At 39.6% G+C, this 66,529-nt stretch overlaps 3 protein-coding genes across 16 annotated transcripts; 2 read left to right on the top strand and 1 right to left on the bottom strand.

Moving 5' to 3' along the window:
* Positions 1-14,404: 14,404 nt before the first annotated feature.
* HSPB11 (heat shock protein family B (small) member 11) lies at positions 14,405-45,606 on the bottom strand. 13 transcript variants are annotated; one of them, XM_043461254.1, is made up of 7 exons: positions 45,583-45,606; positions 36,653-36,723; positions 35,833-35,945; positions 22,079-22,185; positions 20,431-20,499; positions 16,676-16,719; positions 14,405-15,263 (listed from the first exon to the last, which is right to left on the bottom strand). In XM_043461254.1, exons 3-7 carry the CDS (start codon positions 35,928-35,930, stop codon positions 15,150-15,152), a joined length of 432 nt encoding a protein of 143 aa, XP_043317189.1. In that variant the 5' UTR covers positions 35,931-35,945; positions 36,653-36,723; positions 45,583-45,606; the 3' UTR covers positions 14,405-15,149. The 13 variants fall into 13 exon arrangements, with proteins under 13 accessions (XP_043317189.1, XP_043317185.1, XP_043317188.1 ...); XM_043461250.1 differs by lacking the exon at positions 45,583-45,606 and adding an exon at positions 45,132-45,247; XM_043461253.1 differs by lacking the exon at positions 45,583-45,606 and adding an exon at positions 45,165-45,233.
* On the top strand, positions 23,126-24,111 carry LOC122436945 (stathmin-like). The gene has a single exon (XM_043461262.1). The coding sequence runs from the start codon at positions 23,213-23,215 to the stop codon at positions 23,660-23,662; it is 450 nt and encodes a 149-aa protein (XP_043317197.1). The 5' UTR covers positions 23,126-23,212; the 3' UTR covers positions 23,663-24,111.
* A 173-nt stretch (positions 45,607-45,779) lies between the features above and the next one.
* On the top strand, positions 45,780-65,937 carry LRRC42 (leucine rich repeat containing 42). 2 transcript variants are annotated; one of them, XM_043461247.1, is made up of 9 exons: positions 45,883-45,989; positions 47,326-47,373; positions 51,681-52,173; positions 58,355-58,486; positions 59,618-59,736; positions 61,293-61,381; positions 61,552-61,665; positions 63,899-63,983; positions 65,447-65,937. In XM_043461247.1, exons 3-9 carry the CDS (start codon positions 51,695-51,697, stop codon positions 65,713-65,715), a joined length of 1,287 nt encoding a protein of 428 aa, XP_043317182.1. In that variant the 5' UTR covers positions 45,883-45,989; positions 47,326-47,373; positions 51,681-51,694; the 3' UTR covers positions 65,716-65,937. The 2 variants fall into 2 exon arrangements, with proteins under 2 accessions (XP_043317181.1, XP_043317182.1); XM_043461246.1 differs by lacking the exon at positions 47,326-47,373 and having other exon boundaries at positions 45,780-45,989.
* Positions 65,938-66,529: the final 592 nt, after the last annotated feature.

Below are 66,529 nucleotides of genomic sequence, written 5' to 3'. Positions count from 1 at the left end.
TATTAATCATTTATCAGGCACAGGCACTTTCAGACATGCAGTCTTATTTAATCTCTATACAGCTCAAAGAGGAGATTATTAGACCCATTTTACAGATGAGGAAACCAAGGCTCAGAATTAAGTAACTTATGGAAGGCCTCAGACCCAGTAAGCAACAAGCTGAGATTCAAACCGCATCTCTAACTTCAAACCAGAATCCCAGTTCTGCTCCCTGCTGGCTGTGTGATTTTGGTTAAAGCTGCTTTGGTATCTTGAACTACGAAACAGGGTATCAGCAGTGACTACCCTACAGAGGACTCATGAGTAAAGCACTCAGAACTGTGCCTGGCTTGGAGAAAATGCCATCAAAATGTTGGCTACTATTGTTACCATCATTACTGCTCTACAGCTGCCTCCTTGGGCTCCCTTTCTAGGTGCTGGGAGATGGAAAAAAATACAGGATCGTAGACACTGAATGAAACTCTTCATCCTGCCAAAGCAACTGACCGATACTGTTGTGAGTTTGTAGGAGGATACCGAGGACAAGTAGCTGTGAGACAGTGGGCATAAAGCACAGCTGAGCACAGTCCTTTGTAAGCAGTCTCTCAGTGGTATTTGATTCTGTATGACCCCAAGGGCTGTAGCCCGCCAGCCTCCTCTGTCCATGGGATTTTTTCCAGGCAAGAATATTGGACTGTGTTGCCTTTCCTCCTCCAGGGGATCTTCCTGACCCAGGGATCAAATCCAAGGCTCCTGCATTGCAGGCAGATTCGTTACCGCTAAACCATCAGGGAAGCCCTTCCTAAGCACTAAATTCCACAAAAAGAGGCAGAGTATAAAGCTGTGCTCCTCTGAATCACTTCTCAGTTGGTCTTTTAACTCACACCTATAAACGCCTAGAAATCTCCCAGTTTTAAACAAATAATAGTAGCTGGAATGGAGGAGTTTTCAGAAAGCTTAAAGAGATCCCAAACAATCCAATTAAATTTTCCTTGATGTAATGCTTCAGACATTAATTGAGCCCTGATTTCTTCTCTGGGTGCTGAGAGATGATGCAAAGATGACAAAGTCCAACTTTGGTCCTCCAGAAGCTTAACCTCCTAGGGCAGGGGGGACAGGGGTGGACATACACTGCAATAACCATAATTCAAGGTCAAATATGAAGGGTTAGAGTTGTAGTGTGTTGTGCTTAGTTGCTTAGTCCTGTCTGACTCTTTCAACCCCATGGACTGTAGCCCATCAGGCTCCTCTGTCCATGGGGATTCTCCAGGCAAGAATACTGGAGTGGGTTGCCATGCTCTCCTCCAGGCGATTCCCCAACCCAGGGATCAAACCCAGGCCTCCCGAATTGCAGGCAGATTCTTTACCATCTGAGCTGCCAGGGAAACCCAAGAATATCCCTTCTCTAGCAGATTTTCCCGATCCAGGAATTGAACCAGGATCTCCTGCATTGCAGGCAGATTCTTTACCAGCTACCAGGAAAGCCCAGGTTAGAGCTGAGGGGGAGGCTAAAGCTCAGAGAGCACAGAGGAGAAAGCAGTCTGTCTGAGCTGGGTGCCTCTAGGAAAGCTTTGTGCAAGTGGTGACCTTTGAGCTTGGTCTTCAAAGATGCCCAGGAAGTCTATAATCTGGGTTGCAAGCCCAAAGAACATGAGAAGGGAGAATAGCATTAAAGTGGACAAAACAATGTGGGCAAAGGCGGGGAAAAAACCTGCCCAGGAGACTGCAAAAGTTTTGAGCTCAATTTTAATTTATGATGAAGAAAGTTCTTTTCTCTTAGAAGGTGACCTCTCTGGGTCTGGATACCAAGAATGAACTGACTCTGCTTGACTAGCATTGGAAAATATGAGTGAAGTAAAAGAAGCTTGTTAATATACCTTGTTTCACTCCAAGTACAGGTTGCATTCAGAATATCAACTGATTTGAAGACTTTTCAAAACCACCTATTTGTCTGCTTTCAAGGGAAAGATTTACCCGTAGTTCACCTGTTCTCTAAGCCCCCTAGCGGTTCCCAGCCTTTTTGGTACTAGAGACCAGTTTCGTGGAAGACAATTTTTCCACAGACTGGGATTTGGGGGGATGGTTTTAGGATGATTCAAGAACATTACATTTATTGTGCACTTTGTTTCTATTATTATTATTACATCAACTTCACCTCAGATCATCAGACATTAGATCCCAGAGGCTGGGGACCCCTGCTCTAAGGGTGATGCCTTCTGTGGTACCTGGCTTTATGTAGGACTCTGAGCCTGCTGCACATTCTAGCTGCTGAGCCTACTTGCATTCTAGCTGCTGCAAGACTGGCCTTATGGGCCTGGCAGGAGGCCCAGGAAATCCAGGCTCCGTCTCAGAAATTGGCAGATGCTGTCAGAGAGGCCCAGTGACTTTAATATTTATTCACCTGCCCAGAGTCAGGCTCTCAATTGCTCCTGGCCACAGACAACTTTATTCCTGGTAAACTCAGCCATTAGTTTCCAAAGGTGTATTGAAATACTTTATCCAGCATGTTCGATTGAGGAAGGAGTCCAGGATACCCAATCGGCCATATAGATTGCATCATTCAAAGTCTCAAGTATGCCGTTTTCTGAAGAAAGGCATGTGAATCCTGTATTCCCTGAAGTCCTACATGCCTCTTATGACCCATGGCTGTCCTTTAAACCTGGAGGATACCTGGCTGGGCTTCAGAATCTTATGTTTTAGTTCTTTTACCTCAGAAATTTGTGGACATTGTTTTACAGTTGTCTAGCAAGCCTCTTGATGAAAGTGAAAGAGGAGAGTGAAAAAGTTGGCTTAAAGCTCTACATTCAGAAAACTAAGATCATGGCATCTGGTCCCATCACTTCATGGCAAATAGATTGGGAAACAGTGGACACAGTGGCTGACTTTATTTTGGGGGGCTCCAAAATCACTGCAGATGGTGATTGTAGCCATGGAATTAAAAGACGCTTACTCCTTGGAAGGAAAGTTATGACCAACCTAGATAGCATATTAAGAAGCAGAGACACTACTTTGCCAACAAAGGTCCGTCTAGTTAAAGCTATGGTTTTTCCAGTGGTCATGTATGGATGTGAGAGTTGGACTGTGAAGAAAGCTGAGGGCCGAAGAAATGATGCTTTTGAACTGTGGTGTTGGAGAAGAGTCTTGAGAGTCCCTTGGAGCGCAAGAAGATCCAACCAGTCCATCCTAAAGGAGATCAGTCCTGGGTGTTCATTGGAAGGACTGATGCTAAAGCTGAAACTCCAGTACTTTGGCTACCTCATGCGAAGAATTGGCTCACTGGAAAAGACCCTGATGCTGGGAGGGACTGGGGGCAGCAGGAGAAGGGGACGACAGAGGATGAGATGGCTGGATGGCATCACCGCCTCAAAGGACATGAGTTTGAGTAAACTCTGGGAGTTGGGGGATGGACAGTGTGGCCTGGCATGCTGCAATTCATGGGGTTGCAAAGAGTCGGACACGACTGAGCGACTGAACTGAACTAAATTGAGCAGTCATGAAAGGAAAAGTCTCAGACCAGCCTAATTTATTTCCCCTGGCACTTAATTAATTGTCTTCATTCTACCTGGAAACTTGTCAAGATTCTTTCTTCCTGTTTGAAGTTCAGTAACTTTACCAAGACCCAGTCCAGTGTTGATTGTTCAAACTTTCCTTGGAGTGCTGCTGTGGTCTAAATGTTTGTGTCCCCTCAGAATCCATATGCTGAACCTTACAGTCCAGTGTGATAGTGTCAGGAGGTGAGGCCTTTGGGAGGTGATTCAATTGTGAGAGTGGAGTCTTCATGAATGGGATTAGTGCCCTTATAAAAGAGGCTCCTATGGGCTGGTTTGCCCTCTTCCACCATCTGAGGATACAAGAAGTCTGAAACGCTGGAAAAGGGCCCTTGTGCATCCTTGCTGATACCCTAATTTCAGACTTTCAGCCTCCAGAGCTGTAGGAAACAAATTTCTGTCAACTATATGTGCTCAGTTGCTCAGTTGTGTTGGACTCTTTGCAACCCCATGAACTGCAGCCCGCCAGGCTGCTCTGTCCATGGAATTCTCCAGGCAAGAGTACTGGAGTGGGTTGCCATTTCCTACTACAGGGGATCTTCCCGACCCAGGGATTGAATCCACATCTCCTGCACTGGCAGGCAGATTCTTCCCTGAGCCAGCAGGCAAGCCTGTCTCTGTTGTCTCTAGGCCACCCCAATCTATGGTATTTTTGTCACAGTAGCTTGAACAGACTAAGGTAAGTACAAAAGCTTCTTTTGATCTTAAGATTTCTTATTTTTTAAATTTCAGGGACATCTTTTATTGCTTTGAACATCTTTTCCTGTTACATTTTGTCCTATTATCTTAGTCAGGGACTACAATGATGGGTATGTTGGGTCCTTTCTTTCTTCCATAACTATTATCTTTTCCATAACTTTTAAAATCTTTGTTCTTTTCAATTCCATACTGTGATTTTTCTCAAGCTCTTTCCTCTGATCCCAATTCTCCTTAAGGTGGGTTTATTATTATTCCAGATATGGCTCCACTGTCCTCTGGATTTCAGGAGTTGGAGGCCTGAACATTGCATTCGCATCAGGTTCTGCAGATGGGAAACCCTGATGGAGACTAACGGTGAACAGAAGGGAGAAGTCATTTTCTCCACTTCTTGCTGTAGGAAGTGCAGGACATCGTGCACAGCAGTTGCTTTGGGATCCCCAGCCGTGGTGGTGGAGTGGCTTCTAATCAGAGGCAGTAATGCTGCTCCCACTGGTCAACAGTGAGTGTGGCCTGCAGGCTCCTACTCTGGGTGACACTATCTTCTGTTTGTTTTCCCAGCCATTTCAATACCTTTGTGACAGATTCCATGCATTATTTTCCTCCCTGCTTTCACTCTGTATCTAGACTGATTTCAGTTTTCCTAATTGAACACTGATGGCTACAATTACCATCATGACCCTTTTGCTTCTTACATGGCTTTCACCTTTGAATCAATTTTCTTTTTCTCTTCCATGTCTTTTCTTAGCTCTGCCAGATCACTTTCCATCTTCTGCGACTTCTTTTTTTCTTGAAATCTTTGTATCTCTTTTTTTCGTTTTTTTTTTTTTTCCTTTTTGAAGGATAATTATGGGTCTCCATTCTTGGTGTATTCTTTGTGCAACAAATTTGTTCTTCCTGCAACAAATGTTCTGTAACTGCCTTATTTTTCTGGCCACCTCCCCTCTTTTTGTTTCACAGTTTCTAGTCATAGGTCCCTGTAGCACAATGGTTCTCAAACTTAGATATGCATCAAAAACACCTAGAGGGCTTGTCAAAATACAGATTCAAGGGTCACACCATCAGAGTTTCTAATTCCATAGATCTGGAGTTGGGCTAGGGAATTTGCATTTCTAACAAGTTTCATAAAAAGAGGAGGTTGCTGTTCCAGGGACCACACTTTGAGGACTACTGCTATAATAAATGTTATTGGTGTTCTGCCGAGATCTCTTTTCCAACTCTGTATGTCCATATGCCAGCTACTGTGATATTGGCAGCTAATGGCTCAGCTGTTGCTTCTCCTGAGAATTGCCCTAAGTGACAGAAGCTGCTTTATTCAGCAATGCCTGAGAGTTGTTCCCACGCAGGTGGCCCATGGCCATTGACTGAAGGATTTGAGAGCACAAAGGCCTGGTCCCTTGCCCCGAGGGTGGGAAGCATACCTCTCTGGTGTCATTCACGCTCTAGAACTCCCTGCGGGCTCAGGCTGAGGCCAGACTTCAACTGAAACCGTCTTTGGTTAACTTTCTCCCATGATCTATCCCACTTCCTGAGAGTACTCTCTCAGGAAATCACTCTTACAGGAATTCCTCTCTAAAGCTCTGTTTCTAGAGACCCAGACCTAAAGCAATACGCTTCTGGGACTTTTCAGATTACTCTTCCTTAATAGGGCTAGTTGTTGGTTGAAACATAAATACAGAAGGAGGAGGAGTAGGCTATGGCAACCTGCAACTTTGATTTACATTAGTTGTCTGGAATGCTCTCATTAAGTTTATTGTTTCCTTTGCAATGGGACTCCTAGAAATCCCCTTCAGTCACACTCCACTTTGGCTGCCTTCTCACCGGCTGAACTTAATTGTGCAACCTCCTTCAGATGTTGAAGCCGTAAGCCCAATGTGACTGTATTTGGAGATAGAACCTATAAGGAACTTATTGTTGAATCACTAAGTCTTGTCAGACTCTTTGTGACCCCATGGACTGCAGTACACCAGGCTTCCTTGTCCTTCACTATCTCCCTGAGTTTGCTCAAACTTATGTCATAGGCAGTCTGTGATCTCATCCTTTATCGCCCCCTTCTCCTCCTGCCCTCAATCTTCCTAGCATCAGGGTCTTCACCTCAGGTGGCCAAAGTTTGGGGCTTCAGCATCAGTCCTTCATGAATGTTCAGGATTGATTTCCTTTAGGATTGACTAGTTTGATCTCCTTGCTATCCATCGGACTTTCAAGTCTTCTACAACACCACGATTCCAAAGCATCAGTTCTTCAGTGCTCAGCCTTCTTTATGGTCCAGCTCTCACATCCATTTTTGACTACTGGAAAAATCATAGCTTTGACTATTTGTATCTTTGTCAGCAAAGTGATATCTCTGCTCTTTAATAGGCAGTCTAGCTTCATCATAGCTTTCCTTCCAAGGAGCAAGAGTCTTTTAATTTCATGGCTGCAGTCACCGTCTGCAGTGATTTTGGAGCCCAAGAAAATAAAATCTGCCACTTTCCTCACTTTTTCACCATCTACTGACGATGAAGTGATGGGACCTGATGCCATGATCTTAGTTTTTTAAAGTTGAGTTTTAAGCCAGCTTTTTCACTCTCCTCTTTCATCTTCATCAAAAGGCTATTTAGTTCCTCTCTGCTTTCTGCCATTACAGTGGTGGTTGTTGCTGTTCAGTTGTTCAGTCGTGTCCAGCTCTTTGCAGCCCCATGGACTACAGCACATCAGGCTTCCGTGTCCTTCACCATCTCCCAGAGATTGCTCAAACTCATGTCCATTGAGTTGGTGATTCCATCCAACCATCTCATCTTCTGTAGTCCTCTTCTCCTCCTGCCTTCTATCTTTCCCAGCCTCAGGGTCTTTTCCAGTGAGTTGGCTGGTATTATCGGCATATCGGAGGTTGTTGGTATTCCTCTCTTACTACCATTAAGACACTTCTTAAACTGCAAACATTCTTTATTCACAGCAGCAAAGCAGACATGCTCTATCCCCTTGTGCTAACACACTACAACACAACTCAACAGCTTTTCAGGTGGTGCTTATATAGGTCATGATGTGCATGCACAGTGTTATAAATGGACTCAGCCATTACATAACTATGTAAAGCCATTATTTACAAAACGTGGGGCGAGAGGACATGGGGTGAGAGCCTGACCAGCACCATCTTGGCCAGTTGCCCCTTCCCTACATTCCACTCCTTCAGGGTCTCTCGCCTCACAATCTACTCGCAGGTTACCTCTGGAGATGTACCCTTGGTGAGTAACACTGACCCGTGGAACTACATCCTGTAACAGCAGTAAAGGCTACAACCGTTACACACCCACATTCTGCAACAGCAGTAGGTGCCACAACAACAGTTACATTCCCCAGTACATAGAAAAACCCAACGCCAGGCACTGGACAGGTGACTTGCACACGAAAGGGCCAGGCATTCATCACCCAGGGTACAACCAGGAACTCATGTTGCAGTCCTTGCCCCCGTGGGGCTAGAAAAGCCATCCACTGCATGTGAAGTGCCTTTATCTTCCATGGACAAGTCAAGTCCACCATCTGTCCTTGTGAAATCCCGATTGGAGCTGGCAGCAGGATATTACCTTTGGTTCTATATCCAGGCTTTAACAAAATGTCTGTTGTTACTTGCAGCTGTTTAGGTGCAGTGGCAAGATGCAGGACAGCCTCCACAGGGGCAACTCCATCTCTGAGGGGTTTCTCATTAAGGACCCGCAAAACCTCCCACAGGTGTCGGGCCTACCCCTTCAAAGAGGTGATTTTTGCAGCGTTCACAGCCCATCCACATGATTCCAAATGCTTTATAAGCTGTGGCGCATACTGTTGTAAATCTGCAAGAGAATCAGAGATTAGTAGCACATCATATGACACAGACTTTACTGTATACCTCCATACAGGGAGCCGTCCAATTTCCAAAAGTAAGGACACTGCCTTTACAGTTCTGAAGGAACATCCTTGGGTGCGATGTAATCTTCTAACTGAACTGCTTATCTCTTGCTGTGGGCGCTTCCCAAACTTGGCAAACTGCTGTTCCGGTCTCAGTTGCCTCCTATAGCTCTAGGAGCAGAGCATTGGGCTGTTTATCAATTTTATTTCTGTCAACTCCTGCTGCCAACAAATCAGCCCACATTTTCAGCCATGTAACCCGGATGGGTTCTTTACTAGCCAGCCCCCCAATCGGGGTCTTCAGACTTCTAATCCCCTTGGCCTGCCACTGTCCCTCTACTTCTCCCAAGCCTGCCACCATTGAGGTAGCAGTTAAGGAACCAAAAGAGGTGGATGAGACAGTGTTCAAAATGGCGTCTCGCACGCCACCTGTAAAACACTTGCCATCTGGAGGCTCCTCCACCTGCCAGGCCAGTGTAGGAGCTGAGAGGGAAGATGTCCAGCAGACTTCAAGCACTGGGATAGTCTCCCCATCATCATCCACCACCTTGAAGTCCAGGTCCTTGTATTGTCTGCACTTCACTTGCTGTCCTGAGTGTCATTTCTGGCTGTCTGCAGACTCAGTGGACTACTCAGGGCTCTGCAGGCGTGAGTTCAGCAGGCCCTGATCCAGCTCTAAACTCTCCACTGTGGTTTCACTTTCTCTCTTTCCTTTCTTCATTTTCTCCATTGGGGTTGGTCCTTGCTCCTAGCTGGTCTTCATGGACTTTGTCCTGGCTGCAGAGTCAGTGCCGCTCCTCTTCTCTTTGGCCTCCTTGATGTCCGAGTCCTCCCGGGGCTTCTGTGCCTTGTTGGCCCCACCCTTCTGCTGCACGACAGGCCTCGCTAAAAAGCGGGGACCCACAGTCTCGTAACATTCCTTAGTCTCATAACTTCATCATTACTGTCCCTTATCACCTCGCTGTCAGAAACACTGGGTTCTTCAAGGCCATGCACTTCTTGCTTTATGTCAATATACCCTGCTCTAGTTCCTCCAAGTGTCTCTACACATTACGGACCTGCATGGCATCATGTAGGGCACTATTCATATTCACCTTCAGGGCAGTCAGGAATACCCACACTACGGTGCCAGCAGCAGTCCATGCTGCACTGTCCAGCAATGGGAATTCACTGCTTGTAATGCCTTTTCAGTGCTATCTAGTGACCTATCCACCACTTCCCAGTCTTCCACTGGGGCCCATGCCGAGAGGACCCCGGCCACTGGGTACCACATGCTATGTGGTGGCCACTGGCTTCCTCCTTCCATTGGAGCCTCAGGCTCCCCTACGTGCTGGGAACCCTGCCAACTCTGCCAATTGTCTCACTGATCACTGAACCCAGGCTAGGCAAGGCACGAGCTAGGAAGCAGAGAAGAACCTGGAAGAAGATGTGAGGAGCTGTAGGAACTGCAGACACGCTTTATTTGCAGCAAGGCAGACGAGCTTTATTCTCTTGTGGCTAACGCACTGCAGTGCAACTCAACAGCTTTTCAGGTGGTGCTTATATGCATATGTGCAGTGCTATAAATGATCTCAGCTGTTACACAACCATGTAAAGTCATTATTTACAAAAGGTGGGGAGAGAGCAAGAGGACATGGGGTGAGAGAGCCTGAACACTGCCATCTTGGCCAATTGCGCCTTTCCTACAATGGGGTTCAACAGTGAAAAACAAAAAAGATAAAGCCACATATTGGTCTATCCACTGCTTGAGACTTAAGAGAGTGGTTTTCTCAAGTGAAAATGAGTTTTTGAAGCCTAGGAAAATAAAGGTTAAAGGATGCGGTTTTCAAATACCATGAAGTGGTATTGCAAGCACTACACTGAGAACTCGTTCTCTGCATTCACAGGAGAGAAACACAGAAAAAAGACTTTAAGATAATTTAGTAGGCCTGTGCCAAAGAGATCATTCAGATAACTTCTAGAAATGCCTTCCAGCGATCTGTAAGCCTTAACGCAGTGTTCCTTAAATGAAGAATTATTGACATTCCAGTTTAGGAAGTTGGAGAAAAAGAAAATCCTCAAGTGTTTCATTTTATTGAACATGGTTCTAGGTCACCTCCCTTTTCCAAAACCTTAAATGGCTCCAGGACTATCGGGAAAATATCTGAAAGCATTAAAGGCTCTCTGTGATCTGGCTGTAATGTACCATTTCAGCCTTCTTTGCCCCACTCATATATATATATTCATCACTCCCTAAATACACCTTCATGTCTCTGATGGCACCAACGTCACTATTGAAGTACCTTTTCTACCTTCTTCCATTTATCTAAAAGTAACCTTTCCAAGAGTAAATTTGTGCAACAAATCTTGGTGAGCAAATTATCAGAAAATATCAAAAGCCTTAAAACTTTTCTTAAAAAAAAAGATTTATTCATTATTTATTTTTTTTCTGTAGTGGATTTTTTTGCTACGTGTGAGCTTTCTCTAGTTGTAACAAGCAGGGGTTACTCTTCATTGTGGTGGGTGGTCTTGTTGCAGTGGTTTCTCTTGTTATAGAGCACAGGCTCTAGGTGAAAGGGGCTTCAGTAGTTGTGGGGAGTGGGCTTAGTTGCTCTGCAGCATGTGGGATCTTCCTGGACCAGGGATTGAACTGGTATCCCTTGCATTGCAAGGCGGATTCTTCACCACTGAACCACCAGTGCATGCATGCATTCTTAGTTGTTCAGTTCATGTCCGACTCTTTGCAACATTAAGGACTGTGGCCCGCAGGCTCTTCTGTCCATGGGATTCTCCAGGCAAGAATATTGGAGTGGGTTACCACTCCCTTCTCCAGGGGATCTTCCTGACCCAGGGATCGAACCCAGGTCTCCTGCATTGCAGGTGGATACTTTACCACTGAGCCACCAGGGAAGCCCCTTTAGAACTATTCTTAACTTTGACTAGTTCCCTTCTGGGAACTTCTTCTAAAAAAAAATCATCTGAGGGGTAGGCAAAGATTTTTGCACAAAGATATCCTCTGTGGCATTATTTATTTTTGTCTATTATGAAGAATTCCAAGCATACATTAGAGAGACTAGTACAACAAAGCCTTGTATATCCATAACCCAGATCCAGCAATTTACTGCTCCATTTGCTTCAACTAAACTTTTCTCCTATAAAAAAATATACTCAATTATTTTATTGTTTAAAATTAATTATTCATTTTACAACATTGTATTGGTTTTGCCATACACTGACTTGAATCCGCCATGGGTGTACATGTATTCCCCATCCTGAACCCCCCTCCCACCTCCCTCCCCATCCCATCCCTCTGGGTTATCCCAGTGCACCAGCCCCGAGCATCCTGTATCATGCATCGAACCTGGACTGGCGATTCGTTTCACATATGATAATTTAAATGTTTCAATGCCATTCTTCCAAACCATCCCACCCTTGCTCTCTCCCACAGAGTCCAAAAGACTGTTCAATACATCTGTGTCTCTCTTGCTGTCTCACATACAGGGTTATCGTTACCATCTTTCTAAATTCCATATATATGCGTTAGTATACTGTATTGGTGTTTTTCTTTTTGGCTTACTTCACTCTGTATAATAGGCTCCAGTTTCATCCACCTCATTAGAACTGATTCAAATGTATTCTTTTTAATGGCTGAGTAATATTCCATTGTGTATATGTACCATAGCTTTCTTATCCATTCATCTGCTGATGGACATCTTGGTTGCTTCCATGTCTTAGCTATTATAAACAGTGCTGTGATGAACATTGAGGAACACATGTCTCTTTCAATTCTGGTTTCCTCAGAGTGTATGCCCAGCAGTGGGACTGCTGGGTCATATGGCAGTTCTATTTCCAGTTTCTTAAGGAATCTCCACACTGTTCTCCATAGTGGCTGTACTAGTTTGCATTTCCACCAACAATGTAAGAGGGTTCCCTTTTCTTCACACCCTCTCCAGCATTTATTGCTTGTAGACTTTTGGATAGCAGCCATTCTGACTGGCGTGTAACGGTATCTCATTGTGGTTTTGATTTGCATTTCTCTCAATTATTTTAAAGCAAAGCCCAGATACCATGTAATAAACCCACATACTTGTATCTCTGAATCTACTAAATGTCTCTCTGAAAAATATGGGCCTTTTCTTACATAATCTTAAAGCCAGGATCATACCTAATCCATGCAAAAGCAAATGAATACTACCCAATCCGTAAGCAGATTTTCCCAATTATCTTTAAAATGTCTTTTTTTTTCAATTAGTTTGCTCATATTAGCATCCAAATAAGATTTACACAAGGCATGTATTTTGGGGCCCTCTTCTATCTCCTTGAATCTAGAGTGGACCCTCTTCCTTTTTTTTTTTTTTTTTTTTACCCTCTTCCTTAATTAACATTTTTTGCATTACTGACTTGTATAAGAAACCAGGTCACTTGTCCTCTAGGATGAGCTATATTCTACATTTGTTTGTATATCAGTCAGGATAGGCCAGGTTATGCTGGGGTAAAAAGCAACTCCAAAATAACACTGATTTGTGAACTCCCTACAGTCTAGTAGATTAGGACTCTGGCCTTCCACTGAAGGGTGCCCAGGTTTGGTCCCCAGTCAGGGAACTAAAATTCTGCAAGTGGCGTGACACAGCAACCCCACCCCATCCTCAAAATAAATGAAGCTTTATTTCTCCTTCTATCTGTCTACCTCGAATTGATTGAGAGCTCTACTATCTGTTATCATCAGTCTCACTCCCAGACCCAGAATGATGAAGTAGTTACTGTGTAGAAAAACATCACAGCAGGTCATTGTGGGAGAGAGAAAAGAGCTTTTTTTTTTCCCCCTTTATTTTTATTAGTTGGAGGCTAATTACTTTACAATATTATAGTGGTTTTTGCCATACATTGACATGAATCAGCCATGGATTTACATGTGTTCCCCATCCCGATCCCTTCTCCCGCCTCCCTCTCCATCCCATCCCTCTGGGTCTTCTCAATGCACCAGTCCTGAGCACTTGTCTCATCCATCCAACCTAGGCTGGTGATCTGTTTCACCCTTGATAGTATACTTATTTCAATGCTGTTCTCTCAGATCATCCCACCCTCGCCTTCTCCCACAGAGTCCAAAAGTCTGTTCTGTATTTCTGTGTCTCTTTTTCTGTCTTGCATATAGGGTTATCGTTACCATCTTTTTAAATTCCAAATATATGCGTTAGTATACTGTATTGGTGTTTATCTTTCTGGCTTACTTCACTCTGTTTAATGGGCTCCAGTTTCATCCATCTCATTAGAACTGATTCAAATGCATTCTTTTTAATGGCTGAGTAATATTCCATTGTGTATATGTACCACAGCTTTCTTATCCATTCGTCTGCTGATGGGCATCTAGGTTGCTTCCAAGTCCTGGTTTTTATAAACAGTGCTGCAATGGACATTGGGGTACATGTGTCTCTTTCAATTCTGGTTTCCTTGGTGTGTATGCCCAGGAGTGGGATTGCTGGGTCACATGGCAGTTCTATTTCCAGTTTTTTAAGGAATCTCCACACTGTTCTCCATAGTGGCTGTACTAGTTTGCATTCCCACCAACAGTGTAAGAGGGTTCCCTTTTCTCCACACCTTCTCCAGCATTTATTGCTTGTAGACTTTTGGATAGCAGTCATTCTGACTGGCATGTAATGATACCTCATTGTGGTTTTGATTTGCATTCCTCTGATGATGAGTGATGTTGAACATCTGAGAAAAGAGCTTTGAAAGGTCTATAACCCCCTGGTACTTGTGAATGCAATCTGACTTGGAAACAGTCACGGCAGATGTAATTAGTTAAGATAATACTGGAGTAAGGGTCTTTGGTTCAATATGATGTTGTCCTTATAAGAGAAGACACAGAAGAAAAATATATGCATTGAGGGAAGATGATACAAAGAAACACAGAAAGAATGCCATATGATGACAGAGGCAGAAACTGGAGCTATGGTGCCACAAGTCAAGGAATGCCAAGGATTGCCAGCAACACTGGAAATTAAGAGAAAGGCAAAGAATATATTCTCCCTCAAAAACTCCAATAGAAACAAACCCTGCCAATACCTTTATTTCTGACTTCTAGTCTCCAGAACAGTGAGAGAACAAATTTTTTTTTTTTTTTTTTTTTAGAGAACAAATTTTTATTGTTTTAAACCACCAAGTTTGTGGTACTTTATTACAGAAGCCATAAGAAACTAACATAGACTGCACAGGTAAAATACTATATTCTATTTAGTAAATACTTATATTTTAGTAAATACTTATATATTTAGTAAATATAGTAAAATACTATATTCTAATGCCATTTTTTTTCTGTGAGTTGATCAATTGTAATAAATGTAGGTTCATGCCTTTCTATTTATTTTCAACATTTTAGAATTGCTTTGTCATTTTAACTTTTGGCTATATTATCTACATTTTTTATTTCAAGTTGTATAGAAAGATATATTCAGAGATGTCTTATATCTCCACAAAATGTCCTATCTTGTTTCTTACCTCCTCAAAATGTAAAAAAAAAAAAAAAAGAATCAAATAATATCAATAATGGTTGCCTCTGGGAAATAAGATTATGTTTCCTAACTCTTCTCTGAAGTCTTCAAATCAAGACAAAATAAAATTAAAAGAAAAAAATAAAATGATTTGTCCTATAGGGCCCAACTCAAATTCCATGACCTCAAGGAAATGTTCCCATAAATATTTTCTCTTCTTTGAACTTGTATGTTGTTTACTGTCCATATTTTTCATTTAGCCATTTGCATCAATCAATAAATTTAAAAAATTAATGCACTGATATCTGAAGGGTACCATGTTAGATGCTGCGGAGTCACAATGTATTACCAGTTGTTTTCATGTATAGTTATGTACTTGGTTAAGTTGTATACTGAAACAAAAACTTTTGTTTTGCAAAAGCTTTCTTATGACCTACATGTTGGCCATCACTGCTGTCTGATGAACCAAATTCCTACAAAATGCTGAAGGGAAAAATAAAACTGAAACAGATTGATACAAATTCCTTTAATAATGACAACTTCATGTTTAAATAAATATACTGTTAAAAAATAGTGCATGGGTATATTATAATTACTAAGAAAGATTTGAGACTGCTACTCCCTCTGCAGAAACGCTATGCACAGATGCAAAATGATCAAAGGCTGATACAATAATGAATCTCAAGTAAGTAACGTGGCCATCACGTGCCTGTAAGGGAAAAAATAAATACAGATGATATAGCAATTCTAGTTAACTGCTAAACAAGCAGTAAGCAGATGAAAGGGTTTGCTACAAATAGTCTAAGTATATAATGATTTATAAGATATAATGTTCAGAAGAGAAGATCAAATCTGCCTTTCCTGCATTGCAGGTGCATTCTTGACCACTGAGCCCCCAGGGAAGGCTCCATTTCCCCTCACTCTCTCCAAAAGTTCTATGACACTGCCACCCTCCCTGGCACACAAAGACTTTTGTGTGTCAAAATCCTCAGCAGAGGCTTACTAACCATAATCAATTAAACAATATGGAGAAAAATAGAAAGATAAAATTCAATCTAATCAATCATTTTTCTGTTCCCTACTGGCCTCCTCAGGCTTCCTAGCTGGTGCTAGTGGTAAAAAACCCAAGTGCCATGCAAGCAGACGTAAGAGACACAGGTTTGATCCCTGGGTCAGGAAGATCCCCTGGAGGAGGGCATAGCAACCCACTCTAGTATTCTTGCCTAGAAAATCCCCATGGACCGCGGAGCCTGGCAGGGTCTACAGTCCACAGGGTTGCACAGAGTTGGACGTGACTGAAGTGACTTAACAGGCATGCATGGCCTCCCCAGTCACTGGACACAACTGGGTGGTAGAGAAGATAATTAATAGGATTCAAAAACTACAGACTCTTCTGAAACACTGATTTTGTAGCAGCTGCCAGTAAATTGTGAAGAATGAAGCTTAATGGACAAGGTACCTCTTTAACCCTTATCTGGAGAAATCTTAATAAGCACTACCACCTTAAAAACATTCTCAGTTGTTTCACTGTTTGTGTTTGTCTAAAACCAGGGCCTGACAAGCTAGGGACAGAGGAACTCGTGATGAGGCAGCAGCTTCCCTGTCAGCGGCCATTCATTTCACTTGACAAGCAAAGCCCAGTGGAATGCTGTCAGAAAATGCTGGTTCCCTTTTCACCTCATCTCTCTTTGGCTTATTTGTTGCTGATCCTATGGTCCAGTTCCCTTATCTGAATCTCCCTGTCCCTTCATGCTTAAATTAACATCCAATTTTGGCATCTCGACCTGTTTTGATTCCTATTCCATAAGGACTACAGAATCAAATGAAAGAAAGGAAAGCAAATAAATACTTCAAAATAAATGAACAAACAAAACAAAAACAAGTGAATTCTGTTTTATCTTGGCTGTCATCCTGTCTATGACAGAAAAGACCCTAACTTATGAAAGCTATGTTTAGATCATAATATTACTGAGAATAACTGCCTCTGTTGGTTGGTAGACACAGAACCTACAATATTATGAGGGTATTTAGTAATTTTATGACTATGGAGATAGGTTTAAAAGTTAAATACATTGTGCTGGCTAAAGATAATGTATATATTTTCAAAGTATATTTACTTACCAAAATTTCTTCATTTTGAAGCTGCCCCTCTGTATGTACTAGATCTAAAACACAAATTTAACAGAATTGAGGTAGGGCTCAAACTGCATCAGGATATACTAAAATTTATTTTCAGCAAAATGTGATATCTGATAAAATTGTAGTTAGATCAGATAAACCAGTGTTTTGGTATTTAAAATCCAATATAAAAATAGAGATATTTGATTTAAAAAAAGATATAAAAGCTAAACTATTTATGAGCTATAAAATATCTCAGTGAGTATAAATAAAAGTAAATATAAACTATAGTAAAGGAATATCAAGTGAAGAATTAATAAAATATGAAAGTCCTTTTTAAGGATCAAGTTACGAACAGTAACTGCAGGCCTGAAAGGCTGTCTCACCATTCTCATGGGAGCTGATGAGGACTCAGTTTCTCACAACGAAGTGTCACTATGATGCTGAGTTATGCCACCCATGAATTGATATTTTCTGGTACCCAGCTTCAGAAAACCTTTACTAGTACTAGTGTAATTTTAGGACAGATTAATCTTTCACTGAAATAATAATATTCACATTATTGCTATGTGGCAGCCTGGATGGGAGGGCAGTGTGGGGGAGAAGGGATGCGTGTGTATGTATAGCTGAGCCCCTTCTCTGTTCACTTGAGACTATCACAACGTTGTTAACCAGCTATACCCCAATAAAAAATAAAAAGTTTTAAAAAAGAAATTAACAACTTAAAAAAAATAACATTGACATTATTTAGAAATTAATTTTACTTATATCAAAATGTGAACAGTGAAAGTTGCTCAGTTGTGTCCGACTCTTTGCGACCCCATGGACTACACAGTCCACGGAATTCTCCAGGCTAGAATACTGGAGTGGGTAGCCTTTCCCTTCTCCAGGGGATCTTCCCAACTCAGGGATTGAACCCAGGTCTCCTGCATTGCCGGTGAATTCTTTACCAGCTGAGCCACCAGGGAAGTCCAAGAATACTAGAGTGGGTAGCCCATCCCTTCTCCAGTGGATCTTCCCAACCCAGGAATTGAACCAGGGACTCCTGCATTGCAGGTGGATTCTTTACCAGCTGAGCATCCAGGGAAGCTCCAATATCAAAACAGTGTACATAAAGAGACACAGATGTACAGAACAGACTTTTGGACTCTATGGGAGAAGGCCAGGGTGGGATGACCTAAGAGAACAGCATTGAAACATATATATTATCAAGTGTGAAACAGATCACCAGTCCAGGCTGGATGAATGAGACAAGTGCTCGGGGCTGATGCAATGAGATGACCCAGAGGGATGGGATGGGGAGGGAGGTGGGAGGGGGGTTCAGGATGGGGAACACATGTAAATCCATGGCTGATTCATGTCAATGTATGGCAAAAACCACTACAATACTGTAAAGTAATTAGCCTCCAACTAACAAAAATAAATGGAAAAAAAATAGTGTACATAATTTTAAAAGGCAGACAGTACAAAAAGGGAAGTCTCTGGGAAGTAAGATTATGGATGACTTTCTTTCTGTTTCCTAACCTTTCTCTGAGGTAATGCAAAATAGTAATCCCCAGCTTGACCCCTTTTCCTCCAATCCTGCTCCCCAGAGGTAAATGTTTTCAACAATTTAAATTATTTTTCCTGGAATATGTTTCATGCTCCTTTTCTTGATTTAACAATTTTTTACTGACTTTATATTATAGTAGGTGAAAATTTATGTCTCTTGGACCAGTATTCTCTTCCTCCTCTTCCTACAAATTTTCCTTCCTGCCATCCTCTCAATTTTGAAATCAATACTTGATGGCTACACTATTGTCTATATGTTATTTACTGCTGAAATAAGTAATAAATTATGACACATTTTCTTTCTTATACAATTCCTCCTCCACTAGAAATTAGTAACTTCTTTCATTTGCTTAGTTTTCTTTTTAATTATGAAAAATTGAAAAACTCAAACATACATAAAAAAGACAGGGTATCACTCTTACATACCCATTGTCTTGAATTTACAATGATTAACATTTCACCATACTTGATTTAGCTAATTATTTTTGCTAAGGTATTTTAAAGAAAATCTGAGACATCATGATATTTCACCTTTAAATATTTGATTATCCATCTCTAAAGAAGAATATTTTCTTGTGTAACTACAATGCCACTATCATACGACAATTTAAAAGTGCTTTAATATCATATACCTAGTATATATTCAAAGGTCCCCATAAGTGCCTGCTCAGTCACTCAGTTGTTTCCGATACTTTGCGACCCCATGGACTGTAGCCTGCCAGGCTTCTCTGTCTATGGAATTTTCCAAGCAAGAATACTGGAGTGGGTTGCTATTTCCTACCCCATCAAAGGTCCCCATTGTCCCCCTAAATGTCTTTTTATGGTTGGTTTATTCAAATCAGAATTAAGCCTCTTTTAATCTTGAACTTCTCTGTCTCCCACACAGACATTCCCCCCCGCCCCAAAAACCATTGACTTATTGAAGAGACCAAGTCAGTTGTATCATAAAATGTCCCACATTTTCTCATATTGCCTCCTTGGGATTTCATTTGTTTTCTACCTTCTTTTCCTACAGATGGAGTTAGAGCTAAAAGCCTGATTATATTTAGGTCTTTACCATATGTCTGGTGATTTGGGGCTATCTTTTGTTATTTATGAATAGATCACTGGAAAATAGTACATGAGCCAGACTCATTGACTACCAGATTTCCCTAGGGTGACCAGGAATGAACTAGTCTTTCTCTGTATCCACAGATCTTTTGGGACCATTCAGTTTCTCCAAAGATGAATCCTCCAATCTCCTGGCTGGGGCTATATTTCTGGTCGCTGGGCAGACCATAGGACGGAGGCTAGAGTTCCCACTATTCATTATATAGGTTTCCACTTCAATCCCCCGTTTTCCACTCCATGTCTCACTCATTCTCTTTACTATGACTGGTCTCCCTGAGTCCTGAGCCTCAGCATTCAAAGTTCCTAGTCACCTCTTGGGGGTAGTTTGTGGGAGGAAGGTACCTAAAGTCTTTTACACTTGGTAAATAGATGTTCCACCAATGACTTTTCTTGTCCATGCCTCATTCAAACTTTCCATGGTACCTTTGCCTTCAAGTTTCTGGGATTCTGCTGGATAAACTTCCTTTTCAGGTACTTCAGTTATAAACTACTCAATTCTGCTACTCCTCCAACTGCTGCCTTTCTTCCAAAATACATATTGATCTCTCACATCTGTCTTGAATTCCTGGTTCTGTTTTTATTTTTTGCCCTTGTAGGTTTATGACTCATTTAACTCCTTTATTACTATTTTCATGGTATCCTGAGAAGGAACAGATAGACACATGAAGGCAACATGCTGTCTTTTATGAGAGGCTACCAATTCTGCCAATATTTATTTATTTATTTTTCAATTCTGCCAATAATATTTAAATAATACATTATCAGGAAGGAAGGAAAGATTAAAAACTAATATTTATTGCTTATCTACCATATGCCAGACACTGTGTTCACAAAAACTTTAAACGGTGATATCATCTCTATTTTTCAGATAAGGATTCTGAAACTCAAAAAAATTAAGTAACATGTTAACAATTACATAACCAGGAAGTGAAGAAGCGACTTAATATTCAAATTTGGGTTTTTCTAGGTTTATCTAAATATGTCATAAGAATCATTCAGGCCATCTTTTCTCACCAAAATGACGCGCAATTGGAAATGTAAAGCACAATTCTCTACCCCCTCATGATCAAAATAATGCTGGTGAAAGAAGCACATACCTCTTTCAATCCATTGCTCAAAATCAACTGGCTCTTTAGAAGTACTCTTTTCAATCCTTAAGGTCCGCACTGACATTGTAAATAAATGAAAATAAACTGTTAATTATCTACTTAATTCTATGTTGCTGTCCCTTGATTTCTTTTTCCCTCTAAGACTGGCAAGCGTTAGTGGGAATGCACAAAGTACTGGGATCAGGAAAATCACTCACCATTTTCCCATAAATCCCTATGGTAAAGTAGTCTGGGTAACTGTTACCTTACAAATGTTTGCAAGCATATAACACAAAACTAACAGAGCCTTTTTGAGTTTGGTGCCATCTGGTTTGTTTTTGTTTGTTTGTTTTTGGTACACTAGTAAATAATACTATTAGTGGTCTTGATCATAAAACTTTATGCAGAAACTACTAGAAGTCAGACATATTCATTCACTCTTGACTTCAACCTTAGGAGAAAGGTATTATCAACCTGCTTTACCGATGAGAAAAAAGGCTTAAAGAAATCAGACAACTTCGAGAAGTCAAGCAAAATGTTCAATGATACAGAGCTAGTAAGTACCAGCACTAGAATTCAAAGTATAGGTCCAGAGCCTTCACAATTAATGAGAGAAGAGAAAATGCAGTCATCTTCCTTCTGCATTGGTTTTTTTTTTCTCCTTTACCCCTAAACCAGTTCCCTTCACTCCAAATCGATTCTTCTCTGTTCTGCACCCTGAGGGAGGATCCCTGGGAACTGAACCTCCTGGACTTACTTTCCCACTGCCTACTGATTGGATTTGGCCAACTGGAGGGACTGGGAGGAAACTGAAGGGCAGGAGGGAACTGAGATCAGGTTGTGTTTTCTTTATTCCCTTCCTGCTTCAGTGTCCTGTCTTTGGCAGTGGTTATGCTCCTCTGGTTACAGCTCCTATTAGGCAGGCCTTTTTGTACAGGCTCCAGTTCTCCTTGGGCTCCAGCAAATACTATTTCCTTCCTTTGGCCCAGGGAGGTAATGGCTTACTGCTATAGCCAGTTTCTGGGTGTCTCACCATCGCTAGCTTGTTCCCTTAACCCAGGCCATAATTCTGTAAGTGGTCTCATCAATAATGTTTCTTCATTTGAGCCACCTGGGATGTATCCAATTTCCTACCATAATTTTGTCTGATTTTGTTTGTCCTTAAACAAACATAAGACAGGATTAGGATGATGTTCTAGTGGAAGATACTATTCCTAAATCCCTCAGAAAATGGCCACATTAATAAAAGAATTAAAGTTACCAAATGCAAATAATCAGGGTTGTCAGATTTTCAGAAAGAATTTGACAGAGAACCTCTAGCCAAAAGAATCTGGAATAAAGATGTGAGGAAACCTAGCGTTCTGGCAAGCTGGCTTCTTAAATTCATCACAGCGTCTTTTGCCAAAGGCTTTCACGTAGTAAATTGCATGGAAATTATTATGTGCGTTGGAAGGGTTTCAAATTTGCAGTTTCAGAGAAGCTAACTATGTTCAAGACAGTTAGCCCATACTCTCCACCCATCAACCCCAGCAATAAAACTGGATTCAATGCTGTAAAAATAATCAGTGTTTTGCCAAAAGTTTACATATGTGCATTCTGCCTATGGAAAAACTGAAAGATGAAAATTAATGAAATGAAATGAAAATATCATGCTTACCAAAGTAACTCTGGATTACAAGCTTTTCAATCCTCACATGTTTGTGAAAACATATAATGAACTCTTGGGGAAACATTCCTGTGGTGGTCCAAAAAGTTTCTGGATTTCTATTGTTAAAGAAAAAGAGAAAAGAACAGCCAAATGTTTAGAAATGCTTAATCACAAATTCGAGTGAATAAATACTAAGAAAATAAACCACCATTGGATTCTTACACTTCCTTCCTGTTTATTCTGCCTCTAATCTCTCCCCAATTTTAACAATTCTTTACAACACCAGATATATTCTTTAAAACATGGAATTGATGTCACTCTTGTCTAAAATCTTACAGTAATCCCTTATTGCCTATAAATCTAAACTCCTTAGTATGGCAGTTAATGACCCTGTACAATCTGGTCCCATCATTAAATATACTGTCCCCCATTATGATATCATCTCTCATTACTGTAGTCATATTGGACCAATTAAAATTCTGCAAACACGTCATGCAGACTCATGCCTCTGTGCCTTAGTTCATGAGGTTCTCTTGACCTAAAAAGCCTTTCTTCCCTTGCAAAAGTTTATTCACTTTTTGGTCACATCTCTCTAAGCCCACCAAATCACAATCACTTTCTCCCTCCTTTGCACTCACCTCATAAACAGCATCCAGTTTATACTAGCATTTTTTTCATGTATTTTTATTACTCCAACTATACCTTCTTTAAGTCCAGTTACTTTCTCTTACCTTTACATCCCCAGCAACTATCACAATGGCTGACCAACAGTAGATACACAATAGATGCTTGTTGAAAAAAATATTAAAACATGCACTCAAGTGTTATATAATATAAAAAATTATACACACATGCACACACACTTATAGTATTGACTATATAAATAATCATTTCTTTAATTATATAAGGTTTTTTATTTTTTTGGAGGTAAAATTTACCTACAGTGAAATTTCTCTTAAATGATCAATTCAATGAGTTTTGATAAATGTATATGCTTATATAACAAATACATCAAGGTAACTAATAGTCTAATCAAGATAAAGAACACTTCCAGAGTGTGGCCAGGCGGCTCGGACTGAGCAGGGTTTTCCTTGCCAGTGAATCGTGTAGAGTACACTGCCAGTCTCTTGTCTTCTCTTCACCATGGCTTCTTCTGATATCCAGGTGAAGGAACTGGAGAAGCGTGCCTCAGGCCAGGCTTTTGAGCTGATTCTCAGCCCTCGATCAAAAGAATCTGTCCCAGAATTTCCCCTTTCCCCTCCTAAGAAGAAGGATCTTTCCCTGGAGGAAATTCAGAAGAAATTAGAAGCTGCAGAAGAAAGACGCAAGTCCCATGAAGCTGAGGTCTTGAAGCAGCTTGCTGAGAAAAGGGAGCACGAGAAAGAAGTGCTTCAGAAAGCGATAGAGGAGAACAACAACTTCAGTAAAATGGCGGAAGAGAAGCTGACCCACAAGATGGAAGCCAACAAAGAGAATCGGGAGGCGCAAATGGCTGCCAAACTGGAGCGTTTGCGAGAGCAGGACAAGCACATTGAAGAAGTGCGGAAGAACAAAGAATCCAAAGACCCTGCTGATGAGACTGAAGCCGACTAATTTGATCTGAGAACTGACTTTCTCCCCCTCCCCTTCCTAAATATCCAAAGACTGTACTGGCCAGTGTCATTTTACTGTTGCCCTCCTGACAAATATTCTAGAAGCTGATGTAGGACTGTATAGGTAGATCCAGACGGTATGATGTTGTTCTAGGGGCTAAAGGGGAGAAACGAAAAGTGTTTTACTCTTTTCCTAAAGTGTTGAAGTCTTTCTAATGTAGCTATTTTTCTTGTTGCATCTTTTCTACCTCAGTACACTTGGTGTGCTGGGTTAATGGCTAGTACTGTATTGGCTCCGTGAAAACATGTCTGTGAAAAGAGTATGTAGTGGCTTCTTTCAAATTGTTAGATGCTGAATATCTGTTCACTTTTAAATCCCAATTCTGTCCCGATCTTACAGACGTTACTGTACTTGAATGGTTAATAAAGCTGCACAGTGCTGTTGGTGGAAAAAAAAAAAAAAGAACACTTCCATTACTCTAGACGTATCCTTTCTCTTTCTTTCCAGACAATCCCTACCTCCCTTAGGCAACCACTGCTCTGAGTCTTATTTACCATAGACTATGTTATAATTTATTTTTTGATTTCAAAAAATATACTTATTTATCTTTGGCTGCACTGAGTCTTTGTTGCTGTGCAGGGGCTTTCTCTAGCTGCACTGTCTGGGTTTCTCATTTCAGTGGCTTCTCCTGTTGCAGATCATGGGCTCTAGGGTGTGGGCTCAGCAGTTGCGGCTCGCAGGCTCCAGAGTGCAAGTTCAGGTGTGGTGCATGGGCTTAGCTGCCCCATGGCCTATGGGTTCTTCCTGGACCAGGGACTGAACCAGGGTCCCCCGCACTGCAAGGTAGATTCTTAACCACTGGACCACCAGGCAAGTCGCCTGCTTGATATTTTTGTTGAATGTTTGAATTGTTTTCAAACATGTTTTGAAATACATGTTTTCTAACATGTATTATGAATAGAACTTCTACAAACATTCTTATACAGGTGTTTTTGTGGAAATGTTTTCATTTCTCTTGGATAATTACGAGGAGTAGAATTGCTGAGTCATAAGGTAGAAGTATATTTAATTTTATAAGAAAATGTCAGACTTCCCAAGTGGCTGTGCCATTTTACATTCCTAACAGAAATGTAAAGGAATCCTAGTTGTTCCACATTCTTGCCAACATTCTGTTGTCAGGCTTCTTAGCTATTTTAGTGGATGTGAAATGGTGTCTGACTATGGTATTAATTTGCATTTTCCTGATGACAAATGATGCTAAGCCCGTTTTCATCTGCTTTCTGGTCATTTGTACAGTTTCTTTTGTGAAGTGTCCACTAAGTATTTTCTCATTTTTTAAAAAGTTCTTTCCATTTTAGAGGGTGGGACAAATGGACAGAGTACAGAGTTGGCCAATAAAAAAGGCTAAGCACCAAAGAACTGATACCTTTGAACTGTGGTGCTGAAGAAGACTCTTTGAGAGTCCCTTGGACAGCAAGGAGATCAAACCAGTCCATCCTAAAGGAAATCAATCCTGAACATTCATTGGAGGATTGATGCTGAAGCTGAAGCTCCAATACTTTGGTTACCTGATGCAAAGAGCCAACTCACTGGAAAAGACCCTGATGCTGGGAAAGGTTAAAAGCAGGAGGAGAAGGGGACGACAGAGAATGAGATGGTTGGCTGGCATCACCTACTCAATGGACATCAGTAAGAGCAAACTCCAGGTAATGGTGAAAGAGAGGGAAGCCTGGCGTGCTATAGTCCATGCGGGTGCAAAAAGTTGGATGTGACTGAGCGACTGAACAAGCAGCAGCATCATGGAAAGATAAACACTATGAGATGTAAAACAGATAGCCAGTGGAAATTTTCTGTATGACTCAAGGAGCTCAAACTGGTGACAACCTAGAGGGTTGGGATGGGGTGGGAGGTGGGAGAAAGATCCAACAGGGAGTGGAAATATGTACACGTATGGCTGATTCATGTTGATGTATGGCAGAAATCAACACAATATTGTAAAGCAATTATCCTCCAATTAAAAATAAATAAATGTTCTTTCCACTTTCACTACATATTTGTAGGAGTCCTTTGTCAGACATATGTATTGTGAGCATTTCCTCCCAGTCTTCAGTTTGCCTTTTCATTTTCTTATTTGTGTTTTTCAATGAGTAGTAGTCTTACTTTTGGTGAAGTACAGTTTCATTACCCTTTTATACTTATAATTTTTGTGTCTTTATTAAGAAATCTTTGCCTACCTCATTGTCACAGAAGTACTTTCTTATGTTTTCTTTTACAAGCTTAAATATTTTAGCTTTGAATTTAGTTCTCTGATCCATATAGAATTAATTTTTGTGTTTAGTATGAGGTAGGGGGTTGAGGTTTATTTTTATCCACATGTTTACTCAGTTGTTCCAGCACCACATGTTAAAAGACTCTTTTTCCTATTAAATTACCTTAGTGTCTTATTCTAAAATTAAAGGACTAGTTATAGGTGTATGTATTTCTGCCCCTCCATTTTATTCCATTGATCTATTTCTGTATCCTTAGCCTTTTGTTGAAAATTAATTGACTTTACATGTATGGATCTATTCTGGGCCCTCTAGTCTGTTGCACTGATCTATATAGATCTATCTTTACTAAAATGCCATGCTGTTTTGATTACTGTGTATTTATCCTGAAATCAGATAATTTAAGGGCTACAGCTTTCTTCTTTTTCAAGATGTGACAAGACTACTTTTTCAAGATTAGTTTGCACTTCCATATACAATACTACAAGAACAAACAACAGTCCTTTTAGGGAGAAACTGCCATTGTAACAATATTGAGTTTTCCAATCATGAATGTAATGTATCTTTTTTTTTTGTAGTATATCTTTTAATTTATTTAGTTCTTTAATTTCTCTCATCAATGTTTTACAGTTTTGAGTGTAAAGGTCTTGAGTGTCTTATTAAATTTATTCTTAACTATTTCATGTCTATATAACTGCTAACATAAATGTAATTTTAAAAAATTTCACTGTCTAAATGTTTCCTGCTGGCATATGGTAATACAATTGATTTTTTGTGTAATAACTTTGCTAAATCCACTTACTAGCTCTAGCAGATATTTGTAGATTCCTTAGGGTTATGTAGATTCATATAGTATGTGAACAAAGACAATTTTTTTTTTTAAGTAGTCAACAGCTCCTGTTTTATAAACAAACACACACACACACACCCCTGGAGAAACTGAAATTCAAATAAATATTATGAATAGTTAAAAAGGTTACTTCGTTACAAGATATGCATAAAGAGGGCTTATTCCAAAACTTATTTTCCTTGTTGCCATCAAGAACAGGAACACTCTTTGGGGAAATACTATAAGGGTGCATTTTGATCATTATCCTCATTATAATATACCTACTAATTTTCTTTTAAAATTTTTATTTTAAAGATTGCTTTCCATTTACAGTTATTACAAAATATTGGCTATACTACCCATGCTGTACAATATATCCTTGAGCTTATTTTATATCCAATAGTTTGCCCCTCTCTCCTCTCCCTACTGGTAAACACTAGTTTGTATCTGTGAGTCTGCTTCTCTTTTTGTTATATTCACTAGTCCACTAAGTTTTTAGATTCCACATATAAGTAATATCATACTGTACTGAACAAAAACAATTTTGCTTTCTTTTCAGTCTTTATGATTTCTACGTCTTTTCTTGCCTTACTGCATTGGCCAAGACTTCCAGGACAATACTGAATAGAAATGGTGAGAACATCCTTGACTTGTTTCTATTCTTAGGGAGGAAGCATTTTTTGATATTGAATACAGTTGATCTATAGTATTATATTAGTTTCAGGTATACAGCATAGTGATTCAATATTTTTATAGATTATACTCCATGTTAGGTTATTACAAAATAATGGTTATACTTCCCTGTGCTATACAAACTATTCCTGTTGCTAATCTATTTTATATGTAGTAGTTTGTATCTCTTAATCTCATACCCCTATCATGCTCCTCCCTGATTCCCTCTCTCCACTTAAATCCACCAATTTGTTTTCTGTATCTGTGAGTCTATTTCTGTTTTGTTATATACACTCATTTATTAGGAAAGCACTTATTATTTCCCCATTAAGTTGAAAATTTTTAGTAGATGCCTTTATCAGACTGAGAAAGTTCCCTTCTCTTTTTAATTTTTTGAGAATTGTTATCATGTTTGGATGCTGAATTCTAATGACTTCCTGGAATGACCATATGATTTTTTTCTCTCTTGCTCTGGCAATATGGTAAATTACACCCAATCTGTACTCCTGTGATAATATGGTGAATAGGCCAATCTTGCATTCTTATGATAAACTCCATTTATTTACTGAATTCAATTTATAATGGTATTATATCTATGTTTATAAAGGATTTTTTGGGGGGCGGATATTGTTTTTTAATTGTCCTTTCTTGTAATGTCTTTGTAAGGTTTTGGGATGAGGGTTATGTTATTCTCATAAAACAATTTTTTTCCCCCCAACCCCTCATAAAACAATTTTGAAAATGTTTCTCCTCCTCTGGTTTTGAAAGAATTTATGGAAGATTGGTACTATTTTCTCTCTAAATATTTTATATAATTTAATTTCTATAATTGATATAAGCTATTCAGATTTTAAAATTTCATCTTATGTCATTTTTATAGCTGGAGTTTTTCAAAGAATCTGTCCATTTCATCTAAGTTGTCAAGTTTATTAACCTAAATTTGTTCTTGATATTGACTTACTATTCTTTTAGAATCGCTAATGATTATTTCAATTCTGATACTGATAATTTACATTTTTCTATTTTAGTCAGTCTTACTAGAGGTTTATACCTTTTATTAATCTTTTCACATAATGAACTTCTGGCTTTGATAATTTTTTCTAGTTGTCTATTTTCTATTTCATTGATTTCTGCTCTTATCTTTGTTATTTTTTTTTTTTCATTTATTAGTTGGAGGCTAATTACTTTACAATATTGTAGTGGGTTTTGTCATACATTGACATGAATCAGCCATGGAGATCTTTTGTTATTTTTGTCTTCTACTTTCTTTTGGTATAATTTGCTCTTTGTTACCTAGGTTCCTAAGGTAGAAGTTATTGGTTTTTAAAACATTCTCTGTTTTAAGTATTTATGCTATTACCTTCCTTTAATAAATTGATTTAGCTACATCCCACAAATGTGGCTATATATATATATTTTTCATTATCATTCAGTTATAAATATTTTCTAATATCCCTTGTGATTTCTTCTTTGACACATTGGTTCTTTTGAAGTGCCATATTTGATTTCTAAGTTTTGGGTGTATCTAGATGCCTTTATGTTATTTATTTCTAATTTAATTACATAACGGTCAGAGAACATATTCTTTTCCTTCCCAGCTTAACTGAGATATAATTGACATGTAACATTATGTAACTTTAAGGTGTACAAACACTGTGTGAAAGCCGCTCAGTCATGTCTGACTCTTTGCAACCCCATGGACTACACAGTCCATGGAATCCTCTAGGCCAGAATACTGAAGTGGGTAGCCTATCCCTTCTTCAGGGGATCTTCCCAGACCTGGGATTGAACCCAGGTCTCCTGCATTGCAGGTGGATTCTTTACCAGTTGAACCACAAGGGAAGCCCAAACAAACACTATGATTTGATATAACACATATACTGCAAAATGATTACCCAATAAAGTTAGTTAACACATACATCACCTCACATAACTACCATTTTGGGGGAGAACATATTCTTTAAGATTTCGGTCTTTTGAAATTTATCAAGATTTATTTAATGGCCCAGTTCATTTCAGTGAAAGTTCAATATACATGTATCATTGATGATTGTAATGTTCTATAAATGCAAAAGTTAAGGTAACCAATAATGTTATGTGGATCATCTAATTTTTACTAATTTTTTTGTCTAGTTGCTCTTTCATTCCTGAAAGGTGTTAAAATCTCCAACACCTTGACTGTGAATCCAAAGACCATATATGAATTATTCCATTGACATGAAATGTCTGTATAAGCAAGTCTATAGGGACAAATGGAGAAGGACATGGCAACCCACTCCAGTGTTCTTGCCTGGAGAATCCCAGGGACGGGGGAGCCTGGTGGGCTGCCGTCTATGGGGTCGCACAGAGTCAGACACGACTTAAGCGACTCAGCAGCAGGAGCAGCATAGGGACAAAAGTTAGACTAGTGGTTGTCTAGGGCTGGTAGGGAGAGGGGGTGGTTGTGAAGGGGTATGAGGTTTTCTTTTGGGATGCTGAAATGTTCTAAAATGGATTGTGCAGATGGCTGCATAATTCTGAATATGTTGGAAGCTGTTGAATTGTATATCCTAAATGGGTGAATTTTATGATATGAGAATAATACATCAATAAAGCTATTACAAAAAAGAAAAGAATAGAATCAGTGTCTCCTAACTCACAATTCTTGATTTTTATACTATGTTTAATATTTTATGATTTATTTTTATTTACATTTAAATGGTTAAAATTTTATTCATTTAAGTAAATTAAATAATTTTTACTTGCCCTGTGCTTTCTCTTGGGTGCCTTTAATGAACATGATCAATATAATAATACCAAAGATATACAGAGATGCACTTGGTTTTTAAAATAACATATAACTGAATTGCCATTAAGTATAATGACATCTTTAAAATAGTAATTTCCTTTAAAATAAGGCCTTATGGCTGCTGACTGTTCAACATATATTATCTCTACGTGATAATAAGAAAAAAGTCATGAAATTTTTTCCACAATTCTCAGTCAGGGAAAGTGTTATTAGCCCCATTTTTCACACCAGGAAACTGAGGCTTAAAGAATAACATATATTCTTAGTCCAAAGTAACACACACAGTTCACTTACTCAGGAATTTTAACTGCAAATCCACCATTCTTCTACATTATGCCAAAGGAACCAATTCTCTCTCCTACTTTTTCAGAACTCATTCGTTTCTTGTGTAGAATTTTTCTCCTTTTCGTTGACATGTTAAATACCAAGGGTCAAATATAGAGTCACGAGGAAGTAGAAATATAATCACTTTTAAAAACTATTTCTGGGGAAATTAAGAATTGGGGACACTGTCCTTTAGGGGCAAATTTATAGTATTGTTTTCTCCAAATAACTCTATGGTTACTTCCATTTAGATAAATCAACTTATGAGCAGATAATAAATTTTACTATCTACCATATAAAGTCTATCTGGATTTGTTGGAAATGGATATGAATTAAGTCTCTGATATGCTCTGTTCATATATCAGGTTAGTAACTACTTTATCCCATATAGTTTTCTATCAGTTTAGTTCAGCTGCTCAGTCATGTCAGACTGTGACCCCATGAACGGCTGCATGCTAGGCTTCCCTGTCCCTCACCAAGTCCTGCAGCTTGCTCAAACTCATGTCCATCGGGTTGGTGACGCCATCCAACCATCTCATCCTCTGTCGCCCCCTTCTCCTCCTGCCCTCAGTCATTCCCAGCATCAGGGTCTTTTCAAATGAGTCAGCTCTTCGCATCAGGTGGCCAAAGTATTGGAGTTTCAGCTTCAACATCAGTCCTTCCAATGAATATTCAGCCTCAACATCAGTCCTTCCAATGAATATTCAACAGTTCAAAAGCATCAATTCTTCCACGCTCAGCTTTCTTTATGGTCCCACTCTCACATCCATATATAACTACTGGAAAAACCATAGCTTTGACTAGACAGACCTTTGTCAGCAAAGTAATGTCTCTGCTTTTTAATACGCTGTCTAGGTTTGTCATAGCTTTTCTTCCAAGGAGCAAGTGTCTTTTAATTTTACAGCTGCAGTCACCATCTGCAGTGATTCTGGAGCCCAGGAAAAGAAAATCTGTCATTGTTACCACTGTTTCCCCATCTATTTGCCATGAAGTCGTGGGACTGGATGCCATGATCTTAGTTTTTTGAATGTTGAGTTTTAAGCCAGCTTTTTCACTCTCCTCTTTCACTTTCACCAAGAGGCTCTTTAGTTCTTCTCTTTCTGCCATAAGGATGGTGTCATCTGCATATCTAAGATTTTTGATATTTCTCCTGGCAATCTTGTTTCTATTTTGTGCTTCATGCAGCCTGGCATTTCGCATGATGTACTCTGCATATAAGTTAAATAAGCAGGGTGACAATATATAGCCTTGATGTGCTCCTTTCCCAGTTTGGAACCAGTCTGTTGTTCCATGTCCAGTTCTAACTGTTTCTTCTTAATCTGCAAACAGACTTCTCAGGAGGCAGGCAAGGTGGTCTGGTATTCCCATCTCTTGAAGAATTTTCCACAGTTTGTTGTGATCCACTCAGTAAAAGGCCTTGGTGTAGTCAATAAAGCAGATGTTTTTCTGGAACTCTCTTGCTTTTTCGATGATCCAACAGATGTTGGCAATTTGATCTCTGGTTCCTCTGCCTTTTCTAACTGCAGTTTGAACATTTGGAAGTTCTTGGTCCACGTACTGTTGAAGCCTGGCTTGGAGAATTTTGAGCATTACTTTGCTAGCGTGTCAGATGAGTGCAATGGTGCGGTAGTTTGAACATTCTTTGGCATTGCCTTTCTTTGGGATTGGAATGAAAACTGACCTGTTCCATCCCTGTGCCACTGCTGAGTTTTTCAAAGTTCCTGGCATACTGAGTGCAGCACTTTAACAGCATTATCTTTTAGGATTTGAAATAGCTCAATTGGAATTCCATCACCTCTACTAGCTTTGTTAGTAGTGATGCTTCCTAAGACCCACTTGACTTCAGACTCCAGGATGTCTGGCTCTAGGTGAGTGATCACACCATCGTGGTTATCTGGGTTGTGAAGATCTTTTTTGTATAGTTCTTCTGTGTATTCTTGCCACCTCTTCTTAATATCTTGTGCTTCTGTTAGGTCCATACCATTTCTGTCCTTTACTGTACCCATCTTTGCATGAAATGTTCCCTTGGTATCTCAAATTTTCTTGAAGATATCTCTAGTCTTTCCCATTCTGTTGTTTTCCTCTATTTCTTTGCATTGATCACCGAGGAAGGATTTTTTATCTCTTTGCTATTCTTTGGCACTCTGCATTTAGATGGGTTTATCTTTCCTTTTCTCTTTGCCTTTAGCTTCTCTTCTCAGTTATTTGTAAGGTCTCCTCAGACAACCATTTTGCCTTTTTGCATTTCTTTTTCTTGGGGATGGTCTTGATCACTGCCTCCGGTACAATGTCATGAACCTCTGTCTACAGTTCTTCAGGCACTCTATCAGATCTAATCCCTTGAATCTGTCACTTCCACTGTATAATTGTTAAGGGATTTGATTTAGGTCATATCTGAATGGTCTAGTGGTTTTCCCTACTTTTGTCAATTTAAGTCTGAATTTGTCAATGAGGAGTTCATGATCTGAGCCACAGTCAGCTCCCGGTCTTGTTTTTGCTGACTGTATAGAGCTTCTCCATCTTCGGCTGTAAAGAATAGAATCAATCTGACCATCTGGTGATGTCCATACGTAGAATCAACTCTTGTGTTGTTGGAACACCATGCTTGCTATGACCAGTGCGTTCTTTCGGCAAAACTCTGCTATGCTATGGAGTTTTGTCTAATCTAAAAAATATTACATACTTATTCATTAGCATGGACTGATAAAGCTATACTATGTATTATTCATTATGAGTAATAGCCAATCTAAATGATCTACAGACAAACTCCTGAGAAAGAAAGGTCACAAAAAAGTATAAGGTAAATTAATATTACCTTGGAAATGTGATTTATTCCAGTCAAAGACAAGAAGTATTTTCAGAAAGATCACCATTTCTGGCAAACAACTTAAGGTAAATTTCTATAGGTCTATGACCCTCATAGTAGTTTCCACATTTATATCTCTTTTCTAAGGCAGAGTTGTGTTAAATAACTATTACCTGAATTTCAGGAAGTAAAAAATTAAGGATTAAGAGGCATATATATTAAGTTTTTTATTCAAACCTTAAGTCTGAGAAATTGGGAGTTAGAAGACATGAGTGTTAGTTTTGATTCTGCCACTTGCTTATCTGTGTGATTTTGAGAAAATCATTTTACCTCTAGTCATCTTTTTTGTTGTCTTTATAATGAGGTTGAAAAAAAGATTTTTTTTTTTGCCTCTTATTCCCCAAGCTTACTGTAAGGGTCAAATAGTGTAACATCTATGAAACTATAACGCTCTATGCAAACGTACATTAACAGATGCATATACATAAGTATGTGTGACTGTATGTATGACTAATCTTTGATGATCTAATTCACAAGCTTCTGCTGCTGCTAAGTTGCTTCAGTTGTGTCCAACTCTGTGTGACCCCATGGATGGCAGCCCACCAGGCTCCCCCGTCCCTGGGATTCTCCAGGCAAGAACCCTGTAGTGGGTTGCCATTTCCTTCTCCAATGCGTGAAAGTGAAGTCGCTCAGTAGTGTCTGACTCTTACTGACCCCGTGAACTCTTATTAGCCCACCACACTCCTGCTTCCATGGGATTTTCCAGGCAAGAGTATTGGAGTGGGGTGCCACTGCTTTCTCCGAATTCACAAGCTACTCGACAAATATTTTAAGACACTGTGGAATCAAAGATGAATAAGTCTTAGTGTCATGATTTCTAGAAACTTAAGGTTGAGAGAGGAGTGGTACATTAAAAATAATTATACAACAAAAGAATAAATAAGGTAATAGAGGTAAATATCAAATGCTACTGGAGCCAAACAAAAAAGTAAAGCAAAAAAAAAAAAAGGTAAAGCAGCCTACCTGAAGGAAGGGACAGATGTCAGAGAGGAGATAACAACTGGGCTTAAAGAACAGGTCCACTTTCTAGAATTTTATCCAGATACATGGACTTCACAATAGAACATGAACAGCCACAAGATCTATGTTACAACTGGCTCTGCTTTCAATAGTTAGAACTAGTACCTGACCTCTCTAGACCTCTCTTACCACAAGTCTAAATGAAAGGTTTAGATAAGATGAACGCATAATTTCTTCCAGCTCTAAAATTATATGATTCTATGAGTCAAACTCAGATCACTGTACAAATACCAAGAAAGAGAACTCAAGAGGGTAATAAAGTAGCCAGAACTACTAAAAAAGGAGCTCTTCCTGGATGGACTTGGAGGTTATTTGCTTAGTGAAACAAGTCAGAGAAAGACAAATATTGTGAACCTCTTACATGTGGAATCTAAAAAATAAAACAAACTAGTGAATATAACAAAAAAGAAAGAGACTTACAGATAAAGAGAACAAACTTTCTCTTGTGGGGCGAGGGAAATGGGGAAGGGCAAGATAGGGTAGGGACTAAGACGTACAAACTACTATGAATAAAATAAATAAGCTCCAAGGATATATTGTGTAACACGGTGATTATAGCCAATACTTTATAATAACTATACATGAATATAACCTTTAAAACTGTGAATCACTACACTGTACATCTGAACTTACATGATACTGTAAATCAATTACACTTCAATTAAAATTAAAAAGTTTGTGTTTTTTGCTGCATCGTGTGACATGTGGGGTCTTAGTTCCCCATCTAGGGATCAAATTCTTGGCCCCTATAAGGAAGCGAGGAGTAATAACTATTGGACCTTGAGGGAAGCCCTATACACTTCCGTTTTGTTTTGTTTTTAAAGGAGTTCTTCCATTAACCATTTACCTTTTTCTTAGAACTTAAAAGTCTGAGAATGATATGCGTCTCTATCTAGAATAAGTTCTAGAACAGTGAAGAGTGATAACTGGAATGATATCAAGAAGCTAAGAACTGAAAAATACAGGTGGATAGCAAGAAGTGAAGCATTCAGTTCAGCAAAAATTGCTTAGACTAGAAAGAAAACAGGCAGGAGGTAGGAAGTTGTAATGTTTACATTCCTATTTACCAATAAAAATTTGGAATAAAACCAGATATTAAAATGTATACTTCCAAAAAATGAAGCAGCTGTTGTTTGAAGTTTTGCCTTGACAGACCATATTTTAAATAACTATTTTCAGAAGAAGTTCAGTTTAGAAATTATAAAGAAAATAATAAAAACCTAAATATACACAACTGAACTAGCTCCAGGATGGTACTAAAGTGGGTAATCAAGTAATTTAGTTCACCAAACATTTATTAAACTATGCTTAACAGTGCTAGTTGTAAAATACGTAATCTTAGTACTTATAGGGTTCATTGACCTAATGTTAAGACTTTAAGGAAGAAAAAAGAATAATTCTTACCCATCAATCATATTTTCAGGTGGGTGTTTTTCATCACTTGATGTAGCTAAAATAACTTCAGTCCCTTCAGAGCTTAAACAAAGATCAACTTTTCTCATCTTAAAGTGTTTAATCTGCAAGTAAAACAGTAACAAAATGGTAACAAAAACAACTTTTTTATTCTCTGAACTTCATCTGAGAAAAGGAAGAGACAGAAAGTCTGTTGCCTAGCACACAGCTTAACAACCAAGTTATTCAACCAATGGGAGGGACTCTAGCATGTTTATTTACATAAGTAAACTTCTGACTTCTCCCAGGGATAATCTGTAAGATATGAGTATTTCCAATACTCTACTCCACAAAACAAGTCCCTGACATTGACATAATTTTTCTGCTTCTAAAATTAAAAATCCTCAATAATTATCTGGAAACAGTTAATAAGCTAGAATAACATGACTTGGTAAGTTAAGTTTTTAAAAAGTATTTGTATTGTTGTATTTCTGAAATTTAAAAAATACAGAGCATAAAAATAGACTTTGTAACTATTTATCCATACACTTATCAACTGAAGTAGTAAGCAACATTATTTAAATCTTAAAAAATACCTTTTTTAAAAAAATACACATTTTTTAGCAGAAATGTGAAATAAGAGAGAAGGCAACTTTTCACTTATTATTAAATTCTAAATCAGTCACTTGGTTCATGAACTTAAAGGCATTTCTGTTGGAGAGTAATATTTGAAGTTTGATAAAAAAGCATATTGAAAAAGATATTGTTGAGCTCTTCCATGAGCCCTGAGGGTAAGACAGAAGGAAGAAGAGGAGATTACATCAAAACTCACCCTCCTACTTGATCTGCTGGTGATAGGGCACAAAGCAATATATAGATGCAAAGTGACAGTGAAAGCTCTATCTGTAAAGAATTAAAAAGATGAATAGTGTTTGGAAAAGAGAGAAAGGCTTCCAATACACTTCATATGCTGGCCCAAGTATCTAACTTAAAAAAAAAAAAAAAAAACTATTTCAAATAAACAAGAGGGTACAGTGAATACTACATATATTAAGTAACTATATACCAACTTCCCAGATTTAATAAATGTTAATGTTTTGCCATATGTACTTTTTTTGTCCTTATTCCTTTCCTTGCCCAGTGGTAATAGCTATTCTGAAATTGGGAAATATTCTTCCTGACTATATTTTTATTTATTGGCCATGCTGTGTGGCACGTAGGATCTTAATTCCCCATGAAGTGTGGAGTCTTAACCACTGGATTGCCAAGGAAGTCCCTGACTATTATTTTTATACTTTTATCATATATGGTCAAGAAGATCCCCTGGAGGAGGAGATGGCAACCCACTGCAGTATTCTTGCCTGGAAAATTCCATGGACAGAGGAGCCTGGTGGACTACAGTACTGGGGTGAAAAGAGTGAGCATACATCAGTATGGACTGTTCTTTTAAAATTTAGATGTTTTCATGGTGTATATATCCCTTGTTACTTGCTTTGTTCATTCAATATTATGTCTTCAAGATTTTATTATGTTGATGTAAATCTACTTTGTTCATTTTAACTGCTGTAAAATATTTCTCCATTTCTCTAATGATGGTTATCTAGGTCTGTTCCCAATTCTTTGCTATTATGAACAAATTTATAATGCACATCTTTATGCATGTATCCATAGGCACGTGTGGGAGAAAATCTTTATAATAAAGTGTATTTTTCTTTGTAGAAGTAAAATTGTAGAACTTTAGAATTGGTATATCTCCAAGTCAATAATTGATGATTTGATCCCTAAATCTAATACAGTATCATTTGCAGTGTTTGAAAGTTTCTGCTCCCTCATATTCTCACCAACTTGGTATTGTTAGACAGTTTTGGTTAATCTCATTGGTGTGAAATGGTATCTCAGTTCGGTTTTAACTTGTATTTCCATGATTACTGAGGTTCAATACTTTTTCATGTTCACGGGCCACTCAGGCCTCTTCTTATTTGCTTTTTCCTATCTTTTGCTCATTTTCTATTAGATTTCTATTTTTCCTTCTGCCCTTTTCTTTTTGATTTGTAGAAAATTTTAAAATAAAATGTCCTGGATACAAATATTTTGTTACAGCATTGCAAATATCTTCTATACTATAGCTTGATTTTTCTTTTTAACTTTGTTTTTTGTTGTTGTTGTTTTTGTGTGTGTGCAAGAGCTTCTCCTCCATCATACACACCTTCTTTGTTTTTTAACTACAACCTACATACAGAAAAGAACACAAATCATAAGTATATGGTCCAATAGATTTTCACAAGGTAAACACACCCAGTTCACCACCACCCAGACAAAGGAACGGAGTGTCACCAGCACGTGAGACAGGCCCTTCTGATGCCCTCTCCTGGTCACTAGCCCTTTCTCCTTCCCAAAGGTAGCACAGTCCTTATTTCTAACACAATAAATTTTGCCTTAACTTCATGTAAATGGAATCATACAGTTGGTACTCACTTATATTTGGCTTCTTTCACTCATTATAATGTGTCTAGAGATTTACCCGTTGTTATGTGTAGCAGAGTTGAAGTGCAACTGAGTATCCCAGTCCCCACCCAACTCAACTCCAAATAAGATCAAGGAAATCAACCCCTAAGTGGAGTTTCACAGGAAACTGGGTGTGAGCTAAAGAGCAAAAAAAGGTTTCTACGGTCTTGGGTACTTAGATTAAGCTCTGATGAAGGAAGGAACTGATCTCACTCTCAAATGTGTGAAATCAGAGGTAAGCTGAAACTATTAAAATAAAACTACAACTCGATCCAATCCTAGTATAACCCTTAGTTGGACTGACGTGATCTCTTATCCTAGCTATTAGACAAAGAAAATGTTGTATTCTCTCCGGGAAAAAAATCACCTACTTCAGTATCTGTTGTTCTTAAGCACAGTGTCAAACACACAAAATCACTTGAATAGCACAAGGAATTATAGCCATTATCTTTTAATAACTTTTAATGGAGTTACGTTATAACTTATAATCTATAAGAATACTGAACCACTATGCTATCCACCTGAGATTAAAATAATTTTGTAAATCAACTATACTTCAATAAAAATTAAAAAATAAAACCTTTTCTAAAAAACAAAAACTTAGCAAAAAAAAAGTCATTTGAAGCAGATCTACAGAGGACCCAGGTGCTGGAATTATAAATTGACTACCGAATTCAGTGATAAGATGCACAAAATGGGTGAACAGTAAGGGAATTAGCAGAGAAATGTAAACTATTAAAAGAAACACAATGGAAATTCCAGAACTGAAAAAATACCATATCTGAAATAAAGAATTCACTTGATGGGTTTAACATCATATTAGACACAACACAAGAAAAGGTCAGTGAACTTTAAAATAGGTCAATGGAAATAATCCAATATGAAACAGAGTAGGGGGAAACTGAAAACAAAACAGAGTACCATGTACCTGTGAAACAATATCAAACTAGTTTGAAATATCAATACATGTAATTAAAATCCCAGAAGAGGAAAACAAAGATGACATAGACGAATAATTTAATGTGATATGGCTCAAAAATATCCAAAATCTATGAAAGACATAAACCCACAGATCCAGGAAGTTCAGTGAACCTTAAGTTGGATAAAATACAAAGAAGATCCCACCAAGGCACACCTTAGTTGACTGCTGAAAATTAAAGAAAGAGAAAAAATTAAAAGCAGTCAAGCAAGAAACACCTTATATGCAGGAAAACAACAAGAATCAAAATTGACTTCTCATCATTACCAGTGGAAGCCAAAAGATAATGGAATGACATCTTTGACGTACCGAAAGAAAAAACATAGAATCTTATATTCAGTTAAAATATCCTCTAAAAGTGACAGCAAGATAAAGACAAAAACTGAAAATATTTGTTATCAGTGCAAAGAGTTGGACACAACTGAAGTGACTTAGCACAGCACGCAGACCCACAGTACAAAAAATACTAAATGAAGTACCTGATGATTCCTAGTTGAATTCTGGATCTGTGGGAAGGAATGAAGAGCACTAAAGATGGTAAATATATTTACTTCTAACACAAAGATTATTAAAATTCCTAAAAGACTACTGACTAGGGGGCTTCCATGGTGGTCCAGTAGTTAAGACTCCATGCTTCCACTGCAGGGGGTGCAGTGCTTTTTTCAAACATTCTTTCTCCGTTTTTAAAAAAATCTCTTGGCTGTACTACCCAGAATGTGGGGTCTCAGCTCCTTGACGCGGAGTCAAAGCCATGCCCTGCACTGAAAGCAGAGTCTTACCCACTGGACTGCCAGGGAAGTCCCAAGAGGGCCCAGGCTTGATCCCTGTGTGTCAGGTAATTAAGATCCTGCACTGCTGTGTGGTGGGGCCAAAAAAATAAGACTACTGACTGAAGAAAAAATAATATCAAGGACCGGTGGAAATTTAACAGATGAAAGTAAGAGATACACTAATAACACAAAAGAGAAAGACAAATGAGGTTGTACTTTTTGTAAAGTTCTAATGTTGAACAAGAAGTGATATGCTAATAATTCAAAGGAGAGTAGTATGGTGAGGATACATGCTATAATCCTAGAATTAGGATAACGCAACCACTAAAAAACATAAAGAGTTACAGGAAGGAGGTCAACAGAGAAGAAAAACTGGAATACCATAAAATACATGATACATTTGAAAGGCAGAAAAGAAAAAAAGAATTAAGATGGGACAAATTGAAAATAAATTACTAGAAGACAGATTTAAATACAAATACACAGATTATTCCATTAAATGTTAGTAAATCAAATACTGTATTATCAGACTGAAGAAAAAAAAAACTAAGTACTCTTTTCAAGAGACACACTCTAAATAAGAAAGTAAAAGGACAGTATAAGATAGAATAAAATCTTAGGATCTCATCAGGTAAATTCCCCTATTGAAATTTTCTCCTATTTAAAACCAAATGGTCTTTGGTTCTATCCTTTATACATTATTACAAACAGTTTCATTAGATTATATTAAAATATTTTTTGAGATGTGGATTACATCCATTATAGACTGAATTCAATCTGTTCTGGATTCAATTCCATTATAAGTCTATAAATTGGAAAGAAGAAACATGTTTATGATAATGAGTTTTCAAATACATGGATCTGGAATATCTTTTCATTAAGACTTCTTTTAAGTCCTTAAACTATATAGTTTCCTACAAACATATCTTCACGTTTATTATAAGATTCACTCTTAGACATCTTATAGTTTCCATTATTACATAAATGGGATCTTAAAAAAAAAACAACTATTTTTTTTAAAGTCTTACTCTTTACCATACAATGAATATTTCTAACATTTCACTATTAAATGTGATGCTCACTGAAGATTTCTGTTCATTGGGTTATAGAAATTCCTTTAGTTTGTTCTTTTTATTTTTTCTTTTAAACACAAATGAACACTGAATTTTATCAAATGCTCTTTTAACATTTACTAAAGTCATCATATAGATGTTTGTACATGTTGCTAATGTGATAAATCAAGATTTTCTAATGTTATAGCATCTCCAGTTTGTAGCATAAAGTCTATCTACATGGCCAAGGTATAATATCAGTATTTTTATCCATAGTTGGATTTAGTTTGCTAGTATTTTCAGAAATTTTGCAAATATATTTCTAAGTGAAATTTCCCTATAATTTTTGTTGTTGTTGTTATTTAGTTCATGTCTGGGTTTGGAATTTAGACTGTACCCTTAACATAAAGAAGTCAGAAAGTTTCCCTTATTTTTCTGTTTGCTAGGTTATTGGATCCTATAAGTTTAGTAATGTTTGTGTGTAGATTTTTTATTATTTCAACAGTTCTTTTCAGGCTTTCGATACCTTCTTGAGTCAATTTTGAAATTTATATTCTGACAAAATTATCTATTTCTTCCTAGTTTTTGTTTATTGGCATGAAGTTCACTTTCTATTGTAATTCTATTGATAAAATCTAGTATTGATACTGTTAAAAAACTGTGGTAAGATTGGTCAAGAAAAAAGGCATATATGCTAGTATATTTTTTATTTTTCCTTTTTTCTTGCCAATTTTATAACAGCTTTTAATACTACTGATACCAGGGAACTGGCTTGCATGAACATTTAACCCTTAGTTTGAGGACAAGAAACCTGGTAAATTCCTGGAAATAAAGATTGAGGTACTTGGATGATAATTTTCAACAAAATTCTAAAATTATTAAAGTTTATTGTTATTAAAAGCATGGCTTTGAAAATCTAAACAAGAAAGTAGCAAAACTGGAAAGCAACTCAAAAGTTATACCAAACTTAAATATTTCTTTTTGTTTGTTTGATAGAGTTACTACCTATCAGAGATATTTCTGAACATTTCAACAAACTTCAGACCAGGTATCTCAAGATACCCTGTGGATTAGCTGAATAAACATGAATGGGTGATAGGCAGTACTTTAGGTAGATATTTATCTCTCAAAATGGTTATACTCAAAGAATAATGATTAATGGAACAGAATGAATTGTGAAGACCTCTATCCTTATCGCATTCAACATTTTTATTAATTAAGGATGGAAAAAATGTTTATCAATGTTGCAGATGACACAAAGCTGGGATGTCAGCTAATATGCTAGATGACACAATTAGCACACAAAAAGATCTCAGCAAGGTAGAAAGACAGACTGCAATGAATAAGATATTTAAAAAGAATAGTAAAGGCCTATATTCAGACTTTAAAAAGTCAGTCACACCAGGAATGATCTTGATCAGGGATTGGCCGACTACTGCCTGAGAGCCAAGTCTACCCTGACATCTGGTTTTGTATGGTCCATGAGCTAAGAATGCTTTTTAACATTTTAAAGTATTTTTCAAAATCAAAGTATTTTGTGCCACATGAAAATTATATGAAATATGAAATGCACACAGTTCAGTGTCTATGGACAGTTTTACTGGAAATGGCCACATACTTTTGTGCTATAGTGACAGAGCAGAATAGCTGTGACAAACCATAAGGCTCATAAAACCTAAAATATTTATTATCTGGTCCATTAAGAGAAAAAGTTTGCCAACCTTTCATCTATACGTATAAAAGGTAAAGGATCAGTTGATTGCAAACTCACTATAAGGCAAGAGTGTACTGTATCTGCCCCCAAAGGCAAAGGAATGTTACTTCAAATTGTATTAATAGAGTTGCGAAGGAACTATTACATTCTACCAAAATCTTTGAAAACCAACTAAGGGCCAGGCACTGTGCTAGTAATGCAAAGATACTATGTAGTAATCTTCGACTATGTACACCTAAGACAAAGACCGTGACTAAGACTTGGTTTTTGCCTTTAAGCTCAGAGTCCAGGAAGATGGCCAAGCATGAAACTAATAATTTGTTATGTGCAAATAGTGTGATCCACATCTAGAATACTGTGTTCAGTTCCAGATAGTACAATTTAAGTAGGACATTGTCAGGCTTGATATTGTTCAGAGGAGAACAAAAAGCTCATGATGATCTATAAACTATGTTAATATGGAAAAAGCTGAAAGAATATTGTTTTCAAGAAGAGGTAATTTAGTGAGAAATGTGACTGCAAGTTTTAATACCACAAATATTCATAAATAGAAAAAGGATTAGAATGCAATTCTAGTATGAATTTTAAGAAGGAAGACATATAGATATAAGAACTTTCCTACAAAGTAGATTTTTAATCTTTTCCACCCTTTAAAGTGTCCAAGAAAACTAAGTGATTATCTTTGAAAGAAACTTGCACTGGAGTTCTTTCAGACTGAATCAAATTCTAGGAAACATAGATAAGGAAACTTGAAAGCCAGGTAAAGATGGGGGCTTTAGCCTGCGGTCCAGTGGTTCACAATCAGACTGGGGGTGATTTAGTGCCCCCCACCCCCAGGGTACATTTGTCCATTTCTGGAGACAGTCTAGCCGTCATACTGGGGGCTGTGTTAGTTGCTCAGTTGTGTCCAACTATTTGCAACTCCACGGACTGTATTCTGCCAGGCTCCTCTGTCCATAGACTTCTCCAAGCAAGAATAATAGAGTCGGTAGCTATTCCCTTTTCCCAGAGATCTTCCCTAGCCAGGAATCGAACCCTGGTCTCCTGCATTGCAGACAGATTCTTTACATCTGAGCCACCAGGGAAGCCCATAGTGGTGGGAGAGGGTGATGCTACTGTCATCTAATAGCATTTGGGCATTTCATGATGCTACTAAAAACCCCTCAATGCACAGGACACTCCCCCAAAACAAGTAATTATCTGACTGAAAATGTGAATAGTGTAGAGGTGGGGAAACCCTGCGGTAATCTACTTTGGGGTGGAAACGTGGAGGCTGGAGACTTGTAAAGCAAGGAGAGAAGAGAGAACCTGCTTTACAAAAGCCTTATTTTAGGGAAATGTATCTAGCATTGATGTGTACATAGTAGATGAATAAGGAAGAGTGTAATCTCCAAATGTTCAGTTTTCTTCTAACCTCACATTCTTACAATCTAAGTTGTCTGAAGGAAGCAAACTTTAATACAAAACTCATTTCATACCTCCTATAGCCACCAATATCCTTGCTTTTTCTCCTCTGTTGGTGGAATTATTCAAATAACAAGTAAGAAGTGGCAGATTTGGGTTCACTTTAAAGCTTTTTGTTGTGGTTAACGAGAAAGAGGCAAACCAAGCCCAAAGAATCCCCCAAAACAACTCGGCAGACATGCTGCTTTGTAACTCCAAAATGCAGGTTCGGGGTGTAGTCTAACTCCCCATCCTGGGACGCCTTACTTAATTCATTTGTGTTCACTTAGGGCCTCAGTTCATTAAAGGCGGTGAACTCTGGGATGCCATCCTTTGCATTTTTAAAGTTCCTTTACCCTGGACTTCCCTGATGCCTATCCTCCTCTAAACCCAGTGCCACTTAGCCACCCTTTCACCTCCAGTTCAAAGCCATTTCAAGACCTCCAAGAGCCCCAAACACATACTTTTGGACGCCCGGCCCCAATTACATAAAATATACGAGCCCATATCCTATTAATACATCAAATATAACCCTTAAGTATACGGGTTACGTTCCAGTTGATAGGTTACATCTTGATAGATTTACTAATTTCGATTCTGAATTGATTTCCCCTTTTGGGGGGTCAAAACATTATTTCTGCCTTCCAAAATGTTCGTGGGCTGCCACTACTGTCTCCAGGACTCAGAGAACAGACCTGCGTCAGGCTTCCACCATCCGGGTCCCTCAGCACCCGCCCGCTGTCCTCCGCCTCCTCTCCGCGCGTCTCCTCACAATAACCCGCCACGCTCGGTCGCTCCCTCCCCCACAAGCATCCCCCTCCTACGACCTCGTCCAGCCAGGGTCCCACCTCCCCCAGGGCTGGTCGCACCGCCCTGCTCGCCTCAGCTTCCGGTTAGCTCCAAGCTCGCGGAACGCGGGGAGTCGGGATCTCACTACAGCCCCGCCCTCAGCCCCGCCCCTCCCCCCTCTCCGCAGGCCTCCAAGGAGTTCGCTGGCGAGCAAGTCCTATTCCCGGCTCTTCGCTCCACCACGCCCCACAGGCTCCGCCCGCCCCGCCCCACCCTGCGCTGCGTGCCCGCCCCCAGCCCCGCCCCAGCCCCGCCCCCTCACGCCTAGCCGTCGAGATCCGGTCGCGCACAGCTGTACTCCCGGCTCCTACGCACCACCTCGCCTGCAGGCCCCGCCCTCAGACCACGCCCCCGTGCTCTTTACCGCGCGGGTTAAGCTCCGTAGCCCCGCCCAAGGCCCTTTCACTAGGCAAGGACCTTTCCCTAGGCAAGGGCAGGAGCACACGTAACCTTCCTTCACCGAGCAAAGCTAGATCCCTGGGGCCTGTGAGACCCAGGCGACCCGCCCTCGCGCGAGCACGCACGCGCAGTCCTCATATCTCCCAGCTCGGAGCCCTCGGTCCTCAGGTCGCCGGCCTTGGGCCCGGCCCCGCCTCCAAGCCCGCCCCCGCCCCTCATGCCGGGTCTCGCGCAAGCGCGCCTCCCCTGCCCAGTCTTCCCCACCCCACCCCCGCTGGCCCCGCGGTCTCACGGCGCCAGGTCGCCCCCAGCCCCCTCCTTCCTCCCGCCCACTCTGTGTCCCACCCTCCCTAGCTTAGTGCCGGGGGCGCGGAACCGCTTCCCCGCCTCAGCCGCGCGGCAGGAGGAGGGAGCCGCCACAGAGGAGCTGCCGCTGGCTGCCCCAGACAGGGGCACAGGTAGGTGGCGGCCGCGGGCTGGGCCGCTCAAGGAGCCCGGGGCTGCGAGTGGGGGCGGGTGTAGTTTGAGGGAGGGGTGGGAGGGGGGAGGGGAAGACCGAGAGGGTCGGAGCTGGGGTGTGGTTGGGTGAAAGGTGTGAGGGTGAGGATCTAGGGGTGTCAGAAATGGGTTTAAGGGTGGAGTTGATGCTGGGCTAGGGTATGGGGCGTGTGAGAACTGAGGTTCGTTCGGGGCCTGGGTGGGAAGAGGGAGCAGGATTAGCTTGGGTGCACTTGGGGAGGGTCACGCCTGGGAATTTATAGAAAAATGGAGAATTGCAGTCCTGGGAAGGGGGAGAAGGAATGGGATTTGAGGAGTGCTAGGAGTAAAGGATCTAGGATTGGAATAAGAGAGGGGTGGGGTTGAGGGGGCAAGGGAGAAAAGTTGGGGCTGTGGACTGTGAAGTTGGACATTGTGAGTCGTGAAGGAAGGAGGTTTTGAAGGTTGAGGGCAGAAGACGAAGAAAAAGATGGAGAGTTTGGAGTCCCAGGAGAGGGAATCTCAGAAAATAGGAGGAAGGGAAGACTACGTGATAAAGGACAGAGAAAGAGTTGCAGGGGGGTTAGGGAGGGTGGGGGTGGAATGGTGCGGTGGAAGGAGGGAGAGCCAGGTGAAGGTGTGATTGGATCTGGGCCACCGGGAGCCACATTCAGAAGGATCGTGGAAAGATTGGAAGGGCGTGAGGTTTGAGAGTTGAGGGCCGGGGAGTTGGGAGTGGGTGAAAGGAGAGGATTAGGATTTTTGGTGCGGAGATTGGATTTTGTGTGAGAAGCTCTACAGTTGGCAGGTAGAAAAACTGTCAGATGTCAGGATGTAGGAGAGATTGGCCTCTCCTAAGAGGCAAATAAGGAGTTAGGTATGGGAGAGAAGGCAGGTGAGCAAGTGCAAGTTATAAAACAAAAGAAACGAATTGAAAATTGAATAATGGTGGTGATCCAGAGCAATAAACCTAAGATTCTTACTTGGTTATTGGTGGTTTGAAAAATGGTGGTGATCCAGAACAATAAACCTAAGATTGTTACTTGGTTATTGGTGGTTTGGAACTAGTTTCCATTCATGTTTTTATGTTAGACATTTGCTTAAGAATACTGCATTTTCAAATAAACCGAGGGTGTCTGCAGCCTTGGGATGAAGGCCATGGAGTGACAGATGTTTTCCTGGTGTGTGGATATGGGTGATTTCTGCCCTGGCAGAGGAAAGAGGGAAAGCCTCAGTGTAGCTATTGTCCTGGCTCAGTTCCCACCAACTCTTTTCTCAGATGTCCACTGTTTTTTTTTTATCTCTGCCCTCTCTCAGCTCCCCCCTCCCCATCTTGAGTCAGTGAATACCAGAGGGTTCAAACAGGTGGGTGAGATTAATTTTTAACATTTTTTTTTATCCTTAAAGCTGATGTCATATTTTTATTCTTGAGAGACAGCATCATGCAGTGGAAAGAGCTTGAGCTTTGGAGTGATACAGCTTTGAGATTGAATTCTGGCCCTGCCACTTAGTAGTTCTGTTTCTTAAGTAAGTTACTTTTAGTCTCTGAGCCCTTTTATCTAATAAATGGCAAACCTTACCTCATTGGATTGTTGAGAATTGCCTTTAATATAGTACCTAACAGTGCTTGGCAACTCAGTGGGAGCTATCACACCCACTATTATTATCATCATAGTCTTACTATGGTTTATTATTTCTGAGAGATTGCTACCTTACTTTACCTACTAAAGTTAGGTGTTTTCTTCTTTTTCTTTTCAAATTGCATAACTGTAGGCTCAGGTAACAATTTTAATTGCCTCCTGTAGTCTGCTTCCCTGACTCCCATCTTTCCAGTTCCCTCTACTGGATTGTCAAGGTTCTTGCTTGGTGAACTGACTTCAAGTTCTAAAAAGTCATGTTTAGTTATCACTTATTTTATCTTGCCTCTTATTCAAAGAGGCAGTAGAGAAATGAATTTTTAATGTACTAAGGCTACATTTTATTCATTTGATGAAATGACATGTTCATGGTAACTTTGGCTCATTTGTGGTGACCAAATACTAGAACATGTACTATTGTAATAGTTTTCTATGAGATTTTATAGGTTACAGAACCACCTTTCCAGAGACAGGCTGGAAAACTATCAGAGGCTACCTTGTTATTCTGTTGCTCTAATATGAAATATAGCTAATGCAGACCTTCACTGAACATTGTTATTCTTTCACATACTAATTACTTTAATTTTCCAGTTCGTGTAGGATTTTTGCCATGATATAGAACAGGCTCTGTCTCCTGAGGGACTGCCTTCTAATAGACCACTCTGTGTAATAGCCAGGAACAAGTAGAGCCAAATTACAGAAACTTTGGAATTTTCTTGCCTTTACAGTTCTTAACTTTGAAAGGCTTAAACATTAATATAATTCTTAGGTCATTTTATGGTACCTCACAAACTCTTAGGAAGCTTGCTCCTTGTTGGGAGCAAGATGCACAAATTTAGTAGTAGAAATCAAAGGTCACTGGAATTTCCTGATCATGGTCTGTTTCTCAGGTACCATAGTTGAAGAACAGAGAGCCCTTGGCATTTGATGAGTAATTTAAGTAAAAAAGTAAAGGTAAAATATAGCCAGAACTATGTCTGCTTTGAAAATGATTCATGTGAGACTTCCCTGGCAGTCCAGTGGTTAAGACTCTGGATTCTCAATGCAGGGGTGCAGGTTGAATTCCTGATCAGGAAACCAAGTTCTTAAAAAAAAAAAAAAAAAATCCATGAAAGCAGAAGCTGCTGGGATTTTGGGCAGCCTGGGTTAGCATCTTCACTTTGGTCCCCAACCTCATGTGCCCTTTGCTGGATGGAATCAGTTTTCTGGTTTTCACCGGAAGTGGTCCTCCATTCATCCATTTGTCCGTTTTACCCTAGAATCTATGGGCGGCACTATTAGGAGTGATGGCTAGGGGTGCTACATATGAGCAGACCCTGTTTCATTGCCAGGGGGTTTATAGTGTGCTGATTCCTTATGTTAACTTCCATAGAATTTTGTCTTTCCACTTTTAAAATCAGGTCAGTCTTACGTGAGGCTGTGCTTGGTATGTCCTTCCAGGTCTACAGGTAGAGAAGGACTATGAATGTTCAAGTCCAAAGGACAAGACCAAAGGGGATCTGCTTTGTCTCCTCATCAGGATTAAACTCTGTGAGACTGAAGGAACCACGTGCTTACTCCTGGAAGAAAAGCTTAGAATAAGTAAAATTATCACCTTAGGAGAGGCACTGAATGCTGGCTGGGAAGAGTATGGGTTATGAGAGTTGGCACTGTGACAGGATTTTTTTTTCTTCTGTTTTTTAGATTCTTTTTTTCCCCCCTCTCTGGTAGTACCAGTAACAATATACTCCCATAATCCTCTTTGCTTCCACCACCTGCAGAAGGGTCTGGCGAGTTGGGGGAGGAGCCTGCAGCTGTTGCCTGGAAGAGGAGCTGGCTCCTAGCAACAGTATCAGCAGGCCCTGCAGCTCAGAGCCCTAAGTCTGTTCTTTTGAGGTCCCACTCTTCCTGTCATTTGGTTCAGCAAATATCTACTGAGGGCTTACTCAAGCTAGGCATTGTGTTGGCCTGAAAAAAGAGAGATGAATCAAACAAGTGCCTTGCCCTCAAAGAGCTCACAACTTTGAAAATACTAACAAGTGAACAGACAGTACACAGTGCTAAGTGCTATATAGAAAGAGACATTGGTGCTCTGGAAAAACCAGACAGACATGTGCACTAGTACAGGGATTAGGAAGTTTTCCCAGGAGAGGGATGTGGTTGAGCTAGCTGTTAATGAGAACTAGGAATCACCTAGGTCAGGGAAGCTGAGAAGGATGTTCCAGCCAAAGGGAGCAGGATGTGCAAAGGCCAGTGGGACGAGAGAACACAGCCAACTTAATCTGGGTAGTATGGCTTGGCCGGAGAGTAAGGCATAAGATGAGCAGGAAAGAATGAGGCTCTTGGGTGTGGCGTGGCAGGGCCCTCTTTTCTGGTGTACTTTTACACACATAATTATCCTCTGGAGAAACATGGATCATACTGATGCCTACAACAGGATCACTGTTTGATCTTCCCAGCCTCAGCATTTTTGATCACTGACTTGATTGATTGACACTTTTAAGTGGCTGAATTCAGAGCTACATTCTAGCCCTGCATTAATGCAGACAAAGCTGGGTTGGTTCACTCTAAAAGTCAATCAGTCTTTTAGAGATAATAGCAGCTATTTGACCTGTATTACATTAAATTTTACCTACAAATTGTAGCAGTGATAATCATACTCCATTTTATTTAGCATGGCAGTTTCTCAAATATTTTTGAAATCTCATGGTTCCTCAGGAAAGCAAATATTTATTCCAGTTAGTACTTGGGCATAAAATGTCATCCACATGATTGCATAAATACCCTGCTGTTTTTGATATTTTGCCTTACCTCAGAAGTGCCAGTTAACTGAAGAAATTAAGGAACGAGAGCTAACTATTCTAGCCCTTGAATCTAGCATCTCAGCTTAATAGCTTTTAGTTAGGTCTTGTGATAGAGGCATTTGTGGATCAAAAAAAAAAAAAAAAAAACCACCAAAAAAATGTGTTGCTTGTGTTCTCTGTAAAGTTTTGCAAAAGAGTAAACTTTAGTTCCATGACTGTCTACTCAGGGACCATCACATGCCAGAGCACTATGTTAGGGTGAATGAATTAAACATGCTGTCTGCTCTGAAGGAGCTCAAATCAGCAGAACATGCCTAGAAATAAATCAGTAGCAAAAATGCGAGCCAAGTATAATAAAGAAATGTGTGGAAGGTGCCAGGGTAGCAAGGAAGGGAGTTACTAGTTTCTAGCATTTGTTCTGTGTGAAAACATATTTTAAAATACAAATAGTAAATTCTACATATTACTATTAATATTTGTAACTTGCAAGTCAATAAAAATTTTAGAATTTTGATGGATGCATAACATTCCATGGTGTGGATATAGGATGTACATAAATGTGTATTTATGTAATAACACCCTTGTTGGACCCTGGGATTATTTTCAGTTGTTTTGCTAATGTCAGCTGTGCTACCATGACTTGCCTTGCCAGGGACTGTCTTCCACTTCTATGATAACTCTCTTAGAGTGAATTTTATTTATTTATTTACTTATTTATTTTTGGCTGTGCTGGGTCTTCGTTGCTAAGTGGACTTTTCTCTAGTTGTGGTGAGCTGGGGCTACTCTCTTGTTGTGGTGCTCAGGCTTCTCACCATGGTGGCTTCTTCTGTTGAGAAGCATGGACTGTAGGATATGCGGGCTCAGTAGTTGGAGTACATGGGTTAGTTGCCCTGAGGCATGTGGAATCTTCCTAGACCAGGGATTGAAACCATGCCCCCTGCATAGGCAGGCAGTTTCTTAACCACTGAACCACCAGGGAAACCCTAGAGTGAATTTTAGAAATGAGATTTGAGCTGGTTTTTGAAAGATGAATAGGCGTTCACCAGACAGACAAGAAAAGGGGAAGAGTAGGAATGGGCATTCCAGGTCAAGGTATGCCAGGGTTCACAGGCAACTGGTGAGCTTTGATTCCCCAAAGCAGCCAGAGGGCCTGCCTGGTAGGCTCATAAAGCTCTGGGCACAGCATGGTGAAGTTACATTTTACAAATGGCATTTTAATTGGGTTTTCTTCCCTTGTACCTTGCTTTTACAGTCACAACCAAGGCAATGTCTTACTACCTCAACTCAGAAAACCATCTGGACTCAGGGCCCATCTACGTGCGAGAAAATGGGCAACTGCACATGGTCAATCTGGCATTGGATGATGTTAAGAGCAACATCATCCAGAAGAAACCAAGGCCTTTCAGACTGTTTCCCAAAGGCTTTTCTGTGGAGCTTTGCATGAACAGGGAAGATGACACTGCACGGAAAGAGAAGACTGATCATTTCATCTTCACATACACCCGGGAGGGAAATCTTCGGTACTCTGCAAAATCCCTCTTCAGCCTTGTCCTGGGCTTCATCTCTGACAATGTTGACCACATTGATTCCCTTATCGGCTTTCCTGAGCAGATTGCTGAAAAGCTGTTCTCTGCTGCTGAAGCCAGACAGAAATTTACAGAGCCCGGTGCGGGGCTGAGGGCTTTACAGAAATTCACTGAGGCCTATGGAAGTCTGGTGCTTTGCTCCTTGTGTTTGCGAAACAGGTGGGTGTTCTGATTATGATGGTGAGTATTTTATTGGGTGTGTCAATTCTGTCAGGTTCTGGGACTTAGTGGGCTTGGGGGGTTCCCCCATCAAACAGCACTTGAATTTAGAATTTTCAAACACGAAGTGGTAGGCCATTTTGAGAAAAGTCATTGTCTTTCTCCCTTCCCTCACCCTCCCAGACAACACTTAGCTTTATTTTGTTTTTTGTTTTTGTTAGTGTTTTTGTTTTTTAATTTATTTATTTTGAAAACACTTGATAAGGATTAGTTCATTGCCACAGCTCTTTCATTAGATAGAAAATACTCATCTACAAGCTTTTCTAGTAGGAGAAAATAGGAAAGACAAGATGTGATCTGTCAAATATCTCTTGGTGTACTCTTCGGGGATGTGAAGATTAGTACCCAGAGTTCTCATCTCCATTCCAGTTTTCAGACCACTGGATATTGAACATTAGCTAAAAAGCAGCTTTCAAAGAAGAGGTGATTAAAATTTCAAGTGTCTTAAAGTTTGGAAGTTTTCAGTAAGGTCCCAACACAAGAACCACTGTCTATTTTCTAACAGAGCATATGTTTTCTCTTAATGATTGCCTTTGCTCATATACTTCTATTGACTTATTTAAATTTTTTACACCACTATCATGAAAAATAGCTTTCAAGGCATCTACTAATTAAAAAGAAAAACTTGAAAAAAATCACACAGAAAAGGACTTAAACACAAACACAAAAGGGTATAAAGTGAAACATAAGCCTTCCTCCAGTCTCTCTCCTTTGCTCTTTCCCAGAGACACCTACTGTTATCAGTTTTCTTTACATAATTCCAGAAATACTCTGTACATACCCATGCATGTATAGCTCGCCTCTTCATTTTACAAACGCAACACAGTGCTCACACTCTTAATCACTTTGCTCTTTCACATATTTTCAAAATTATTTGCCATCAATATGTGTAGATTTTTAAAATAGCTGTATAGTATACCGTTATATGAATTTTTGTCATTCAAAATGTGAAAGGCAGCTTACTATTAAGATGCACAATCAATATGACCATTAAAACAAGGCTAACCAAAAGCGATCAATGCACAGACATAGAGGAAACAATAAAATGGGAAAGACTAGAGATCTCTTCAAGAAAATTAGAGATATCAAGGGAATATTTCATGCAAAGATGGGCTCAATAAAGGACAGAAATGGTATGGACCTAACAGAAGCAGAAGATATTAAGAAGAGGTGGCAAGAATACACAGAAGAACTGTACAAAAAAGATCGTCACAACCCAGATAATCATAATGGTGTGATCACTCACCTAGAGCCAGACATCCTGGAATGCGAAGTGAAATGGGCCTTAGGAAGCATCACTATAAACAAAGCTAGTGGAGGTCATGGAATCCAGTTGAGCTATTTCAAATCCTAAAAGATGATGCCATGAAAGTGCTGTTCTCAATATGTCAGCAAATTTGGAAAACTCCAGCAGTGGCCACAGGACTGGAAAAGATCAGTTTTCATTCCAGTCCCAAAGAAAGGCAATGCCAAAGTATGCTCAAACTACCGCACAGTTGCACTCATCTCACACGCTAGTAAAGTAATCCTCAAAATTCTCCAAGCCAGGCTTCAGCAATACATGAACCATGAACTTCCAGATGTTCAAGCTGGTTTTAGAAAAGGCAGAGGAACCAGAAATCAGATTGCCAACATTGCTGGATCATCATCAGAAAAGCAAGAGAGTTCCAGAAAAACATCTATTTCTGTTTTATTAACTATGCCAAAGCCTTTGACTGTGTGGATCACAATAAACTGTGGGAAATTCTGAAAGAGGTGGGAATACCAGACCACCTGACCTGCCTCTTGAGAAACCTGTATGCAGGTCAGGAAGCAACAGTTAGAACTGGACATGGAACCATAGACTGGTTCCAAATAGGAAAAGGAGTACATCGAGGCTGTATATTGTCACCCTGCTTATTTAACTTATATGCAGAGTACATCATGAGAAACGCTAGGCTGGAAGAAGCACAAGCTGGAATCAAGTTTGCTAGGGGAAATAGCAATAGCCTCAGATATGCGGATAACACCATCCTTATGGCAGAAAGTGAAGAAGAACTAAAGAGCCTCTTGATGAAAGTGAAAGGAGAGTGAAAAAGTTGGATTAAAGCTCAACATTTAGAAAACTAAGATTTTGGCATCCAGTCCCATCACTTCATGGCAAATAGATGGGGAAACAGTGGCTGGCTTTATTTTTGGGGGGCTCCAAAATCACTGCAGATGGTGACTGCAGCCATGAAATTAAAAGACACTTGCTCCTTGGAAGGAAAGTTATGATCAACCTAGACAGCATATTAAAAAGCAGAGATACTACTTTGTCCACAGAGGTCCTTCTAGTCAAGGCTATGGTTTTTCCAGTGGTCATGTATGGATGTGAGAGTTGGACTATAAAGAAAGCTGAGTACTGAAGAATCGATGCTTTTGAACTGTGGTGTTGGAGAAGACTCTTGAGAGTCCCTTGGACTGCAAGGAGATCCAACCAGTCCATCCTAAAAGAGATCAGTCCTGGGTGTTCATTGGAAGGACTGATGTTGAAGCTGAGACTCCAGTACTTTGGCCACCTGATGCTGGGAAAGATTGAGGGCAGGAGGAGAAGGGGACGACAGAGGATGAGATGGTTGGATGGCATCACCAACTCAATGGACATGAGTTTGGGTGAACTCCAGGAGTTGGTGATGGACAGGGAGGCCTGGCGTACTGTGGTTCGTGGGGTAGCAAAGAGTTGGACACAACTGAGCGGCTGAACTGAACCAAAAGGCATATGATAAAAAGAAGGGAGAAAGTACGTTTTACTCCTTCATTTTTTATTCCAAGTTATTTATGTTCATTGTGGAAAAATTAGAACAATGAAAAATAGGATACAAACATTGCCTTAAAACTATTTTATAAAGGCAAATACATACTGTTTGAGAAACATAAAACTTTTAAAGTTTATAATTCCATCATTCATGGTGGTGGTGGTTTAGTTGCTAAGTCATGTCAGACTCTTTGCATTCCCATGGGGCTGTAGCTTGCCAGGCATCTCCCTCCGTGGAATTTCCCAGGCAAGAATACTGGAGATCATTCATGGTAATTATTTTCAAATAATGTATCTTTGTCCATTTGTGAATATACTCTATAACTTGTATTTTGCTTTTTCCTCCATTTACCATTATAGCTTAGGTATTCCTCACAATGGGGAAAATGCTTTTTATGCCATGTGATGTTTGCATACTGTTCCACTGGTCAAATTGGATGAGAATAGCACTTTCATTCACATTTAATGAGCACATAATGTAGCATTTCTGGAAAGCAACTTGGCAGTATGTAGCAGAAGCCTTAAAAGTACCTGTATCCTTTGTTTGACTCAGCAATTCCATTTATTAAGAGTTTGTTCTAATTTCTAATGTGATAATCAAATATCAGAACAAATACTTTACATAAGGATGTTCAGTGTAGTACTAGTTGTAATAGTGACAACCTGGAAGCCAAATATCCAACTAGAGGAAATTAAGTAATCGTGTAACTGTTAAGATAATATCCAAAGATCATTTAAAATGATGTGGTAAAATGTTAATTATATAACAAATTAAAAAGAATAGTTAAAATTACATATATGATCCCAATTTTGTTTGTGAAAAAAATAGAAAATTTTATATGCATTGCATATATAGGGGGAAAAAGAGGGAAGCTCACTGAAATGTAATTTAGATAATGAAATTGAAATTGGAATTAATTTTCCTTATAATTTTCTAGATTTTAGTTTTCAGGGAATGTTTTCCTTATAATCAGAAAAATATAAGAAGCGTTTTTAATACTCTCTTGACTCATTTTATTTCAACAATTCTGAATAAGAAATAAGACAGTGCTGTCTTATCCAAATATAAGGGTAGGATTTTCAGTTGTGATTGAAAACGTCCCTTCTCCTTTTGAATCCCTGAAGGGAAATAGGAAGAGGGCAGGAGATTTGGGTTTGCATTTGCAATTCCCAGCTGAAGCTGCAGCAACAAAGATTTTACCAGCATTGAAAAATAAGGTAATTGGTTAAGTGCAGGCACTTGCTGTTTGGGGGTTGGGTCACAAAGCTGCCTGCCAAAAGGAGAAAACTGTCTATATGTTTCAACCTATAAAACCGTCTCTTCCCTCTGATTTTTAACCCCACTGATGGTCACAGGAGGCAAGTATGTTTTCCTTATAATATCACCCTTTGTAACTGAAGTAATTTTAATAGCTACCATTTAATGGGGCCTACCAGGTGCCTCAGTGATAAAGAATATGCCTGCCAGTGCAGGAGACACAGGCGACTTGGGCTCAACCCAGGTAGGGAAGACCCCCTGGAGGTAGAAATGGCATCACACTCCAGTATCACTGCCTGGGAAATCCCCTGGACAGAGAAGCCTGGCAGGCTACAGTGCATAGCCTCACAAAGAGTCGGACGTGACTGAGTACAAGCACACACACCATTTAATGAGGGCCTATAAGATGCCGTTTACTTTTGAAACTTTTTTTTTCTAATTTTCTTAATAATCCTTAAAGAAAATAATCATCAGCTCCATTTACTAGCTGGAGAAATTGAGACTTGCAGAGGTTAAGTAACACAAGCAATTAGCCTTGCTAAAATCCAGACTCAGGTAGGTCTGACACTAAACTGTGCTCTTTCTGTTGCTTCTCCACTACATTCTTCTGAACTTTTTAAAGGGAAAGTTGGACGATTAATTTTCAGCAAAACCCTAGAGCTTCATTTATGTCCTCGATAAGCATCTAGTAGTGTCTGTGGCTTTGTACAATTTGTTTCATTTCTTAGTCTTGATTTTTGTAATGTTTGTGAATCATGTTCTGCATCGTTTTGTCCTTCCCAGATAACCCGTGTCTCACAATTACTAAAAATCTTTTAGTTAATTGATCAAAGGATGTGTGTTTTCCTTTCTCTAATTGCCATTAATCCCCCAAATCCCCATTAACCCACTTCAACTCTGTGATTGGAAGATGGAAAACAGAAGCTTTATTTACAGTGTAATTAAAATATGTCTGAGTAAATAGGCTCATTTGTGTACCCAGCTGAGCTTGGTCACCAGGCAGCTTAGAGGGGGTATCAATGCCCCTGGCCATCTGTACCCAGCAGTCAGGCCAGTGATCAGCTTCAATGTATCTTATTCTGATTGGAAGTAGGCAGAAAAGAGATCTGACGCCCTTCTTGTCCTTGGATTATTCAGTGCTCTTTTTGGTAATTATGATCCTGGTGACAGAAGAGAAATGTGAACACTTTTAAATATAAGCCCACTGATCCTAGTGAACCATCTCACTATGAAAACTTCTAGACATCTATGAGGAAAATGGATGAGAAAGGCATGCTCTTGCCACAGGCATTTCCCTTTCCCTGTTTTTTTTTTAGGCTCCTCTCCTGTTTCCTGTCACTTCTAATCCCTTTTCATTTTTTCTTGCTGACCTCATATGAAATAGATGGACAACTAGAAAGCAGGGTGGAGACCACAGCAGTGTCTTTTTAATCTTCTCTTCCTCTGCAGAGGCCTTCTGATACTCCACGATAGCAGTCTGGCCTGGTGCCCAGTGTAATTAAAGTGTTCATGCTCACAGGTTTGTCTTAATAACCATCTAGTTTGGAATGAGTTCTTGTCATAGTCATGCTGCACATAACTTTGGAGTAAAGTTAGCAGGCTAACCGTGGCACTGGGAAGTGGGCAGCTACTCAAACAAGTAGAGAAGATAAAACCTGATGTGACAAATAAATCTTTGATGTGGTATGTTGTTGGGCATGTACAGGTTAGAACCCAGAATTCTTGGCCTGTTCCAGTTTTCAAAGCACTAGATATTTAGCATTAAGTAAAAAGCAACTTTAAAAGAATGAGTGGTTAAAATTATGAGTATCCTAAAGTTTGGAAATTCTCTGAAAAAGTCCCAACACTGACCCCAAGGTCTGACTTCTAACAAAGCAGATATTTTCTCTTGTGTCTTGCCTTTGCTTGTTTGTGTTTATGCATTTATTTAAAGTTTTTATAACCTGTGCCTACATAGTAATCAGTAAAGTCTGCTTATTACGTAGTATCTTGTCCTGATGGAATGTTGATGTATTACAAAACCACACACGGTGATGTTTTAAAAGAAGGAAAAGAAAAGCTGTATGATTGCTGTCCATGCCCGACAGATACCTGGTGATTTCAGAAAAGCTTGAGGAGATTAAGTCTTTCCGGGAGCTGACCTGTCTGGATCTTTCCTGTTGCAAGCTTGGAGATGAGCATGAACTTCTAGAACATCTCACCAATGAGGCCCTGTCTAGGTATTGACCCTCCACCATTTGTAAATGAATTGTTTTTTAAAGGTTGATCCAGTGGGAAGGATGTTAATTACTTCTCAGTCCTGTGTTTATTTACTAACTTTTTTTTCTAAAACAGTTTCAGTCTCCATTTACTTGGTACAAGCAGTGTTGATTGGACAACTCAGGAAAGTCAGTCAGTAGGTTCATTTATCTAAATAAAATTTATTTCGACATACAGTACTTGACACTACCTGGGTTGAAAAATGATTTTGCCCTGATTTATTTTAGCAAGAGATGAGAGGTTACATAATTTTTGCAGTCATTATCATTTTCTATTTTAACCGTCATTGAACTGTAAATCATTTAAAAAGTGAACTATTAAAAGACAGCCATAGAAATTCTTTTCAAGAACCATAATTTAAAGAAATCACCCAGTTCACACCCTTCATAAATAGTCCGACTGATCTTGGTCTGGCTTGCAGAGAGAAGGTCAGATGGATTCCTTTATGGTTTCATAAATACCCAGAAGGACAAAAGCACTAAAAACCTGAGTCTAATCTTTTCCCTCAGGCCTGCCTAGGAAGTGTGACCGGCATACTGCCTTGTAGAAAGGTATTTTTACATGAGGTTGATAAAAGTTCGGATCTCTTGCATGTGGGACAGTGGAGCACATTAACACACCAGGTACAGTTTAGCTGAATGGATTGCCTTATGGCTATACCTTATAAATCCATTCTGAAAATTGGATTTATAAAATATTAGAATGAAAGAATTGTGCTTTATATGGAGAATTCTCATAGGAGTTCTTTAGCAGACTGCCCCAACATTTAGAATGTTTTTGACACAACATGTGTCAAGAATGCAGTTTTTGTGTGAAGCAAGTGTATTTATCTTCTTAATAAAAGTCCCTGCTTACCTCATTCCTCCATATACCTTTAGTGCCCTCTACCATCTGAGGCTAGTACTACATGCTTCTTTGGTTTCAAGTTAACCCTCACATAGTAACTGAAGTAGCATCAAAGGAGCTTTAATTCTGTTAAATGCATTAAGTGTGAAATAGCAAGGGTTAGAAGATACATTTTTAAATGAAGTTTATATTTTGACTTTCTCAAATGCTTTTTAAGTAATTTGCTCATGGACTTTGTCTCCTAGTGTAACTCAACTCCGCCTGAAGGATAATTGTTTATCTGATGCTGGGGTGCGGAAAATGACAGCCCCAGTCCGAGTGATGAAGAGGGGCCTTGAAAACCTGTCGTTGCTAGATTTATCTTGTAAGTTCTGTTAGCAGTTACAGATGATTAATATTGGAAGAATGGACTTGGAAATCATGTAGTTCTTCCCCTTTGTCTGAGAGGTGATAAAATTGAGGGATGATTCTTAGGTGCCCCAGCAAGATAGTGGCAGAGCACGACTAAAGCCGGAGACTCTTATCTCCTGGCCAGATACCTTTCCTGCCGTGGTACCACTCTGTAGGGTAGTAAAAGCCCTAATGGATTCACTGATGCAGCTTATTCTCTGCAGAGAGGTCATATTCACTGTATATTCACAGCATAGAGGACATTTGGCTCATCTTTACTTATCTTTGAGTTGCTGATTGATAGTGTCTGTCAGCTAGGTCATTTTTTATCAATAATTGCTTGGTGAAAATCTGGATAAATTGACAATTTTGATACTTACTCAAGATTAACCAGATACTGATCCTGGTAGTAGAAAGATTATAAGATCAGTTATGATTTAACTGAGCATGTATTGAATATGTGGCAGGATGGTTGGTGTCGAGTAGAGAGAGCAGGCCTTTAAAGTCAGAGGACACTCCTTGCTCTGCTACTGTGTGCCCTTGGGCAAGTTATTTAAACTCTGAGCCTTGGTTTTGGCTTCTGTAAGATGAAAATAATGACGCCCTCCCTTCCTCCCCGGGAAGTGTATTCATTTAGCAGATTTTTTTTTGAGTGTCTGCAGTGTGCCAGCATTGTGCTCATGCTCTTCAGGACCCAGTGCTAAATGCAGTGCTCTATAATATGAGAAGATGCCATGTAAGAAAGGATTTTTTTTTAAAAAAATGCAGGGCTTCCCTGGTGGCTCAGTAGTAAAGAATCCACCTGCCAATGCAGGAGATACAGGTTTGTGAGATTTCACATAACACTGAGCATCTAAGCCCATGTGCCACAATTCTTGAGCCTGTGCTCTGGAGCCCAATGGCCACAACTACTGAGCCCGTGTACCACAGCTGCTGAAGCCTGCATGCCCTAGAACCTGGGCTCCACAGCAAGAGAAGCCACCGCATTGAGCAGCCCGCACACTGCGACTATAGAGTAGCCCACCTTGCCACAACTGGAGGAAAACCCGTGCCGCAGCAAAGGCCCAGCACAGCCAAAAATAAATAAATAATAATTTTTTTTTTAATGCAGGTTAGTAAGACAGTGATAGTCTTTGTGTCTAAATATCCTTGAAAATCTTATTAAAATATTTTACTTTGGAGGTGAAATGTCTATGAACGAAGTCTAATATACCTGTTTAATATTCATGTTTAGAATATGCTGTTTTCATGTGGTTCCAAATTAAACCCTTTGTAGTAGCTATCTGGTTCATTAATTTCTCTGCTAACCCCTAATTCCTAGGAAGTTTAGAGCTATAAAAGATCTTAAGGATCATCTCATGTGGCTCTTCATAGGAAAGATAGATTCCCATATTTAATTTACTCTGAAAAGTTTGTTCTCTCAATATTTTATATTTTATCATTGTTTGGCCTTTTTTCTTGAGCTTATTGTTGGCATTTTAACAATACTTATAACTGTAACAGAATGTTACTTTTGTTTTTGGCATCTAGGTAACCCTGAGATAACAGATGCAGGAATTGGATACCTCTTTTCTTTTAGAAAACTCAACTGCTTAGATATCTCTGGGACGGGACTCAAGGTAGGATTTCTGTTCCCTTCTCTTACTTTCACAAACATACAGTTTGATATTTTGCTTCTGCCAGTCGACATTTAGAAAGGGCTGGTATCTATGATAGTGTTTATTTCCTACTGAGAGCAAGTTAAGTGTTGACCATGTGTGTGCATTCGTGTTCTATTTTTCCTTACTAGGACATCAAAGCTGTCAAACACAAGCTTCAGACCCACATCGGCCTCGTTCACTCCAAAGTGCCTTTGAAGGAATTTGATCACAGTAACTGCAAGACAGAGGGCTGGGCTGATCAGGTAAGGCAGATTTTTCTCCCCTACAGTTAATATGGCTTAATAAATTCCAAGTGTCGTATTCAACACTCGAATAGATGCTAATCCTTTTGGTATTCTTTGGCTGAACTGTCATCTTCAGTCAGACTCGAGACACTGATGATTTGTAACTAACCCAGTTACTTGAGAAAAGTTGTTAGATGCTAGTCCGTACATCTCATGCTCTGGTCACTAGACTGTACTTCATCCTTATTGGACCTAGAAGAAAATGCCTTCTTATAAAGTGACTCAGAAAATAAATGAATTCTTGATTGCTATGCAGAAAAAACAGTATGATCCCACTTCAGATGGAGAGATTCTTTTAGCTGTGTGTGTACCAGAAAAAGAGAACAAGTTACACTGATAAAAATTCAAGTCTAACTCTTTCCCATTTAGGGGGCAAATTTCTTAACTCTCCTTAGTAAGGAAATGTCTTTTTTTTTTTTAATCCTTAGCACTCCCATTCTCTTTCTTTCTTGTTTAAGTTTAAAAATTGTATTTTATGTACAGAGAGCTAGCATTGTTTCTGGGAAGGTAGAGGTCTTAGATGACCCATTCAGGGAAGTTCACTTAGTGCAACTTATTGAAGCCGATACCCTTCATGTACTGGTGGAAACACTGGTGGCACGTATTGAGGCCATATTTTCAGATCAGACCATGCTAGTTTGAGCAGACGGAGCCCTCCCACTTCCAGCTTCTTCACTAAACTTTCCTTTGATGCTATCTTGTCGTCTTGATGGTCTTCCTCAAGTTGGTAAAGTACAGACTCAAGTAGGCACTCAGAAGGTAACCAAGTAGAGCACCAGTGGATGCCAGCTTGCCTGTGGTTGGTGCCTGTTTCCTTCAGATACTTTAAACCAGTGTTGATTGGAGGAGGCCTGGAGGACCCACTGAGCTTTTTGTTCTGGATCCTTCCTTGGCTTCACTCTGTAATGCATAGTGGTGGACCTTTCCAGCCACCTCATGATAGCATCACTTCCTTATAGGTAAGCAAGAAGGAGTTCTGATGAGTCAGTGTTTCAGGATTACCTTGAGGTTTGTCCAGAAAATGCATGCTGAAATCATTACACATGTCCATTGTCAGACTAAGTTTGTAGCGCTGAAAGAGTTCTGGATACATCCAGTGGACTTGGGGCAGTTATGGAATGGTCATATAAAGGCTTGGAGTGGTTTGGTTATGGTAGCAGGTGACGTTGTGGAAAGAGCATAGGCTGTAGATTCAGAGACCTGAGTTTGGGGTCCTGGCTTGGCAACCCAATAGGTATACAACTTAAGGCAGCTTTGGGTCTCTGTTTATTCATCTCTAAAATGGAGAAACCAGGCCCTCTCTTGGAGAGCTAAGGATGAAATAAAATAGCTAGCAGCTTGGACTGAAAGTAAGTTGAGGCTCCACACAGCTTCGCACCATGCAGCCTCAGCTAGGCCCCTAGGACGTGGCAGCGGTGCTTTATCTATCTTCTGTTGATCTCTTATTGAAACTGTTTCAGGCTGACTCCATTCTCCTGCCTCATCCTCAGCAGGTGACACAGAAAAATGAGGCCATCTAACAGGAGTCCCTTTACTTCCCCATGTCTGTCTCAAAATTTCTCCATTAAATCACTTGCCAAGGGTCCCCTGGCTAGTAAATGGTAGAGCTAATTCTGGAACTGATTTCCTAAACTATGTGTTGTGCTGTTTCGGTGTCTTGCAAATGTTTGTCTGTCTTTATGATCATTTCATTGCATACCATAGTGAGAAGTGTGAAATTTAAAGTTCTTGTTACTTATGGTATATGTGAAATATTAATAATTGTTGACTTTTCTTTATTTATGTGTAGTTTCTACTAAGCCAGATTTTCAAAAGAATTTGTAGTAACTTATAATAAAAATATTAATACATTTGTAGCAGTTTTAAAAAATGGAAACTGATCATGAAGTATCCTGTGAGTATGGAAATGCGGTTATTTTACACATGTACAAGAGTTTGAATTACAGTTGATATAGTCTAAGGTGTGAAAATGGGCCTAGGAATGTGTGAAAAGTATTATAACTAAGGTTTCAAATTTTAGTAAAGTACATGCAGTTTATTTGTAGATTGGAATAGAGACTCATCGTAGTCTGAAGCAAGATTACCACAGGGGGGTTGGTTTATGGAAAGAGGGGTTGAGAACAAGGAAGGCTTGAGATTAAAAACTCGAGATATTGTTTGGATTCACATCTTTCCAAATATATTTTATTAGATTGTTCTGCAGTGGGAGCGTGTGACTTTGGAAGCTATGAAGCCGCAAGAAACCTTGGAGTCTCGAACAGCAGCTCACCACTTCTGTGAGAAATTCCCTTTCCTTTGGAGTGTTTTGTCCTTAGATTATTTGGGCACTTAGCTCATCTTCACTCAGTGGGAAAATTAATTATGATAGCATTGACTTAATTAGATCGCAAAGATTTATACTCTGTCAATATAGCTTATAGTGTAAGTTCACACTTAGCTTTGAGCACCAGCATCAGGAAAATAACTTATTAAGCGTATGTATGTATGTACATATGTGTTTATATATATCCTATCTTGTTCCAGAAGAGATTTGCAGTGATACAAAAATAGAATACAGAATATTAAAAAGGAATTAAAGTGTAGCCAAAAGGAGAAGCAACTCAACTGGCCATTGACAGATGACTGGATAAACAAAATGTAGTATTTACATACAATGGAATATCATTCAGCCTTAAGGAGGAAGGAAATTGTAACACTTGCTATAACATGGGTGAAATTTATAGGGACATCCTGCTAAGTAAAATACACCCCTCACAGAAGACAAATGTTGGGACTTCCCTGGTGGTCCAGTGGTTAAAAATCTGCACTTCCAGTGCAGCCAGCACAGTTTGATCCCTGGTCAGGGAACTGAGATCCCACATGCTGCATGCTGTGGCCAAAAAATAAAAAGGACAGATGTTGTGTGAGTCTTACGAGGTTCCTAGAGTAGTCAAGTTCATAGTGACAGAAAATGGAATAATGGTTGCTGGGACTGAGGTGAGGGGTGGTAGGGAGTTACTGTTTAGTAGGTACCAAGTTTCAGTTTTGCCAAGCTGAAAAAGTTCTGTAGATGGATGGTGGTGATGTTTATACAGCAATGTGAATGTACTTTGTGCCACAGAACTGTACACTTAAAGATGATTAAAATGCTAAATTTATATTATGTGTATTTTACCATAATTTTTTCTGAAAGGAGTTAAAGGATAAAATTGAAGTGAAGAGAGAATAAAAGTAGAAAAATAAGAAAAAATTATTCTGTGCCAAAAGATATAGAATAAAGGTGTATCATTTGCTAGAATTGTGCTACAAACTTGGCTGTCTTAGAAGACAGAGTCAAGTCCAGATTCTGAGTAGTAATAGCTGACACTTTTTGAGCTTTCACTGTTGTACCAAGCATTGTCCTAAGCACCATATATTACTTCTTATAGCTTCACATCACCCTTATGAAGTAGTTTTTATATCCCTATCTGAGAAAACTGAATCTTAGACAAGTTGCTTGCCCATGATCGTTTATCCAAGAAGTGGCAGATCTCAGATTTGACTGTAAATCTTTGATACTCTCTGTGAGTACATACCTTCAACCTGTGCTGGTGCGTATGCTGTAAATTACTTTATAAGGCACACAAAAGGGGGGGAAATGAATCCAAACTCACCCTGTTTGGGCCTCTTGTCACTTCCATTGGATCATTTTTCTGGGCTTGGCCAGGTATTAGCAGCCAGCATAGTAAGCTCATCACCCTTCCCTCTGTCATCCTTACAGATGGGAAGAGGGCTCGAACAGAAGCCTTAGGGAAGTATCCCCTGACAGAGGCCCACATGAACTCTTCCGAGAAGCTCCAGTTCTATAAAGAGAAGGACTGCCATGGGCCACTGTTGAAACACGAAGCCCTCTCAAGCCAGGAGTCAAAGAAGAGCAAGAAGAGAGCTTTCGAGGAGCCAGAGAAGGAACAGAGCAGCTCTTCACAGTCTTCAAAGCAGAAATATGTGTGTCTTGCTGTTGAAGACTGGGACTTGTTAAATTCGTATTGATTGGCAAATACAAGTTGACCTTCTCCCCCTCCAGTGCTAATGTATGAGGAAGGGGGGCTGATAATGTTTTCCTTTTTGTTTGAATTTACCTATGGCATTAGCATAGCAAGCGGATATTTCTACTTTTGTGGTGGGGGAGGGGAATGCTATGGAAGTCTGTAATAATTTCTAATGTATATTTTCAATACATAGTAATTTTTTCAAATAAACGTTTTTGCTGTCCTTAGGGTCTCCTTGTGAAATATACACTGGAGCCACAAGAAGTAACACTTTGGTTTGGGATGGAAGGCCATGTGAACTAAGGCAGCTTAGTGTCATTTGTTACTACTCTAGTTTGGCCCAGCCAGTAGGATATACATATAAATATGTATATGAATGGCTGCCACTATTGAATGCCTCCTATGTGCCGTGCCCCAGCCTGACGACAACAGTTTAAGTTGTTGAAGGTAGATATTAACCCTAAATTAGATAGTTATGAAAACTCAACCTCAAGTTAAATAAATGAGTTGTTGAAGGTCCAGAGCTTTAAAGAACTTGAATTTATATTCTATCTTGTCCAGCTCTACGGTCCATTTATTACATTGCCTTCTTAAATAAGAGTTACCATTCATTAAAATCTCAACTATTAAAAGTCTATTAAGTAAACCAAGAATCTTTACAGTAGTCCTGGCAAGTAAGGGTTATCACCTCCATTTGACAGGTGAAGAACCTGAGACCCATGACTCCTTAAACCAGTATTTCTCAAGCTTTATTGTACATGCAGATTACCTGGGGATCTTTTTAAACTATAGGTTCTGATTCAGTAGATCTGGAG

This window comes from Cervus canadensis, chromosome 2 (assembly GCF_019320065.1).
Source record: "Cervus canadensis isolate Bull #8, Minnesota chromosome 2, ASM1932006v1, whole genome shotgun sequence".
NCBI lineage: Eukaryota > Metazoa > Chordata > Mammalia > Artiodactyla > Cervidae > Cervus > Cervus canadensis.
The sequence above is the reverse complement of the archived record's forward strand: the minus strand, read 5'-3'. Positions and strand labels throughout refer to the sequence as shown.

Coding starts and splice junctions, on each gene's coding strand:
- LOC122436945 (XM_043461262.1), top strand. CDS start 23,213: ATGGCTTCTTCTGATATCCAGGTGAAGGAACTGGAGAAGCGTGCCTCA.
- HSPB11 (XM_043461248.1), bottom strand. CDS start 44,484: ATGTCTGCCGAGTTGTTTTGGGGGATTCTTTGGGCTTGGTTTGCCTCT. Junction 36,724..44,318: donor GATATTGGTGGCTATAGGAG/GTATGAAATGAG, acceptor AATTCTTTACAG/ATAGAGCTTTCACTGTCACT. Junction 15,264..16,675: donor TTCAAAATGAAGAAATTTTG/GTAAGTAAATAT, acceptor TTTCCCTTACAG/GCACGTGATGGCCACGTTAC.
- LRRC42 (XM_043461246.1), top strand. CDS start 51,695: ATGTCTTACTACCTCAACTCAGAAAACCATCTGGACTCAGGGCCCATC. Junction 52,174..58,354: donor TCCTTGTGTTTGCGAAACAG/GTGGGTGTTCTG, acceptor CATGCCCGACAG/ATACCTGGTGATTTCAGAAA. Junction 61,666..63,898: donor CAGAGGGCTGGGCTGATCAG/GTAAGGCAGATT, acceptor ATATTTTATTAG/ATTGTTCTGCAGTGGGAGCG.